Source organism: Podarcis cretensis, assembly GCF_951804945.1.
Source record: "Podarcis cretensis genome assembly, chromosome: Z".
NCBI classification, from domain to species: Eukaryota; Metazoa; Chordata; class Lepidosauria; order Squamata; family Lacertidae; genus Podarcis; species Podarcis cretensis.
Genome location: NC_137184.1, coordinates 51,267,675 through 51,338,808, shown reverse-complemented (window position 1 = coordinate 51,338,808; position 71,134 = coordinate 51,267,675). Strand labels below are relative to the sequence as shown.

Sequence of the window (71,134 nt, the reverse complement as noted above, 5' to 3'; positions counted from 1 at the left end):
AGAGGGAGGGCCCAGGGATGAAGAAGTCTTCTCGGACCCATCTAACCATGTTGCCTTTCTTATTTTTATTCCTCCTCTTCTCCAGTTCCTTACCTAAGCAGGGTCGGGTTTTGGAATATGCATGCAAAAGAACCCAGCATTAGTGCTCCCTGCTCAAAACCTCCAGTTTTCCCGCTGGGACCAACAAAAACAATTATTGGTTTCACCTCAAAAATAATTCAGAATTGGAAAAAAGGTTCAGAAGGGGGCAACCAAAAGGACTGGGGTGCTTGTGGAGCAAATGCTGGTTGCAGCATTTGGGGGGCGGTTCCGTTTAGAAAAACGGCGAGGAAGCGGAGACACAATGTATGGCTTGGAGAAAGTGGAGAGAGAAAGCTTTCTCTCTTGCCCTCATAACATGAGAACAACTGGACCTCCAATGAAACTGAAGTTTCAGGATGGTCCTTCTTCTTGCAATGCACAGCTAAACTCTGGAACTCCCTGCCACAGGAGGCACTGATGGCCACGGACCAAGATGGCTTTCAAAGAAGATGAGGCAAATTCATGGAAGAGAAGGCTACCCATGGCTATTAGCCAGGATGGCTATGCTCTGCCTCCATGGTCAGAGGCAGCAAAGTACAGGAGTAGAAAGAGCTTGAATTCTGCTTGCTGGATTCCCACAAGCATCTGATCAACCCCTGTGGGAACAGGATGCTGGACTGGGCTGGGCCACTGGTCAGGTCCAGAAGGCTTTTCTGATGAACATCAGCAGTGAATTCCTCCCCCAAGACTGCCCTCTCATCTCTGGCCAACGGGGTGTTGGCGTTAGGCCAGTGCTAGCACAATTCTGGCCCTCCTGAACTCCCTGATCAACCCCAGCAGCAGCCAGCATGGGCAACACTCAGGGATGATGGGAGTTGGAGCAGCCTCTGGAGGGCTACAGATCTCCCACCTTGCGGCTTACAAGAAACAAGCCATTTCCCAGCATCCCCCTCACCCATTTTGGCTATCATGATGTAATGGAGATGGTACAAGGCCTCCGCTGACTGCAGGCCAATCTCCTTCACGTTGTCTGCGAGGTGAAGGGACAAGAGCGCCACCAGCTGTCCAAGAAGGGGGAAATCCTGGGATACCTAAGAAGTGGAGAGAGAGAGATGCACAGTCAGCCCTCGTCCCACAGAGCCCAGCAAGAGAAAACCGTCTGGCATGCTTTCAGAAGAAGAAGAAGAAGAAGAGTTTGGATTTGATTTATTTATTTTTTAATGGATTTTTATTAAGATTTTAAAGGTTAGGAAAAAAAGATAAACAAATATCAATTTAAACAAAAAAAATAAAAAACAGACAATTAAAAAAAAATCAAACCTTTACATAACTTTCTTTCCTTTACTTATTTCCTTGACTTCCTCACACCTCCCTTTTTCGTATTCTAGTTCAATTAGATATTTCAGCAAATCCTTTCCATCTTTATTTTTATCCTAAAAATTTATCTTAATATACTATTGTCAGGGGTTCAGGAGCAGAGGCACAGGGAAGAGAGGAGATGGAGAGAGAAGGGGAAGAATCCGAGGGGAGCGTAGGAGAAGAGGACAGTGGACCGAGGGATTCCATGAGCCTCTCCAGCGAATCGGAAGATTCACAGAAGGGGGCGCCAGTGGCCAGGGGTAGGGGGTTCCCAAGGGGAACGTCCCAGGAGCAAGGGGGCAGCAGGGACTCCCAGAGCAGTAGTTGGAAATCAGGACCAGCTTCCCCACCAGAGCAGAGTGGGGGGGAAGAGTCCCAAGGATCAGGGCCAGTGCATTCCCCACCAGGGAGAGAAGATAAGGCAGGGCTGACCACACCTCCATCGGAGAGTCAGACAACGGAGGGGAGGTCAGATCCGGCCATTATCCCAGAAGAGGGAAGCAGTGACAGAAGTAGTGTAACGGTCAGGAGGAAGGTCACTGGGTTGGCGCAAGAGGCAAGTTCAAATGTACAGGAGCGCGGGACAGCAGACAATGAGGATTGGGAACCGGGTCCTAAAGCCCGCCGGAGGGAGGGGGAGGAGCTAAGCGACTCAGCGTCGGAAGAGTCCAGAAAGGGCAATGCCCCAGCGGGCAGGAGGACCCAGAGGAGGAGAGAGCAGCGTAAAAGGTGGAGCCGGGCTAGGATCTTAAACTGGTGTCATAGGGGAGGAGACTCAGACGGTACTTCGCCGGTCTAGGCTTTAAGACGTAGAGCTGCGCGCTGCGGCTTTGAAATGGAAACTAAACCTCAATAAAGACTTTTGTACATAACGACAGCCTGGCGTTGGTCCTCTGTGAGCTGGGACCTAGAGGCAGCTCTGACAGTAAGTACCGTCCCCTAAAAACCTCGCAACGTGAGTGGACGCAGCGAGGGGCGAAGATTGGTACTTCGCGAGCTCACGAAAGCAGCACAAGATGACTACCGAAGAGCAAATGGCAGCTCTGCAAAACGCAGTGACACAACTCAACGCAGAAATACTAGCGTCCAGGAGGAGAGAAACGGAAGCAGCTGCTGTCTGCAAGGATCTGCAAGCCAGGTTGGAAATGTTGACTAAACAGGGGCTACCGGGAGCCAGACCAGAGGGGATTGGGCTGGGAAAGAGAGGAGGCAGCCTTGTGTCTCATTTCGATGGGAGTCTGCAGCACTATCCTAACTTCAGAGCAGACATGGTTTTTGCGCTAAAGTTACTGGAGAAGGACTTTAGAGATGTGCAGGAGAAAGTAGGCTTCATACTAACGCATCTCCATGGAGAAGCTAAAGCATGGTTGCGCAATCTGTGGAGAGATAATGATCCAGCCCTCCAAAATGCGAATGCCTTCATTAAGGCAATGGATGCTTGTTTTTTATCTGCGACAGATGTAGATGTCGCTAGAAGAGAGATACATGGATTGAAACAAGGCAGAGCCACTGTGAGGCAATATCACTCCCGCTTTTTTGCATTGGTCAACGCGCTGGGATGGGAAAAAGATTCAGCGGCCGTCAGGGACCTGTTCTGGGAGGGGCTAAACGGGGCTGTGAAAGACGAAATCGCAAGGGGGGAGAGACCCCAGAGCACTCAAGAAGTGGTCCAGAGAGCGCTAACGATTGGTGTGTGTCTGGAAAAACGTCCCTGGAGCAAAGACGAAGGGCGTTGGGGACGCACACCAGCAAGAGCACCTCCTTTCTTTCCCAGGGACTCAGCGCGCACTCAATCCACGCCTCCACTGGGAGGGGGAGAGGAGCCGATGGAGATAGGTGGTGCCAAGGCTCAGTCAGCAACCAGAGCCCTAGCACCGGGAGCAGCCAAAGTGAAGCCTCCTAGAGGGAACAGGAAGTGTTACATCTGCGACAGTGCTCAGCACATGGCAAAAGAGTGCCCCCAGAGGCTCCACAAGCACACTGCAGCCTCAGCAACAGTAACAGAAGCAGTTCAGCAGAGAGAACCACAGCAGGGAAACGACGAAGTCTGGCTGGAAGCAGAGCCACTGGGGCCCAGCCAGACGAGTCAGTGAAGCAGTCCCCAGGAATCTTACAGCCCACAGACCCCCTCCCGCCCAAACCAGTGGTGCAGCTCACCGCAGCACTCCAGCTTCCCAATGGGCTCACCATGGAAGTCCCTATTACCATTGACTCTGGTAGCAATGCAGACTTTATAGGAGTGGATTTCATCAAGCAACATAGCATAGCACTCCTGCCTGCCATGATGCCCCTGAAAGTAGTGACAGTCGATGGAAGAGAATTGCTGGGGGGACAGGTGGTACAGCAAACGCCGCCAATGGTGATGCGAATTGGAAATCACCACGAAGTCATCAGCTTCAATGTCACCCACCTGTCAGACACGCCCATAGTATTGGGCATGAGCTGGTTGGACAGGCACAGCCCGGCATTGGCATGGTACCAGCGTAAATTGACCTTCTGCTCCTCCTACTGCGCAGAACATTGCATCATGACTAACCAGGAGGACGAGGGGCAAGAGGAGGACCCACAGCTACAACTGGGCATGCTGCAAGTGGTAACCGACAAGTACAAGGCGTTTTTGGAGGTCTTCTGCGAGAAGGAAGCGGACAAGCTGCCTCCACACAGACCCTACAACTGCAAGATTGACCTCCTGCCGGGGGCGACGCTGCCGACGGGAAAACTGTATTCCATGTCTGAAGATGAACTGCAAGAGCTCAGGGAGTTCATAGATCACAACTTGAAGCAGGGATTCATCCGGGAATCCAAAGCAGTGGGGGGCAGTCCTGTGTTCTTCGTGAAGAAAAAAGACACGCCCCAAAAGAGGTTGGTAGTTGATTTCAGAATCTTAAACTCGAAAACCAAGCCCACGGCTTTCCCGATGCCCAAGATCGACGACTTGCTCGCGACGGTGAGGAAGGGACGCATCTTCACCAAGTTGGATCTACGCGGGGTGTACAATCTTATATGCATGCGGGAGGGCGACGAGTGGAAGACGGCCATGTTTACGCCCTTGGGCACCTATGAATATAGGGTTATGCCGTTCGGTTTACAAAATGGCTCCCACTGCTTCCAAGCCTTCATGCATCACGTGTTAGCGGGGCTCCTCTACAAGAAGTGCGTCTGCTTCCTAGACGACATTCTGATCTTCTCGGAATCGCAGGAGGCTCACGAGAGAGATGTCAAGGAAGTCCTGCAAAGACTACGGGAGCACAGGCTTTACGCCAAACTGGAGAAGTGCCAGTTTGACATGACGGAGGTGGATTTCCTGGGCTACAAGCTGTCCGACAAGGGAATCGCCATGGACAGCGCCAAGGTACGATCGGTATTGGACTGGAAAAGCCCGCGCAATCGGAAGAAGGTCCAGAAGTTTGTCGGCTTTGCCAACTTTTATCGCAAGTTTATCAAGGGTTTCGCTATGCAGACGGCGGCCATCACGGACACCCTCAGCTCCAAGAAGAAGAAGTTCATCTGGACGGAGCAGGCGGAGCAGTCCTTTCAGAAACTCAAGCGTCTCTTCGCTTCCGAAGAACAACTGCTACATGTGAACCCCAGCAGACCCATGAGGGTTGAGACGGATGCCTCCGACAGAGCCGTGGGGGCAGTCCTGTTGCAGCAAGACCCGCAAGGGGATTGGAGGCCGTGCGCTTTCTACTCCAGGAAACTCAGCAAGTCGGAGCAGAACTACACCATCTGGGACAGAGAGTTGCTGGCCATTCATGCAGCCTTCAAGGCATGGCGGCACTTCCTCATCGGAGCCAAACACACGGTGCAAGTTCGCACGGACCATAAGAACCTGGAATACTGGCGCACGGCGCGGTTCCTGAACCAGAGACACATCCGCTGGGCGGAGTTCTTTGCGGATTTCGACTTCAGGATAGAATATATCCCCGGAGACAACAACATCATGGCTGATGCGCTATCCAGGAAGCCGCAGTATCTGGAGGAAGCAGCACCGGTAGCGGCCAAACACATTTTCACACCTAAGGCGTGGGCATGCGCTTCGGCCACCGTGGACCTGGAAGCAATACGGCGCGAGCTTCGAACGGATTCCTTCGCACGATCCAAGATGGAGGAGGTGCGCAGTGGCACAGCGAAGGACGACGAGTTCCAGATACGCGACTGTCAGAGCTGCCTCTAGGTCCCAGCTCACAGAGGACCAACGGTAGGCTGTAGTTATGTACAAAAGTCTTTATTGAGGTTCAGTTTCCATTTTAAAGCCGCAGCGCGCAGCTCTACGTCTCAACCCTAGACCGGCGTTTTCCCGTCTGAGTCTCCGCCCCTTCCACACCAGTTTAAGACTCTCGCTTTGCTCCACCTCTTCCTAAGTTCCTTTCTCCTCTGGGCCCTCCTGCCCGCTAGGGTTTCATCCTTTCTGGACTCCTCTGACGCTGACCCTGATGATTCTTCCCCCTCCTTCCGGCGGGCTTTAGGACCTGGTTCCCTATCCGGGCTACCTTCTGTGCCGCTCGCCTGTACATTTGAACTTGGCGCACGCACCCAGCCTGCAACTTTCCTCTTGACCGTTCCCTCGCTCTCCGATGGAGGCGTGGCCACCCCTGACTCATCTTCTCTCGCTGGTGGTGAATATGTGGGCTCTGATACCTGGGACTCCTCCCCCCCACTACGCTCTGGTGGGGAAGCTGGTCCTGATTTCCAACTGCTGCTCTGGGAGTCCCCGCTGGCCCCTTGTTTCTGGGGTGTCCCCCTTGGGTCCCCTCTTGCCCTGCCCATCAGCGCCCCCTTCTGTGCATCTTCCGATTCGCTGGAGAGGCTCACGGAATCTATCGGGCTGCTGTCATCTTCTCCTACGCTGCCCTCGGATTGTTCCCCCTCGCTCTCCATCTCCTCTCCTCCCTGCGTTCCCGCTGAGTCCCTGACAGCGACGGACTGCTCCTCCGCAAAGGGGCCATCTACGTGCCGGGAGATGAACTCCGCGCGAGAGTACTGCAACAGCTACACGACGCACCCAGCGCCGGACATTTCGGCAAGGAAAAGACGGTGGAATTAGTAGCCAGAGACTTTTGGTGGCCCAAGATGCGGGGAGAAGTCGCGGATTACGTCACGAGGTGCGACACATGCCAAAGGGCCAAGCCAGTACACAGACCGCCAGCGGGACTGTTGGAACCGCTACAGACCCCGTCCGAACCGTGGGAGAGGGTGGCCTTGGACTTTGTCACTGATCTGCCCAGCTCGAGGGGCAAAACAGCAGTACTCGTGGTAGTCGACATGTTCACCAAGATGGCGCACTTCATTCCTTGCGCAAAGGTGGCCACAGCGGAACAGACGGCCAAGCTGTTCATAGACCACGTGTTCAAGGTGCACGGCCTGCCACGGTCTATCCTGTCCGACCAGGGGCGCCAGTTCATCTCGAGTTTCTGGCAGAAGCTGATGGGGATCCTGAACGTCAAGGTCAACCTAGCATCGGCAAGACACCCGCAGACCAACGGACAAGCGGAGAGGGTCAACGCCATCATGCAGCAGTACCTGAGATGCTACGTGAACCAGCAGCCCTAGACCTGGGTGGACTACCTACCGCTGGCTGAGTTTGTCTACAACAACACGAAACACGTGTCCACGGGGGTGACACCGTTTTTCGCCAACAATGGGCGACATCCCAGGACCTTCCCGGTCTTAGAGAAAGAGGGGGAAGGGGAGCCGCAGGGAGCAGAGGCATTGGCAGAGGAGTTACAGGAGGTCCATGAACAGCTCCGTAGACAGTTAGAGCTAGCTAAACACGCATACAAGGTGCAAGCAGACAGACACAGAAGAGTTGGGGAGGACATATGGGTAGGGGTCTGGTTAGCAGCCCAGGCAGTGCCGGCCAGATCCTTAGCTAAGAAGAAGCTCGGACACAAGCAGCTAGGCCCGTACGAAGTCGAGGCACAGATCAACCCAGTGGCCTTCCGTTTGACACTACCGGAGGGATCCAGAATGCACCCGGTCTTTCATAGATCGGTGCTCACGCCCTACAAGGCACCTCACAGGTTTCAGGCACCAGGGACAGCTCCTAGTCCGCTTAGAGACGCACCCACGACAGGGGGGTCGCCGAGGGCGGGGCCGCTCAACGAGGTCACGGAGATTTTGGACTCAAGATGGGGGGAAGAGGGGGTTGAATATCTCCTCGCAAGGGAAGGTACCCCGGCCAGCGCCAACAGCTGGGTACCGTACTATGCGGTGGAGGAGCACTACCTCAAAGACGAGTTCCACGCACTCTTCCCACACAGGCCCATGCCGGAGGATTATTTTGACGAATATCTTTTCACACCCACACTTTCAGCCAGCACGTTCCGTGGTTTCTCTTCAGAGGAGGACACGGCGCCGGAGACTAGCTCCCCAGAGGGGTCCCTCTCAGGGTTTGGCACAAGCGGCTCTTATTGGTGGGAAGATCAACCTGTGGTGGGGTGGCGCACAGAACTGCCAAGCGGGCCAGCGCACGCAGCGTCACCCCAGGCGACAGGAGGAGAGGGGGTCATGGACGTGTTGGGGGAGGATCCGGGGTTTGAACACACCGGCAGAGAGATGGAAGCGGAGGAGATCGACGTCGACGAGCCCGTTGAGGACTGGCCGGATCTACCCGGCTGGAGGCACACCACGGGGGAAGAACTGTATCCTGCACTCACCCCCACAACATTGGAGCACCCAGAACCCACGCCAGAAGAGGGGGAGGGGGGAAGGTGGGGCTTCGAGGGGGGATGGATGTCAGGGGTTCAGGAGCAGAGGCACAGGGAAGAGAGGAGATGGAGAGCGAAGGGGAAGAATCCGAGGGGAGCGTAGGAGAAGAGGACAGTGGACCGAGGGATTCCATGAGCCTCTCCAGCGAATCGGAAGATTCACAGAAGGGGGCGCCAGTGGCCAGGGGTAGGGGGTTCCCAAGGGGAATGCCCCAGGAGCAAGGGGGCAGCAGGGACTCCCAGAGCAGTAGCTGGAAATCAGGACCAGCTTCCCCACCAGAGCAGAGTGGGGGGGAAGAGTCCCAAGGATCGGGGCCAGTGCATTCCCCACCAGGGAGAGAAGATAAGGCAGGGCTGACCACGCCTCCATCAGAAAGTCGGACAACGGAGGAGAGGTCAGATCCGGCCAGTGTCCCGGAAGAGGGAAGCAGTGACCAAAGTAGTGTAACAGTTAGGAGAAAGGTCACTGGGTTGGCGCGAGAGGCAAGTTCAAATGTACAGGAGCGTGGGACAGCAGAGAATGAGGATTGGGAACCGGGTCCTAAAGCCTGCCGGAGGGAGGGGGAAGAGCTAAGTGACTCAGCGTTGGAAGAGTCCAGAAAGGGCAATGCCCCAGTGGGCAGGAGGACCCAGAGGAGGAGAGAGCAGTGTAAAAGGTGGGGCCGGGCTAGGATCTTAAGCTGGTGTCATCGGGGAGGAGACTCAGACGGTACTTCGCCGGTCTAGGCTTTAAGACGTAGAGCTGCGCGCTGCGGCTTTGAAATGGAAACTAAACCTCAATAAAGACTTTTGTACATAACGACAGCCTGGCGTTGGTCCTCTGTGAGCTGGGACCTAGAGGCAGCTCTGAGAACTATAATTTACATTCTTCTCTTTCACCAATTAACAATCCATTTTTACTTAGACCTTTATATCATTTCTGCTAAAACCACATAACTTCATTCCAACATCCTTCTAACATTCCTTAATTTTACAATGTTTCTGTAGATAAACTTTAAATTTCTTCCAATCTTCTTCCACCAACTCTTCTCCTTGGTCTCGGATTCTGCCAGTCATTTCTGCCAGTTCCATATAGTCCATCACCTTCATCTGCCATTCTTCCCGGGTGGGTAGACCTTGTGTCTTCCAATATTTTGCAATGAGTATTCTTGCTGCTGTTGTGGCATACATAAATAAAGTTCTATCCTTCTTTGACACCAATTGGCCGACCATGCCCAGGAGAAAGGCCTCTGGTTTCTTCTGAAAGGTATACTTCAATACCTTTTTCATTTCATTATAGATCATCTCCCAGAAAGTCTTAATCCTTGGGCATGTCCACCAAAGGTGAAAAAATGTACCCTCAGTCTCTTTACATTTCCAACATTTATTATCGGGCAAATGATAAATTTTTGCAAGCTTGACTGGTGTCATGTACCACCTGTAAATCATTTTCATTAAGTTTTCTCTTAGGGCATTACATGCCGTGAATTTCATGCCTGTGGTCCATAACTGTTCCCAGTCAGCCATCATAATGTTATGTCCAACATCTTGTGCCCATTTAATCATAGCAGATTTCACCATTTCATCCTGAGTATTCCATTTCAACAGCAGGTTATACATTCTTGACAAATTCTTAGTTTTTGGATCTAACAGTTCTGTTTCCAATTTTGATTTTTCCACCAGAAAGCCAATTTTCTTATCCAAATTGTAAGCCTCCATGTCAGAGCTGCCTCTAGGTCCCAGCTCACAGAGGACCAACGCTAGGCTGTAGTAATGTACAAAAGTCTTTATTGAAGTTCAGTTTCCATTTCAAAGCCACAGCGTGCAGCCCTACGTCTTAAACCCTAGATCGGCGAAGTCCCGTCTGAGTCTCCTCCCCTATGACACCAATTTAAGATCCTAGCCCTGCTCCACCTTTTACGCTGCTCTCTCCTCCTCTGGGTCCTCCTGCCCGCTGGGGCATTGCGCTTTCTGGACTCTTCCGACGCTGAGTCGCTTAGCTCCTCCCCCTCCCTCCGGCGGGCTTTAGGACCCGGTTCCCAATCCTCATTCTCTGCTGTCCCGCGCTCCTGTACATTTGAACTTGCCTCTCGCGCCAACCCAGTGACCTTTCTCCTAACCGTTACACTACTTTGGTCACTGCTTCCCTCTTCTGGGACACTGGCCGGATCTGACCTCTCCTCCGTTGTCCGACTTTCTGATGGAGGCGTGGTCAGCCCTGCCTTATCTTCTCTCCCTGGTGGGCAATGCACTGGCCCCGATCCTTGGGACTCTTCCCCCCCCACTCTGCTCTGGTGGGGAAGCTGGTCCTGATTTCCAGCTACTGCTCTGGGAGTCCCTGCTGCCCCCTTGCTCCTGGGGCGTTCCCCTTGGGAACCCCCTACCCCTGGCCACTGGCGCCCCCTTCTGTGAATCTTCCGATTTGCTGGAGAGGCTCATGGAATCCCTTGGTCCACTGTCCTCTTCTCCTACGCTCCCCTCGGATTCCTCCCCTTCGCTCTCCATCTCCTCTCTTCCCTGTGCCTCTGCTCCTGAGCCCCTGACACTCCATTATTTGGTAATAATGAAGCCAATCTCGTACTTTGTTTTTTGGTTTTCAAAACTCTGCAGTTTTAATCTGTCCCCTTCTTGTTCCAAAATTTCCCAATATTTCGGCCAATTGGCCTCCATATTGAGCTTTTTCTGAGCCTTTGCTTCCATTGGTGACAACCACCTTGGAGTTTTGTTTTCAAGCAAATCCTTATATCTTATCCAGACATTAAACAGTGCTTTCCTGACAATATGGTTTTTAAACGCTTTATGTGCTTTGACCTTGTCATACCACAGATATGCATGCCACCCAAATACATTATAAAACCTTCTAGGTCCAAAATGTCTATGTTTTCAAGAAGCAGCCATTCTCTCAGCCAACAAAATGCGGCTGATTCATAATAAAGCTTAAGGTCTGGCAGGGCAAATCCACCTCTTTCTTTAGCATCAGTTAGTATCTTAAATTTCTTGCCCTGCCAGACAAATCTAGAGATATCTTTCTGCCACTTCTTGAAACAATCCATTTTGTCCAAAATTTGCAGTGTTTGAAACAAAAACACCATCCTTGGCAATACATTCATTTTTATCGCAGCAATTCGGCCTAGCAATGATAACTTCAAATTTGTCCATATTTCTAAATCCTTTTTCACTTCCGTCCAACATTTTTCATAATTATCTTTAAATAAATTCACATTCTTAGCAGTCATGTTAACCCCTAAGTATTTCACTTTCTTAACCAATGTTAATCCTGTCTCCTTCTGAAACTTCTCTCTCTCAATCACTGTTAGATTTTTCTCTAAAACCTTAGTTTTCAACTTATTCAACTTAAATCCTGCAACCTGACCAAATTCTTGAATCAATTCCAATACTCTTTTGGTACTAGATTCTGGCTCCTGTAGTGTCAATACCAAATCATCAGCAAATGCTTTCAATTTGTACTGTTTAGCTCCGACTTGTATACCTTTAACCAATTGGTCCTTTCTAATCATACTAAGCAGAACCTCCAGGACCGATATAAAAAACAATGGAGAGATTGGGCAACCTTGTTGTGTTCCTTTCTCAATCTTAAACTCCCCTGTGACGACATTGTTTACAATTAATTTAGCTTTTTGTTCTGAATAGATTGCACCTATACCGTTTTCAAAACCTTGACCTACCCCCATTCCCTGTAAATTTTTCTTCATGAAACTCCAAGAAATATTGTCAAAGGCTTTCTCCGCGTCCACAAATATCAAAACTGCTTTGGTGTTAATATTCACTTGTAATTTTTCTAAAATGTTAATTATATTCCTCGTATTGTCAGGCAAGTGTCTCCCCGGGAGAAAGCCCGCTTGATCTTTATGGATTTCTTCTACTAGTACCTTTTTTAGTCTTTTAGCCATAATATCAGCAAAAATTTTGTAATCCACATTGAGCAAAGATATGGGGCGGTAGTTCTTAAGCTGTGTCTTCTCAGACTCTGTTTTCAGTATAAGTGTAATATAAGCTTCCTTCCATGACTCTGGTGCCTTTTTCCCTTCCAGTATTTCATTGCAAACTTCCTTTAAAGGCTGTACTAGCCATTCTTTCAAGGATCTATAATATCTTGAAGTGAAACCATCCAGCCCTGGGGATTTGCCCAATTGCATGTTCTGAATGGCTCCTTCTACCTCCTGGTCTGTTATTTTATAATTCAACATTAGCTTATTTTCTTGAGAGATTTTTTGTAATCCATTTATTTTCAAAAATCGATCAATGTCCATTTCTTTCTGAGTCTCCTGTGTATATAGATGTCTAAAATACCTCTGATAGCACTTCCTGATCTCCACTGGATTCTGTATATTCTTTCCCTCCACTTCCAAATTAGTAATAGTATTAAGTTTTTGTCTTTTTTCATTTGCCAAGCCAGCAGTTTCCCACATTTATTTGCCGATTCAAATGTCTTCTGTCTCATCTGTTTGATCTTCCATTCTATTTCCTGATTCATCAATTTCATTTTGCATAAAGTACTACTCCTCTTTTCTTAACTTTGGCTGATGAAATAAATTCATGTCCCAATCTTTTATTGCTCAATATCTTCCTGTGTAGCCTTATCACATGTGTTTCTTGTAGACAAATCAAATCGAATTGTTCTTTTTTTAATAAATGAAAGACTCTTGCCTTTTTTCCGGGGAGTTGAGTCCATTCACATTCCAGCTTAATACTTGCAGTGCCATGATGTAGTTACTCTGCTTCTCCTCCAACAGCACTTAGTACTTTATCTATTTCTGTCAGTGGTGTTGATTTCCCTCTTTTTGGTGAACTTCTGTCCAAAACTCCTGGCTCTTTTCCAAGTTCTTTCTGCAGATCTTCTCCATGGTTTCCCAAAAACATATCTTTTTCCTCCACTGATCTTATCTTTATCTTTCTTCCTTTAAAGCTAAAGAATAGGCCTTGGGGAAATTCCCACCTGAAGATGATTTTGTTCCTTCTCAACAGGGCAACCAAATCTCCAAAGTTGGACCTAAGATCCAAAAGATGTTGTCAGGGACCTGACATTGGAGCGTGAGGTGGAGGCTGGGCTCCAAAGCGATGCAGGAGAGGGGACCAGCAGGGGGGAAGGAATTCAACGTAACACCAGTAGAGAAGGGAGGGAGATGGAGGATTCAGAGAGAGGTCTCCAGGACCCTTCATCTGAGACCAGTGGAGAGAGCACGGGCACGCCTTTGCCCACTCCTTCCTTGCGCAGAAGAGTCCCACGCAGGGAGAGTAGGCAGAGACTTGGCGTCAAACAGCTCTTATGCTGGAAGAGGTTCAAGAAACGCCCACTGACGGATTCTGCAAGCGACTGAACGACCACGGAGTGAGGGCTTTCAGCCAAAAGCATGGTTAGCCAGGCAATCTAGCCAAAAGTGACGGCAACTTATGCACAAGTAACCCCTTATAACCATTACAGATGTTTTGGTATATCTTTAAAGATTTCCACTCTTGACTGCAGAATTGTCAAAGAATTCTGAAAGTGCAGACCCAAAATTTTATCTCTCTCTTCTTTAGATTGGAGAGTAATCAGACAGTCCCTTATTTTATTCTTGTTTCCTCATCTTCCAAGTCTGAAGGCCCTCACAATTTTGAATTCTTCTTGTTTCAAATCCAACTTCCAGAACTCTGCAAATTCCTGTGTCAGAAATTCTATCAAACTGCCCTTCTCTAATTCAGGTACAGCTCTAATCGTTAAATTCGTCTGTTTTTCCTTAAGTTCAATCATAGAAAGTGTCAATTTATGGTCCTCAATTTGCCTCTGTAGATCTGGGACTTTCTCTGTTTCCAGTTGTGTTATCTTAAATTCCACAGCAGCAGCTTTTTCCTTAGCTTCATCTGCAGTCTGTCGGATCAAAGTAGATTCCTGCAACAATTTCTGAATAGATTCTGTATTAGTGTTCACCTTTTGTCCCAAGCTATTTAAGCTTTCTGTATTTAAGTCAATTTTAGTGGTTGCTGCGTCTACCTTCACTTTTGCCTCGTCCACTGTCATCTTTGTCTCTTCAACCGTCTTATTTGTCTCTTCAACCCTCTTATTAAGTTGCTCCAAAGATTCATTAATCTTGGCCAGTGCAATCGCTAAAACATATTCTGATGACATTCCACTAGGCTTAGATTGTGTTGGTACAGTCGCAGATGGGGTAGGGAGACCAACGGCTGATGGTCTTCACTGCCAAATCTTCCCAGACCTTGTTGTTTTGTCTGGGAATGACGAGTCTACTTTTTCTTTCCCATGTGCCATAACACTTAAACAATAGAAGAGCCAAGGTCAATCCCAGCTACACAGTTTCTCTTTGCAAGTGGAAAATTCCCCTAGTATCAATTTCAGAAACTTCCTCTAGGTGGAAACAGTTGCAATAGTCCAAAATGACACCTTTTAAACTCAAATAAAAAAAATAAACATTTCCATTTTTTTGTTACTGTCAGAGCTGCCTCCAGGTCCCAGCTCACAGAGGACCAACGCTAGGCTGTAGTTATGTACAAAAGTCTTTATTGAGATTCAGTTTCCATTTTAAAGCCGCAGCGTGCAGCTCTACGTCCCGACCTTAGACCGGCGAAGTCCCGTCTGAGTCTCCTCCCCTTCCACACCAGTTTAAGACTCTCGCCTTGCTCCACCTCTTCCTAAGTTCCTTTCTCCTCTGGGCCCTCCTGCCCGCTAGGGTCTCATCTTTCCTGGACTCCTCTGACGCTGACCCCGATGATTCTTGCCCCTCCTTCCGGCGGGCTTTAGGACCTGGTTCCCTATCCGGGCTACCTTCTGTGCCGCTCGCCTGTACCTTTGAACTTGGCGCACGCGCCCAGCCTGCAACTTTCCTCTTGACCGTTAACTCGCTCTCCGATGGAGGCGTGGTCAACCCTGACTCATCTTCTCTCGCTGGTGGTGCATATGTGGGCTCTGACACCTGGAACTCCTCCCCCCCACTGCGCTCTGGTGGGGAAGCTGGTCCTGATTTCCAACTGCTGCTCTGGGAGTCCCCGCTGGCCCCTTGCTTCTGGGGTCGCCCCTTGGCTCGCCCCTTGCCCTGCCCATCGGCGCCCCCTTCTGTGAATCTTCCGATTCGCTGGAGAGGCTCATGGAATCTCTCGGGCTGCTGTCATATTCTCCTACGCTGCCCTCGGATTGCTCCCCCTCGCTCTCCATCTCTTCTCCTCCCTGCGCTCCCGCTGAGTCCCTGACAGTTACTTTCCAGTTACTTTCCCTCCTTTTTAAGAGCAGAAGAGGACAACTAACCACAATGTATCTCTCTTGCTGAGCTAGCTGTCAGCAAGTCGTCTATTCACAGTTAATACGCAGTTCAAAGCACAACAGTCTTTGTCTATTGGCAGCCCGTTCCCAAGTTTTGAGCAGTGGATTTTAACTTCTTTCCCTCTCTCTTGCAGGTATATATAGTCCAAAACTCCCCCCTCCTTCCCCTGCTTCCTGGGGGGGGGTTGATACTTTTTGTGTTAGGAAATTAATCCTTTCCAGTCGGATTTCCAAAACTTTAGCTTGTAGTCTCTTTGCTTTGATCTATTTACAAAAGCGGAAGGCGGACTTCCTGTTTAAACCTCCCCGCATCGGTGCCAAATTAAGTCTTTTTCGTCCTTTTATACTTCCATTTTTTCCTATTCACGGGTAGTTGCTTTTGAGGTTGAATTGTCACAGGAAGAAGTCAGCGCTCTCCGGTAACGGCTGTGCGGCTTCGCTCCAAGGAAAAAGCAGTTGATTCATAGCACCGCGCCGCTCACCCCGCTTCGCTCTGGAACTGTAATCGGTATTCCCCGCGAATTGGGGGGCCCCAAAAGGTGCCCGCCGAATCCCACACTCACAGGCTTCTCCCGCCTGTGATTTTTGAAGGGTCTCCACTTCGCCGTAGTGGTACAGACCCGATTTCCTCGAGGCAGATCCCTCCTAGTCAGAAGGATTCCACCATTACCGATGGCGCTAACCCGAAAGTCCCCAAGAGTTTGGATTTGATATCCCGCCTTTCTCTCCCTTTAAGGAGTCTCAAAGCGGCTAACATTCTCCTTTCCCTTCCTCCCCCACAACAAACACTCTGTGAGGTGAGTGGGGCTGAGAGACTTCAAAGAAGTGTGACTGGCCCAAGGTCACCCAACAGCTGCATGTGGAGGAGCAGAGACGTGAACCCGGTTCCCCAGATTAGGAGACTACCACTCTTAACCACTACACCACACTGGCTCTCAGTCGGCAAAGGTGGCAGAGGGGCACAGGGCAAGAGAGCTGTGCTTAGGTGGCCCTCCCTAGGCTTGCCCCAGGGCTTTTTCCCCAGCCAGAACTCACTGGAACTCAGTTCTGGCTGTTGAATGGTTGAATGTTGAATGGTTGAATGTTGAATGGCTGTGTCAGCATTTGGGTGTAGTATATAAGGAGCAGCACCTAGCTCTCCCATTACCCTGGGGGATTGGTTGGTGGTTGGGTCTGGTTTGTTGTTGATGTATTTAGTGTTTTTGTTTTTGTTATTAAAACCTTGTTTAAGTTATTTTTGAGTCCCTTTTTAATGCATGGTCTCCCCAGCAAGCTCTCTGCAGTGCTACTATACTGCAAATAGCTAACATCTTTGGTTATGGGCCCAGCTGCTGAGTGGATGACTGCATATTTTTGGACTCTGAGAAAGCTTTGAAAACTCCTTCTCCTGCTAGTGTAGTTTCTGTGGGTCTGGAAGAGTTCCAGAATGGTTGACCGGGTTCCAGAAGCTGAGAAGGCTCTGGTGTTCCCACAGCTAACAGATGAGAACTATAGTTTATGGTCTTTTCGGGTGGAGGCGCTTTTGACCTCTAGAGAAGTATGGACCTATGCAACTGATGACCCTCCTGACCCTGTAACTAATGCTTCGTCAAAAGGAGATGCAAAAGCCAGGGCAATAATTAATTTGGCAGTCAGCGACCAGCAAGTAGTCTATATAAGAAATAAGAAAACTGCCAAAGAAATGTGGGACAGTCTTGCAGCAGTGCATATTGGAAAAGAGTCAGTGTCTGCATTGACGTTTTTCAAGCAGCTGTACCAGACCAAGTTGCAGCCTGGTAGTGATTTGGCAGCACACTTGAGACGTCTGGAGGCAATACACTGCGAATTAATTCGAAGGGACATGGAGATACCTTATATTCAGTATGTTTTTATCATTCTTTCTTCCCTTAATGAGGACTTTGATGGTGTAGCTAGCCAAATATCTGCCGTTCCACCAGCACAATTAACCGTGGAAGGGGTAACGGCATGATTAGCGGACTTCCGGGTTAGCGCCATCGGCAATGGCAGCATTCCTCTGACTGAGAGGAACCCGCTCCGTGGAATTCGGGTCGTACCGCCACGGCGAAGGCGGAGACCCTTTAGAAATCCCAGGCGGATGAAGCCTGGGAACGTGGGATTCGGTTGACACCAGGAGCGCCCCCCTACCCACAGGGAAACCCCTTTTCGGGGGTTCCGAAGTGACGTGGGGTGAGCGGCGCGGTGTTTTGAATCGACTGCTATTTTTACGGAGTGAAGCCGCGTAGCCGTTGCCAGAGAGCGCTGACTTTTTCTTGTGGACAAATGGATTTTAAACAACAACCCGTGAGTAGAACGGAAATTGGAATTCTAAAGTATTTAAAGTTTTTTTTTAAAAAAAAATTGGTACCGATCAGGGAAGGTCCAAACAGGAAGTCCGCCTCCCCTTTCTGTAAATAAACTGAAGCAAAGAACCAGTTAACTAAGGTCGTGGAGAGTTTTGTGTAAAGGACCTAAATTCCATTGATTGAAACTATCATCAATATCTTTTTTGGAAGCAGGGGAACCTGCAGGAGAAGGTTAAAATCTGTGAAATTGAAGTGCCACATCCCCAGACCCGGGAGTGGTCTGTGTGAGCCCGTTGACAGTGATTTGACAGCTGTCAAGTTAGCTGTTAGGATACAAAAGAAGGACTTTGTTTCTACTGCCTGTTTTTGTTACAACTTTATGTTTAAAAGGAAGAAAGGAACTGTTATAATTCAATGTATGGGACCTTTGGGTCTGTGCTGGAAGGAGTGAAAAAGAATTTGAATCCCTCTAGAGGGAGCTTTGGGTTATTGTCGTAAGGATGCAGCTAAAGATAAAAGCCTTGAGAAACTAGTTTTTGACCTTGGACTATTTAAGTATGGCTGGTAGGAAGGAAATCGAGTGTGAACTGAACAGGACATTTTATCTCTTGGGAAAGCTGCAAGACCAGATAAATGTTATGGCTACTAACGTGGTAATCTTGGAAACAAAAGTAGGTTTTGGCAAAGAAGTGGACAAGAACCAAGCACAGGAACCTCTTTCAACTGAACAAATTGAAAAATTTGAAAAGGAGAATCTTGTTGTGAGCAAAGTGAGGAAAGGGGGAGCCGTAACCCTACAGAGGCAAATAGTGGATTACTACTTGAGGCCCTACATGATGACAGCTAGGAGAAGTAAATATTTGGAGATGGAAGCCTGGTTTGGCCTGGAAGATGAAAGATGGAGAGATCACCCTATGTGGAGATCAAATGACCTTTGGAATATAAATCCGAGCCAGGTGGAGATTGGAAGATTGGAGCTTTGGGGGCCTTTGGATTTGAAAAGAGTGTGAAACAAGATTTGGAATACTTTATAGGCCCTACTTTTAACTATGGAAGTTTGGCAGGAAGTAATATGATGACTGTTGGATTGGGGCTTCCCCAAGATCTGATTTTCAACATTAAAGACTATCAAAAAGACTGGCAGAGGGGACAGGAGAGAGACTTAAGAGCCTCGGATTTAAGATCTCCGGGCTGATGGTTTTCCGAGATTAATGGAACTATTGAAGGGCCGAAACTGGGGAGGGGATTTGGTGAAAGAAAATTGGGAATCTAAAGTATATATAATATAAATTTGTTTTTTTTTAATGAGAGATGGGAAAATCGCGGAATTGAATTTTTTCTTTGACCTTAGGGGAAATGTCTTAAGAATAAGTAAAGATATATAAATTTTAATGGGAAATAAGATTAAACAAAGTTAAAGTGGATGATAACTTGGTGAAGGAAAGAATGGAAAATTACAGTATATTAAGATAAGATATGAGGATAAAATTAAGATCAAGGATGTGTTGAAATATTTATATGAATTAAAATATAAAGAGGGGAAGTATAGTATGTTAAGATAAACTATTAGGATAAAAACAAGGTTGGAAGGATTTGCTAGAATATCTAACAGAATTAGAATACAAAAATGGGAGGCATGAGGAAGTCAAGGAAATAAGTGATTGCAACTAAGCGAGTTAAAGGTTTGATTTGCTTTTTTACTTTTTTTTCTTTTTACCTTTGTTTTTTATCTTTCTTTTTTCTGTATTTTGATATATGTATTGTTTTTTTTCTTATTTTCTTTTTTGACTGTATTTTTTCTTATTTTTTTGTAACCTTTAAAATCTTAATAAAAATTTATTAAAAAAAAATAACGGCATGATTAATGGGCGAGTTGGATAGAAGGGAGGCTTGTGCCATAAGCACTCCTATTTCCAGAAACAATGAGGAACGCCATATGCAAACTTGTGTTGATACGACTGCATTTAAAGCTGCAAAGCGTTGTTGGTTCTGCAATAAGCAGGGACATTTTGCAAAGGACTGCAGATCCAAAAGAAAGCAAAGTACTCCCAAGTCTGTTTCTGTTCGTCAGTCACAGTCATCAGCCCAGCAGCCAACATTGTACCGTAAAGACAGAAACGAGCCGCGAGCTTTTCATGCTCGGACTACAGATCGTAAAAGAATTAAAGGTGCCAAGTGGAAGTCTTTTATTGTGGACTCAGGAGCATCTCAGCACATTTGCAACAATCGAAGCTTGTTTATTTCTTTCGAAGAGGATATTGGTAATGTACATTTAGCCAATTCACAAGTCTTGCAGTCGCTTGGCAGGGGTACTATTAAACTTGACTCTTTAAACATTACGATAGCGAACTGCATTTACTGCCCGTCAGTGGACAATTTATTGTCAGTAAGAAGTTTTGCTCATCAAGGCATAACTGTGCGTTTCTTAAAGTCAATGTGTGAGTTTTTCAATGGGAACAAACGTCTATTGTATGCCCGGGACTCTGATTATATAGACTGTATTTTCACACCTACTCCCAATCGCCTATAAATTGCAGAGCAGCACAGTCAAGCCAGGGGTTGAGGAGTGTAAGGCCACATTCCGGGTGTGTCCATGAAGCACACAGAATTCTGGGACACCTGAATTTTGCTGATGTAATTAAGACAAAGAATATTGTTAATGGTCTAAACTTAAAACCATGTAAATTCTTTATGCAATGTCTATCCTGTTGCAAGAATAAGATTAAGGTTGCACGCAAGGGTAGGTGCTCAGATAGGAAAGTAACTGAGCCATTTGAGCATGTACATTGTGATTTAGTGGGCCACTCCCACCATCATTAGGAGGTTCTAGGTACTGGCTTACCCTGATAGACCAGTATAGTAGATATTGTTGGACTTATGCAATAGCTGAGAAGTCCCAAGTACAGAGCTTTTTGCAACTGGGTAAAAATGCATTTTAACAAACCAATTAAGTATCTGTTTTCTGACCGGGGCGGGGAATTTTTTTCTGAGGCACAGGGGCCTACTCACGAGTTATCTTGCCCCCGAAGTCCCTGGCAAAATGGGTTTGTTGAAGTTGTGCAGCATGACCTGCAGGCAGGGGTTAAAACTTATCTGTACGATACTAATCTGCCCAAACTTATCTGTACGATACTAATCTGCCCAAAGTCTTTTGGGCTGAAGCGCTCAATGCCTTTTGTTACGTTAGAAATCGCAGTTATCATTCTGGTTTAGATGTCACCCCCTATGAGAAGCTGTTTAAAAAACGCCCTAATCTGAAATACCTACGCATTTGGGATTCAGATGTAATTATGCATTATCCCGCTAAGCAGAAATTGGGTGAGTGTAGTGTTCTGAGAAAATTAATGGGCTACCAGAAGGGGGCGTACAGAATTTACATACCAGCAACTGGCAAATTTCATATTACCAGAAGCATGATACAAACTGTAAATTGGAATGGCGGTATAAATGATACTGAGGAAGAAGAGGAAGAAGCAGCAGCAGCAGCAGGAAATGGTCTTCTGAATTAATGGAACAAGACAAAAAGCCTGTTAAATCTGATAATTTGTTTGATGATTTAAAGTCACAGGCACCCGAGGGGAGGTTAGATTCTCTTGAGTTTTCTGACCGTGATCTTAGCCTACAGGCACCTCTTCAGTCTGACAATGATGATTTACAACCTGAAACTAGTAGTTTACTTAGTCCCATTAAGTCTGAGGAGTCTGACTCTCCTTCCGGACTGAGATGTTCAGACAGAAAGAGACAGAAGCCACAATGTTTTGCAGATGAACTTTTAAATACTGTGTATGCCAATAAGGCGGTTTATGAGCCAAAAAGCTACAATGATGTTCAGAATTTACCTAAGCACCAAGTAAATTGGTATAAAGCTATCAACTCTGAGATAGCTTCTTTAAAAGAGTATAACACCTGGTCTCTTGTACCACAAACCCCAGATATGAGACTTATTGATTCAAAATGGGTTTAAGAAAATGCAAATGGGAAGGAAACGCCTATGGTATGTGGTTTCACCTTAACAGGTGAAGATAAGCCATTTCCTAACAAAACTTTGTATCGTTCTGCTATAGGCAAGCTAAATTTCATTCAAAGAATCTCAAGACCAGATATAACTTATGCTTTTCACTTTCTGGCAAAATTTGTGGAAAAGCCCACTACGCAATGTTTCTCTGCTCTTAAGAGAATGGTAATGTACCTTAAACATACCAAACATTATAGGTTGCAGTTTACATCATGTATTGACAAAGGTTTTGAAATTTTCTGCGATGCATCTCATGCAGTGGAACAAAATAATTGCAGGGGTGTGTCTGGTATGGTGTTTTGTTATAAAGGTTGTCCATTTGAATGGAAGTCCCAGACACAAACCATTATTTGTCTCTCCACAACAGAGAGTGAATTATGTGCATGCGTTCAGGCCACTCGTGATGTGGAATGGTATCTGCAAGTATTTGCAGACCTACAGATGAAAGTAACACTACTAGTAAGAGTTTACCTTGATTCCCAGAGCGGACTCGCTATCCTGTTTTCAGAGACCAATACGCAGCGCACTAGAGTCTTAAGGTTACGTTTACAGTTAGTAAAGAAACTTATTGCTGATGAAATGATTGTATTTCAATATGTTCCAGGTGACAATCAAATTGCAGACATTTTTACTAAAGCACTTCCAAAGGTTACACATGAAAGACATATACAAAATATGCTTTATGTTTTTGTTCCACAATGATGAACCGCAGGGGAAATGTTGAATGGTTTCTTTAAATGTAAAGGTTCATCATTGTTCCACCAGTTGTGTATGTCTTTAAGGGGCCAGAGCAAAATAACGAGACCCAGCTTTACAGCTGTGAAACATAGCAGGTGCTGAGTTGTATTGATTAAACTGTGTCAGCATTTGGGTATAGTATATAAGGAGCAGCACCTAGCTTTCCCATTACCCTGGGGGATGGGTTGGTGGTTGGGTCTGGTTTGTTGTTGGTGTATTTAGTGTATAAGGAGTTTTTGTTTTTGTTATTAAAATCTTGTTTAAGTTATTTTTGAGTCCCTTTTTATGCATTGTCTCCCCAGCAAGCTCTCTGCAGTGCTACTATACTGCAAAAAGCTAACACTGGCACCTCTCAGGTGGGCACTATTGCCATTATAAGAGAACAAGGGTGGTGAGTTTATGGTGAGTCCTGGCACCTCTTTTTCTAGAAAAATAGCACTGGCTGGCACCTTCCCCTGGAATGGCCATGCCATACAGCTTTCATCTAGTTCACACCTGAACTTTCCAACGCAATACGATTTGAAATTGCAGCGTTAAGCCTTGGTCACTCACATCAAAGTCCAAATGCTCGGAGACATATTTCAGGAGTATGTTGGTGGTCTTGACTGCTCTTTGCCTCTCACTGATTTTTGTGGAGTCAATCCAGCCATTTGTGTGCTGCGGGAGAGAAATCATCGTCATCACATGGAAGGACAACCCTTAATCCAGGTTTGCAAATTCACAAAGCTTCATAGAGGGGACAAATTGCAAAAGGGGGTTGTTTTGTAAAGGAGAAAGTTTGCTGCAATTTGTTTATTATTATTATTATTATTAATAATAATAATAATAATAATAATACCCCACCTTTTTCCCAGACAGGGACTCGAGGCAGCTTAGTAGAATTAGATATTAATTGGCTCTTGGTTGCTTTTGTTTTATTATGCATTTTCTGTTCTGATTTTGTATTTTTATGTTGTGAACCGCCCTGCGACCTGTCATTGGTGTGTTTGTGTGTGTGATAATTACAACAATACAACATACACCTCACCACAGCCATAGCAATGGAATGCAGGAAGCATCCTTAGACCAAGCCCAGCCATTGATCCACAGGTAATGAGGGCTGGCAGTTGGCCCTTTGGCCTTTCAGACAGAGAGCCTTTTCCCAGCCCCACTGGAGATGCTGAGGACTGAACCTGGGACCTTGGGCATGCAAGACAGATGCTCTGCCCCGAGCCACGGCCCTTCCCCATATGCCATGAGCAGAGGACATATCTTGTGTGCCTTGCACAAGCATTGCTAGCAGAACAGAGGCCCACTTGACCATCAGCACCCACAACCAGCGAGTTGACCACAGATGCCCCCCGTGCAATCATTTCAGGAGGGTCTGTCCTCCGGCATGGGAGCTGCTGCTTCCCCCTGCTCTGACACCTTGGGGACTCCCTTACCACTAATATCTTCTGCAGCGTCTCCAGAGAGGGGGCCTCCGACAGCAAGCTGGTGAGCATGTTGAGCCAGATGTAGATCGTCTCTTGATAACAGTCCTGGAAGGAGAGAAGCAAAAGCAGTTAGAAGCTGAAGACCCCCATGGAAATCCCATATGCTCTGGAGCCTTCTATTTTTTTTTTTTTAATAATATTTATTAAAGATTTTCAAATATAACAAAAGAAAGAAAAACATCCAAATTTAAGGCCTTATTTTCAATATCATCTTTCCAGGACTTCCCCCTCCCCGCCCCCTCTTGTATTCCAATTCTTTCAAATAGATTCAACAAATTCTTACCCCAAATTTTAAAATTATTATCATTAACCCAATTTAAAAAATATTTCCCCATCCCCTAAAATCGACCTGTTCCCTTCCACGAGTTCCCCTCTTTAATATAAGGTACAGATTAACATAAAAGAATTTAAAAAAGAATAAAATATAATTTAACACCCTTTGGATTCCAAATTTCCCTCCCCCCTTTCCCGGTTGCGTTCCCAATGTCCATCAAATCCACTGTCTCCTGGAGCTCCCACATCTGAACCATAATCTAAGCCATAATCCTTCATCAGTCCGCTTTGCCGTCTTTTTAGTAATCTTTACCGTCTTTTAATCATCTTTAATTTCAAATGTCCAATCTTAGAAAGGATCTATCTTCCAACTTTGTCCAGTTCTTGTTTTTCTTGTTGTTCTTGTTGTTCTCTCTTCTCCTCTTTTTTTTTCTTTTTCCCCCCTGCTCTCCTGCACAAATGTTCTAATTCCAAAAAGCTTGTAATTCCTCTACAGAGGCTTTGTTATTCAGGAACAAAACATTACGTCAAGTCCCTTCCATTCTTCAATAGATAAATCTATTGTCTCCTTTAGTGTGTAGACCTCTGTAGACAAAATAGTGTTCCATTTCTGCAGTTTCCCAGGAGATAAAATGTCCGATTCAAATTCCATGCCAACGATACTTGTAATAACCCACAGCTCCTCTAGAGGGATTATAGTAACTCAGTTTCATTCCCGATCTCACCCACCAGTCAAAGTAACTTATTATTCCTTTTTTTAAACAGTTTATATCCAATTTATAACAAATGTAACCAGCAAAGTCCTCGTAACAAAGTTCTCTTTTTGTTCTTCAGTTTTGGCAGCTCCTTTGACAGCTGTCAAAACCTCTATTTCTCCTCTCCAGGCGCTCTCACGGATCGCTCCTGGGGTTTCCGGGGGGGGGTTGTATTTTAATTCACATTCCACTTTTCTCCTCCAGCCCAGCTTATAGTTTTCCATCGCGAAATTAATAACTTTATCAAAAAGAAAAGGTTGCGCTCGATCTTAGTTATCAGGTCCTTTGCTTTAGCTCCTCTACAACAGGGGGGAGGTTGACTTCCTTTTTATACCTCCCCCGCTCGCTCCGAATTTAAGAAAAAATTTATTCCCCTTTTTAATCCAAGTTCCAATTACTCACGGGTTGTTCTTTTAAGTCCAGATTTTCAATGGAAGAAGTCAGCGCTCTCCGCCAAATGGCATGCGGCTTCGCTCGGCAGGGGAAGCGGAGGACTCACAGCACCCCCCCTGTCACCCGCTCCGCAGCCTTTAAAAAGGCTCCTTCACGTGGTCGGGGGGGGCAAACGGTGCCAGCCGAGTCACCATGCCCATGGGTTTCAGCGCCCATGGTTTTTGAGGGTCCCCGCGTCGCCGGCGCGGTAGAACCCAGCCCCTGCCGAGCAGACTCCCTCCGGAGCTCGGAGGGAGTCCGCCATTCGGCGATGGCGCCAACCCGGAAGTCCGCTCTGGAGCCTTCTAGTCCAAATTCGTAACAAAGCTTATGCAGGGGTTCAAGCAAGGCACACAAAGAGTCATAAACATCAAACGTTTCTTGATGTATGTAAGGTTACAGGTCATGCGATATAAAGATACAGGACTCCACACTGGGCTCAACTTCCTTGGGGTGTTCCAAGGCAGAGGGCCTTCTTGGTGGTGGGGCCCACCCCGTGGAACACCCTCCTATCAGATGTCAGAGAGATACATCATTATACTTCCATCTGAAGACATCGGAAGGCAGCCCTGCATAGGGAAGTTTTAAATATTTGATGTCTGGCTGTGTTTTAATTTGTTGGAAGCCGCCCAGAGTGGCTAGAGTAACCCAGTCAGATGGGCAGCATATAAACAAACAAACAAACAAATAAAATTAAATGTAGCGTAGGAGGGAGGCATGAGAGTCACAAAATGCAGGCATGCAGGAATCATTCGTGGATGCATTCTAGCCAAAGGTGAAATGCAATAAATATGGAAACAGGATTAAAATCAAAAATATACACCCCAAGTCTCTGGCTGTTACATCATTGTGATGGGTCAAGTGTCTCGGGCAGCATTCTTTGCAGCTTACACGGCTCAGACTCTTTGCCCTCAAATCCTTTAACCTGGCAACCCCATTTTCCTCCAGAAGCAGAAGGTCCAGTCACCTGGCTCTGTGTTGCCGGCACGGAGCTCCCGGCTTTGACCTTCGTAACCTGCAATGATGGCAATTGGAAGACCTTCCTGATGGTTTTTTGTAGCAGCTGAGACCGGAGCAGGGGATCCATGCATGGTCTCAAGGCACTGAAAAGAGAAAGAAGGGGAGAGGAAAGGATCAGCACCCACCAGTCCATAAACCTGGTGAAGAAATATGTACTGTGTCTGGCCGTACTTACGTCATGCGAATGATCGTTTCCATTGCGGAGTGTAAGATGGTGAGTGATGCCATTGGCTCCTCTTTGATGACCTCCTGTGGTGGGGAAGCACACAGCATGTCAGGGAACTGGAGGCGCCATCCCTGCCACCACACCAAGCCCTGAGTTGTGCTCTCTATCCAGCCCACTTGACAACTTCTTTGCAATTGGCAAGTGGGTCCTCCTAGGGGAGGAGAGTGGGCTTCCTGGATCTGGGAATAAGATCCCTTTTTCTCCTGGGCAGAGCTCTACCGCATAAGAACAGCATAAGATCAGCCTTCTGGACCAGGCCAAGGGCCCATCTAGTCCAGCATCCTCACAGCATTCTCACAGTGGCCAACCAGACGTCTGTGAGAAACCAGGGAGCAGACCATGAGCCCAAGAGCCCTCTCCCTGCCTGTGGCTTCCAGCAACTATATTCAGAAACATTGCTTCCTTCCTCTGTGGAGGTAGAACATAGCAATCATGGCTGGGAGCCATCGACAGCCCTCTCCTCCTAGGAGAACCTAGCCTCTTTTACTTAGGCACTGGTGACATTCTGCTGAGGTTGCCACAATGTAGGGCTGCCTTTCAAGTGGGTTTGGAAACTTGAGTTGGAGCAGAACGTGACCACCCAGAAATGGTTTGGGGCCAGATGATCAGAACATGCAACCCAGAGCTAGACCTACACAGCTATTTTTAAGAAAAAACGCTCTGAAAAGAAACCCCAGGAGATTCCCCCCTTTTTTTCTTTTTCTTTTTACTCACTGTGATGCAGAAGGTGAGCTCGTCTTTGTGGGGGAAGGTGACATATCCCACATTCGATTGCACAAGCGCCTTGGTTGTTAGAGTTGCTGCCTTCATAAAGCTCTTCTTCAAATCCTCATTCTGAAAGGAGAAGGGATTTTATAAAATTGAGTTTGAATCAAAATCACAAGGAAACATAAAGCCACACTGACCTAATCCTAATTCTAATCCTTACCCTAACACTAACCCAATCCAAAAACAAAAAATTCCTTCCAGTAGCACCTTAAAGACCAACTAAGTTAGTTCTAGGTATGAGCTTTCATGTGCATGCACACTTCTTCAGATACCAATCCAAAAATTAACCCTAACCCAGAAGTGGTCTTGTTAGATAGTTAAATTCATGTTAAATTGCTGTTTTAGGGTTTCTTTAAAAAAAGTCTGGAACAGATCCATTTTGCATTACTTTCTATGGGAAAGCATGCCTTGGTTTGGAACGCTTTGGTTTCAGAATGGATTAAGTTTGAGAACCAAGGTACCACTGTAATGCCCCATCTGGTCCTAAGTGTGGAGCCAGTATACACCCCAGTCTACAACCCTTCGGTGGATGAAGCCAAAAACCCTGCCCTAGGGCACAGTCTGAAGGCATGTGGTGCAAGGACCTTGATGGAGCTCAGGAGGTCTGCTCAGTGCCTGGATGGTGACCACGGGGGAAATGGTTGCACACCTCCTGGAGACGTATGACAGGAGAAAGGCAGAATATACCATATTTTTTCGAGTATAAGACACCCCCTATTTGGGGGGACTCCAAATTAAGAAAATGGGGGAAGGATTGCCCAGAGTTGCTGAGCTTTTCGGGGGTAGGATTACCCACAGTTGTTCAGCTATTTGGGGGAGGGGATTCCAAAAATTGCTCACCCGCTGAACCTATGCTGCCACTCACACATGTCGCAAAACCCACCTATTGTCTGTCCCTCGCCGGCAGAAACCGCCAATCGCATTCCCAATTTCCGCAGCGACAGCCAATCAACACCACCCCTTGCCGCAGCCACCAATAACGCACACAATAGCTGTTGACTATCTCCGGCTTGCAGCGGCAACCAAACCCACGTCCCTCCTATGCACTCTCTGTGTATAAGATGACCCTCATTTTTAAACATCATTTTTTAATAATAATAAAAAAAAACCTCGTCTTATACACGGAAAAGTATGGTATAGCTGAGAGAACAAACAACAGGAGTCCGTGTGATAATCAGAGCCATACCTTCCTGCTGTTCTGGAATTGGAAGAGGAGCTCCTCTGTGATGAGGTCTATAAAAAGGGGGAGGTCATCCTGCCGTGCCCCGGATGCCATTTGACCACAGCAAAGGATGACGGTGATACTGGCATTCGTCTCGCTAGTATTCTGGAGGGAAAGGATGGGGAAAGTGAGTTTGGGAACCTTAAGTGCAATTGGAGACAAATCACCATTTAGTTGGGACCTTTTAGCAGCTGGGAAAATATTAGTAGTCAGTAAGTTGTTGTGCGAAAGGTGGAGGGCACAAGGAGAAGGGGACAACAGAGGACGAGATGGCTGGACAGCGTTCTTGAAGCTACCAGCATGAGTTTGACCAAGCTGCGGGAGGCAGTGGAAGACAGGAGTGCCTGGCGTGCTCTGGTCCAGGGGGTCACGAAGAGTCGGACACGACTAAGCGACTAAGCAACAACAACAAGTTGTTGTGCAGACTTACAAATTTTGTATTTTTTTTCCTCCAGGAAACTCAAACTGCTGGCAAGCCAGGGCTCCCCCACCCTATATATGTGCATCGGGTTCTTCCTGCCTAAATGTAGAGCCTGACATTTGACCCTATTGAATTTCATTTTGTTAGTTTGGGCCCAGTTCTCCAATCTGTTAAGGTTATCTTGAATCCCGATTCTGTCTTCTGTGGCATTGGCTACCCTTCCCAGTTTGGTGTCATCTGCAAATTTGATGAGCATCCCCTCAATTCCTTCATCCAAGTCTTTTATTTAAAAAAAACGTGGAACAACAACGGGCCAGGACAGAACCCTGTGACACCCCACTGGTCACTTTCCCCCCAGGATGATGAGGAACCATGAAGGTGTTCTCTTTGGGTTCGGTCAGTCAACCAGGGAGAAAGTGCAGGACAGTGTAGGGTAGACTGACCACTGGTGCTCTTTTCCATGGGAGCTGCTTTTTAAAAATTAAAATGAACCAGGTGGATCTGCTCATCTTCTCCATAGTGAGGGTTGGGAAATTTCCTTGGTCATTTACCAACTCACAGCAAAAATCCAGAGGTACCACACTCCTGGGTTTCATTTCTCTTGGATGGCAGAGCACAAGAGAGTTCAGGGCTGCGTTCAGATGCAACAATAAACCAGAGGGCATCAACATAGGTTGGCCTCTAGCTCCCATCAGCCTCAGCCAGCATGGCCAGAGGTCAGGAGGGATGGCAGTCTGTAGCATCTGAAGGGCACCATTTTGGTTACCTCTGTGGTAAACTATGGTTTATTATTGTGTGAATGAGCCTTGGATTCATCGGCTCCTGCTCCCTTCTCCTCTAGCACAGTTGCAAAACGGAGACCGGAAGCTTGAGGGAAGTTAACTGAAAGTGGAAGGAAAAGGATCTGATCTCCTTCCAGCTGGGTTGGAGAATTGGAGAGTCAGGGGCACATGACCCCAAGGCCCCCTCAGGTTATGGAACTGTTAGATCTGCACGCAGTTACTATGCCTTGTGAGATAAGATGGCGCCCAGTACACTTCTGCTGCGCCGATGGACGTCTGTGCCGATAGAAAACTTGAGCTCCCTTAGCTCTCTTAGCAAAGTCCTTAGCAGAGTTTTGCAGCTGCAGAAACTGTTGCCTTGTGTGTGGATAATAAATCAGACTGAATGCAGGCTTCTTGCTAAACTCCAACAGTCTTTTAATGAGTAGAAAAACATCATAAATCAGCCCGGCGAAAGAGCAGACATCCTTTCGCCTCTCAGCCAAAAACGAAAGAAACTCTCACACAAAGAAAGATTCCCGTATGTGAACATAACCACGCCTCAGAATGTGAGACGTCACACAGAACTGTTTAACCCTGTAAGTTTTGATTCTCCTCACATGCCTTTGTAATAATTCGCTTAATTGACAAATATATAGAGGTGAACACAGAGAGCGACACTCAACTATGCTTTGCTTCAAGTAGACCTGTCGAAATGAATGGGCCTAACTTAGTCATCTTCATTAAATTCAGTTGGTCTACTCTAGAACATAGTTGAATGGGGCCAGCAGGCACTCCCGTAAGGCAGAAGAACTCTTGCACGAGAGCAAATTAGGCAGGGGATGCAGCTGAAACCTCTCCCCTCTTTCTCTCTGCCTCTCCCAGCCTGCCGCCTGCCTTCTCTCTTGGGTTCTGCTCCCTCCCCTCAGTTGGAGAGGTGTCCCCTCTTCCAAACTCTAAGAGGTTCTTCATTCAAAGCTTTCTGACAGCAGAACACTCTCCCTTGGGAGGTTGTGGACTCTCCTTCGTTTGAGGTTGGATGGCCATCTCTCAGGGATGCTTAAGATTCCTGCATCGGAGGGGGTTGGACTAGATGACCCTTGGGGGTCCCCATTAGCTTCCACTATTGAAGAAATGCCAACCAACCATCTGACAACCAACCTAAAAACAGGGGTCAGTGTACTTTGGGGGGTGACCAATGGTTTCTAACGAATCTGTTTGACTGACTGACTGAGCCAAGGGATCAGATCAGATCTAGGATCTGGAGCCACAGAGACAGGACTGCTGGAGCCCACTTCAGAAGGATGACTGAGACATACCCACAGAGGAAGCTGTCTGGCTTCCATACTGAGAGCAGATCCAATTGCCTTTTTGGAATGGTAAGGATCCCATCCCTTGAAAAAGAGCATGTTTGGAAATGGGGCAGGATTCGTTCTTTTCCAACATGCTTTGGTGTGGATGTAAAGAGCCGCTAAGGATCCAATCCGCCAGGATCTTCGTCTAACCATTGGCCATGCTGTCAGGGGCTGATGGGAGTTCCAATTCAAAACACACGGATGGGGAAGGGGCACCAGGCTGGGGATGGCTGACCTACACTCTTGCTACGCTCCTTCCTCACTTCACACCCTTACCTCAGACGTCTCAGTATTCCTTGCAATGGCTGCGTGGCCGAAGTCCCGCACTGCCATCAGCACCTGTGAAATATGGGTGCTTGAAGCCACACCGATAGCCTCAGAAATTCCCTAGGGAGAATGAGGCACGTCAAACATGTTGTTTTCTTGATTGCAATTAGTGATAATAATAATAATAAATTTTATTTATATCCCACCCTCCCCAGCCAAAGCTGGGCTCAGGGCGGCTAACAACAATTAAATAGTACAACATTCTAAAAACATTTCATTATAAAAATTAAATAAAATCAATTAAAATGAAATTGATGGCAACCATTAAGCTAAGCTGATCATGAGGGATGGAGGATAAATGTGATTCTGTAAGCAGATTCCTGCGAAATGTGGGGAACCAAATTTAAGAATGGAGAAATGAGACACTTAGAGAACCAATTTGAAGAGATCCTTTCATCCCGGATAATAATAGGGGTGGTTTGAAGAACGATATTTCTGTGGATTCTGATGTGAACTGACCAGACCACACCTCCCAGACTCGTGCAGCTTGCAACGCAAGGATGCCTTGCATTCTGACATTTTCAAATCTTGTGATACAGTTCTTGGCTTCATTAAACACTCAACTACATTAAAATGCATCATTTATTCCCTGGAAGTATTTGTAATCCACCGCTCACCCAAAGGCGCCAGAGCAGGAATATGCACTATCTAAACCAGGGTGCTCCAATTTCTCATACCAAGTGGGCCACAAGAGTAGTTCAGCACAGAACCTGTGGGCCGCACACTGACTTGTCGTGTGGGAGAGGGGAGCAAGGCCACAATTTGACACACACGCCCCGGCCCGCATGCTGCCTTCCCAAAGGTAGGCAGGTGAGGCGCTGGGTTTTGGGAAGGAGGCACGAGGCTCTGGCGGGACCTAGAGCCTTCCCACCTTCTTGCCAAAGGTGGGAAAGAGCTAACTGAGGACTCTAGGACCCTGACAGATCACACCTGCCTCCTTCCCCAAGCCCAGCACCTCCTTACCCAGCTTTGGGAAGGCAGTGCAAGGCCTACAGGTGTGTAGGGGTGCCTCCAAGCTTGCTGAGGGCTGCCAAGAAAGGCATTGAGGGCCACTTGCTGGCTGCTCTGATCTAACCCAAAACTAAACAAATCTGCCCAGATATGTTGAATGCTGAAAAGCAGTTGCTCCTGTAAGAGGCTTTGAGGGGGTGAGTGGGTGGGCACAAAATCCTTGGAGGGAGGAAGGTCATGAGCAGAGACCAATCCGGAAATCAGGACAGAGGGCTGGTGGGGTAATGTCAGGGACTGGCTGGATGAGTAAGAGTGGGGGACCCTGGATTGTGGTGGTGGGACACTGGGGAGCAGCCTGGGGAGGCGCTTGAATCAGGAGGGTTCAGAAGGAGGAGGCTCTTCCAGGACAGTCTCCGTGTGAGCGCAGTCCCAGTCCCACTGGCTCTCCTCCCCCCTGACATCCCACACATTCACTCACCTCTCTGTCTGCTTCCTCTTCGAGAGGCAACCTCAGGAGTAAGTGCAGGTACTGGTGGACTGTCTCTGCGCTCCTGGAATCCCGCAGCTTGAGTCCATAGTATCTATAGAGGGCGTTCTAAGGGTTGGGGAAGGTTTGGGTGAGTCACAGGGAGGAGACCCCACCAGCTACATCAACTGCTTTTGGAAAACCAAAGAATTTCAATTTTACCGTCTGAAAATGTCGGGTAATACTAAATAATAATAATAGATTGCAAGTACTAGGCAATTGTTTTAATGATTTGTATGCAATTTTACACATCTTCTGAATTCCCAAGTCACGTTACAACTCTTTAAAGGTAAAGGTAAAGGGACCCCTGACAATTAAGTCCAATCGCAAACGACTCTGGGCTTAAAGCTCATCTCGCTTTAAGGCCGAGGGAGCCGGCATTTGTCCGCTTCCACAGACAGTTTTTCCAGGTCATGTGGCCAGCATGTCTAAGCCGCTTCTGGCGAAACCAGAGCAGCACACGAAAATGCCGTTTACCTTCCAGCCGGAGCAGTACTGGCTTCAGCTGGGGAGGGTGGGATATAAATATATTATTATTATTATTATTATTATTATTATTATTATTATTATTTACTTGCACTATGTGCTTTTGAACTGCTAGGTGGGCAGGAGCTGGGGCCGAACAACGGGAGCTCACCCCATCGCAGGGATTCGAACCGCCGACCTTCCGATCGGCAAGCCCAAGCGGCACAGTGGTTTAACCCACAGCACCACCCACGTCCCTATTACAACTCTTTAGTACTCCTCATTTGGGGAATTTGAAAGTTGACAAGTTCAGCATGTCCTAATTGCTCTGCCTCCACTGTTGGAGGCAGGAATGCTTCTGAATACCAGTTGCTGGAAACCACAGGAAGGGGAGAGGGCTCTGTGTTCGAATTCTGCTTTCCAGTTTCCCATGGGCATCTGGTTGGCCACTGTGAGATAAGGATGCTGGTCTAACCCAGCAGCCTCGTCTTTCATTCTCATGACACACTTTTGTCCTAGATACGCTGACCCTAGGCTCTTCCTGCTTTTTTAGAGGACTAATACCTGCACCTGCAGCCTCTTACAGGTGTCCCCAGCCTCCCTCCACAGTAATGTGATTGGCTGTCACCGGTTTAAAAGGGAAGCCTGTCCAATAGTGGTGGAGTGGTGTAGATGAGTGTGGAGTCTTCTTTTGCCTCAAGGTGCAGGTACTCTGTCTGATTAGATGAACTGCTTTTGTAGATATTTGTATATATATTTAGCTCACAATAATAAATACTGCACTAAAGAACCTAGGACTCTGAGCTTTCTGCTAAAAGCGCCGTGAGGAATTCGTGACAGGGTTATGGGCCCAGCACACTTCTGCTGCGCATGAGTACAGGTGGCTGTTATCTAGCCATGGGTGCTGGAGGGGAGCTGCAGCAATGGAGCAGTCCAGAGCTGGCGTGCTGCTGGAGAAGCTGACGGCCATGAACTACAGCATCTGGTCAGTCCGCATGCAACACTTCCTCAAGCGTGAGGGCCTGTGGAAAGTGGTGGAAGATCCACCGCAGCCCCCTGAGGAGGATGAAAAGGATGAGAAAGCTTTGGCTATGATCATCCTTGGAATGGACGACAGCCAGCTAGTCTACGTAGCTGATAAGGTGACAGCAAGTGAGGCGTGGGATGCGCTCAAGCTGTCCATGTGCGAGAGACATCTGGCTTGCTGGACTTCCGGTTGGCGCCAGCGATTAATGGCGGACTTCTCCCGGAGCTCCGGGAGAAGCCTGCTCTGCGGGTTCGGGTCCTGCCGCTACGGCGAAGCGGGGACCCTTAAAAATTACAGGTGGAGAAGCCTGTAAACAAGGAGGCTCGGCGGGTACCTTGGCAACCCCCCCGAACTGCCAAAGAGCCTTTTTAAAGGCTCTGGAACGGTGTCGGGGAGAACGTGGTGCTGAGAGCCGCTACCCAGTCCGTGGAGCGAAGCCGCATCGCCATTATCGGAGAGCGCTGATGTCAGGGACTCAGCGGGAGCGCAGGGAGGAGAGGAGATGGAGAGTGAGGGGGAGCAATCCGAGGGCAGCGTAGGAGAAGATGACAGCAGCCCGATAGATTCCATGAGCCTCTCCAGCGAATCAGAAGATGCACAGAAGGGGGCGCCGATGGGCAGGGCAAGGGGGGACCCAAGGGGGACAACCCCAGAAGCAAGGGGCCAGCGGGGACTCCCAGAGCAGCAGTTGGAAATCAGGACCAGCTTCCCCACCAGAGCGTAGTGGGAGGGAGGAGTCCCAGGTATCAGAGCCCACGTATGCACCACCAGCGAGAGAAGATGAGTCAGGGTTGGCCACGCCTCCATCGGAGAGCGAGGGAACGGTCAAGAGGAAAGTTGCAGGCTGGGCGCGCGCGCCAAGTTCAAATGTCCAGGCGAGCGGCACAGAAGGTAGCCCGGATAGGGAACCAGGTCCTAAAGCCCACCGGAAGGAGGGGGAAGAATCATCAGGGTCAGCGTCAGAGGAGTCCAGAAAGGATGAAACCCTAGCAGGCAGGAGGGCCCAGAGGAGAAAGGAACTTAGGAAGAGGTGGAGCAAAGCGAGAGTGTTAAACTGGTGTGGAAGGGGCGGAGACTCAGACGGGACTTCGCCAGTCTAAGGTCGAGACGTAGAGCTGCGCGCTGCGGCTTTAAAATGGAAACTGAACCTCAATAAAGACTTTTGTACATAACTACAGCCTAGCGTTGGTCCTCTGTGAGCTGGGACCTGGAGGCAGCTCTGACAGCTGATTTCTTCCGGCAAATTGGAACTGAAAGCATCTACTCGTGAGTAGGAATAAAGGCTTAAATTGGACTCTAAATTTTTAAAAGATTTACCGCCACGGGAAAGGCATAAAAAGGAAGTCTGTCTTCCCACGTTGTAGATAGAAGAAAGCAAAGAGACTATTAAGCTGAAACCTTTGAAGCTTGTATTTGGAATAACAAATCCATTGTTCAAAAATAAGATTTAAACCCCCCCCCCCACTTAGCTGGCAGGGGCGGGGGCGGGGAGAACTGTTACTGAATTAAATATCCTGCATGAAAGGAGAGGATTGAATTCTACCCACTGTCTTTTGTATCCTGGAGACGGACTGCTTTGTAAGTAAGGAAAAAGAACTCTAAACTGTCAAAAGAGTGAGCCTGAAAATAACTTTGTAAGATACAGTTTTGAGGACTTCTATTTAGACTGCTACATATTTGCAACTATTTAGAAAAAGAGTTGGAACTGGGGATTTTTTCTTCCTTTATGAAAGATGGGGGGGAATCTTGAGACAATATATCTGTTGTAAAAACTGTGAAACCAGGCTGGGAATTCCCCCCTCTAGAGGAGACTTTGTTACCTTGTGGGAAACAACTAAGCAACTAGAAGCTGAGCCACTGGAAATTTACTAGCAAAAACAAATCCGGGAGTGTGAGACTGACCTTGGCCTGGCATGATAGTGGCATGGCAGATGGTAAAGGAAAGATAGAGCTGGCTCAGGAGAAAAACCTCAGATCCGGCAAAACCTACAGTACTGCACAACAAAGAAGGGCCTCAGTGACAGGAGCAGCTGCGGCCTCGCAAATAAAATCCAAAACTATGTCTGCAGAAGATGCTTTGACTAAAGCTCTTGGAAAAATAAATGAATCTTTGGAACTTCTAACGAGACAAGGAACTGACACAAGCAAACAAGTAGCTGAGATCTCAAAAAAACTTGACTTGAACACTTCTAGTTTAAAAGAACTGGGAACACAAGTTAATGCTAATGCCCAGAATATTGGGAGACTTTCAGAAGAATCAGCCACTACTCGAAAGATTGCCGAGGAGGCAAAGGAGATTGCAACTGAAACGCAGGGAAAAATACCACTGGTTGAAAAGAAACTGATGGACCATGACTTATCTTTTGCTATGATAGATCTGCAAAGGAGGGATCGCAACATAATAATAATAATAATAATAATAATAATAATAATAATATTTTTTTATTTATACCCCGCCCTCCCCAGCCAAGGCCGGGCTCAGAGCGGCTTACAAACAATAATAAAAACAAGAAGAATGATTACAACTTAAAAACAAAAATAAAATACAGCATTAAAATAATGGAACATTAAAATATTAAAATGTAGCCTCATCGCAGGAGGAGAAGGAAAAGAAAAAAGAGAGAGAGAGAGAGAGGGAGGGAGGGAATCAAACTGGCTCCAAGCCAAAGGCCAGGCGGAACAACTCTGTCTTACAGGCCCTGCGGAAAGAAATCAGATCCTGCAGGGCCCTGGTCTCATGAGGCAGAGCGTTCCACCAGGCCGGAGCCAGAGTTGAAAAGGCCCTGGCTCTGGTTGAAGCCAATCTAACTTCCTTAGGGCCCGGGACCACTAGGGTGTTGCTATTTATGGACCTTGAGGCTCTCCGTGGGGCATACCGGGAGAGGCGGTCCCATAGGTATGAGGGTCCTAGGCCGTGAAGGGCTTTAAAGGTCAAAAGCAGCACCTTAAATCTGACCCTGTACTCCACCGGGAGCCAGTGCAGCTTGAAAAGCACTGGGTGAATATGCTCCCATGGCAGAGACCCCGTGAGGAGCCTCGCTGCAGCATTCTGTACCCGCTGGAGTTTCTGGGACAGCTTCAAGGGCAGCCCCGCATAGAGCGAATTACAGTAGTCAAGCCTGGAGATGACCGTCGCATGGATCACTGTGGCCAAGTCGGCTTAAGATTGAGACTTGTGCCGGAAAGTGAACAGGACAATCTGGTGGACTTTCTTACAAAAGAATTTTCTGAATTTTGGCAAGAGGGCCTGCAGGGGGAGGAGGTCAAGATCGTGAGTGCATTCAGACTTGGAATAAGACAAAAAAAGAATAAGGCAAGAGACTGCTTGATTACTTTGGGATCAAAGGAGGAAAGAGATAAAATTTTAAATCTGCACTATCAAAATACACTGCAAATTGAGGATTCCTTCGTGGAGATTTTTAAAGATATTCCGAAGCCCATCTTAGATGCAAGAGGGGATTACAAAGACATGGTTTTATTACTGAAAAAAAGCAGAATCTTCTTTAGGTGGGAATTCCCCCAAGGCCTATCTTTCAAATACAGAGGAAAGAAAATCAAAATAAAGACATTGAGCGATAAAGACAAATTCTTGAGAGACCACGAAGAAGACCTGGTGAAGGAAGGGGAAATTGGAGAGGAGCCAACACTATCAGGAAAAGGAATACTGGACTTAGCAAATCTATCGTTTGGACTACAGCCACCAACGGATGAAGAGCAACAATTGGGAGCAGTAGGAGGAATAAGTAAATAACCCCATCATGGCCTTGCGACTATTGAGTTGGAATTGCAATGGCTTGAACATTCCTCGGAAGAGGAAGAACGTCTTTGATATTTTACAGAAACAACAATTGGACTTGATTTGTTTGCAAGAGACACATGTGACAAGAAAACACAGAAAATTACTTATTAATAAAAAATTAGGACAGGAATTTATTTCATCAGACAGAGTGAAAAAAAGAGGAGTGGTCATATATGCAAAGGATAGATTGATGCCGAAACAAATATTTAAAGATGAACAAGGAAGATATCTGGCAATTGAAATTCAAGTTCAAGGACAGAAATTTTTGATTTTAGGAATTTATGCACCGAATGAAGGTAAATCTGAATTTTTTAAGAAGTTGCATGAGATTCTGTTGGATCATTTGGACACTAATGTAATCTTGATGGGAGATATGAATGGAGTAGTTTCTACAAACATGGATAAAGCACAAAGACAAGTGATCTCTAAAGATGGAAGACTGCCAAAAACCTTTTTTGAAATGACTGACAATATGGACTTGGTGGATATTTGGAGAATAAAATATCCTCTTGAAAGAGAAGGAATCTTTTTTTCTGAAGCCAAAATGACCTGGACTAGAATTGACCAAATATGGGTTACTAGAGGACTGGCATCAAAGATAAAAAAAAGTGGAAATCTGCCCAAAAACTTGCTCCGACCATAACGCCGTGAAGATGGAGATGAACCAAACAACAGCCGGCACTTTCAGATGGAGGATGAATGACACATTATTCAGAGACAAAGAATTCTGCAAAAAGGCCCAAAAAACATTAAAAGACTACTTTGAGATTAACATGAGGACCAATGTGGAAAAAAGAGTAATCTGGGACGCAAGCAAAGCGGTTATGAGAGGTTTCTTGATACAACAAAATGCAATAAAAAAGAAAAGCCAAAAGGATAAAAAGGATAAAATTTTGGAAAAAATTAAAGAAGGAGAAAAGAAATTAAGATCAAAACCAAAGTCTCAGGAGATCTTGAGAGAAATTAAATTATATCAAATTCAGTATATGGAACTGATGAACCAAGAAATAGAATGGAAAATTAAACAAATGAGACAGAAAACGTTTGAATCAGCGGACAAATGTGGGAAATTTTTGGCTTGGCAATTGAAGAAGAGACAGAAACTAAATACAGTGACAAATTTAGAAGTGGATGGAAAGAACATCAACAATCCAATTGAAATTAGAAGCTGCTTCCAGAGATATTTTAAACAATTATATGCACAAGGGCCACAAAAAGACACTGACATAGAACAATTTTTGGAGAAAAATGGGATGAAGGAAATTTCAAGTGAAGGCAAAGTAATTTTGAATCAGAAAATAACTGAACAAGAAATAGAAGGTGCCATTCAAAACATGCAACTGGGCAAATCTCCGGGGCCTGATGGACTGACTTCCAAATATTATAAGATTTTAAAAGAATGGCTAATACAACCTTTGAAGGAAGTCTGCAATGAAATTCTTGAGGGGAAAGAAGCACCTGAAACGTGGAAAGAGGCTTATATCACGCTTATACCGAAGACAGAGACTGAAAAGACTCAACTTAAAAACTACCGCCCAATTTCCTTACTAAATGTGGATTATAAAATTTTTGCTGATATTTTAGCTAAGAGACTGAAAAAAGTTTTGATGGGGGAGATTCATAGGGACCAATCGGGCTTTCTCCCGAGAAGGCATCTATCAGACAATGTAAGGAATATAATAGACATTTTGGAAATGCTAGAAGTTAACATAAACACAAAAGCTATTCTGATATTTGTGGATGCGGAGAAAGCCTTTGACAATATTTCCTGGACCTTTTTGAAGAAGAATCTCCATGGGATGGGGGTAGGCCAAGGTTTTGAAAACGGTATAGGCGCAATATATTCTGAACAAAAAGCAAAGTTAATTGTAAATAATGTAGTTACAGAAGAATTTAAGATAGAAAAAGGGACACGTCAGGGGTGCCCAATTTCCCCACTACTTTTTATCTCGGTCCTGGAGGTTTTGCTGAACATGATAAGAAAAGACCAGCTGGTTAAAGGGGTTCAGGTCGGAGCGAGACAATATAAATTGAGAGCATTTGCAGATGACTTGGTACTTACATTACAAGAGCCAGAATCTAGCACCAAAAGGGTTTTGGAATTAATTCAAGAGTTTGATCAAGTGGCAGGATTTAAATTAAACAAATCAAAGACTAAGGTATTAGAGAAAAACTTAACAGCAGGGGAGAAGGAGAGGTTTCAGAATGAAACAGATTTAACTGTGGTTAAGAGTGTAAAATATTTGGGGATTAACATGACAGCTAAAAACATGAATCTATTTAAAGATAATTATGAGAAATGTTGGAATCAAGTGAAAAAAGATCTAGAAATTTGGTCAAACTTGAAGCTTTCCTTGTCTGGTCGAATCACAGCTATCAAGATGAATGTATTGCCTAGAACAGTGTTTCCCAACCTTTTTTGGGCAAAGGCACACTTGTTTCATGAAAAAAATCTCGAGGCACACCACCATTAGAAAATGTTTAAAAAATTAACTCTGTGCCTATATTGACTATATATAAAGTAACTCTCTTTAATAGGAATCAAATAAACACAAAGAAAGTATTTTATAATTACTTTATTATGAAATAGTAAGTAAACAGAAATATGAAAAATTATAAAATACTTTATTCAGTGCGCAACCTGGGCCTTTTTGGCTGAACACAAAGCTGATATTCTGGCTGGAATCGAAGAAAGACACGCACGTAGCTCTTCGTCAACAGCTCTCAGTCTCTCTCTGTATTTAGTTTTTATAGCAATCATGCTTGAAAAGCTCAACTCACAGAGATATGTAGTGGAAAATGGGAGCAATGTCAAAATAGCTTTATTTGCCAGAAGGGGGAACTCCTTGGCAGTTTCCAACCAAAAACTGTCCAAAGGTAGATCAGCAAATCTTAGCTTGAAACCACGATTTTGTCTCAGTTCAGTTAGTTCCTCCTGCTCCTGTAAAGTCATGTCCTTTCCACCAACTGATGCTGAGCTATAATGGTCCCTAACCCAGTCAAGGCATTCAGTGGAGACTGAAGAGAAATAAAATGACAACTTCCCCTCGAGAGTTTTTAAATGTTTACCTATTCAAAGAGGACACCAGGCAACGTCTCAGGGTATTAAGAACCCTGAGCTAGATTAATGTCCCCAAACGTCATGGTTTGTGCCAACCTACTGACACTCCACAAAGCTTCTTAACCATGTTCGTATGAAAAAAAGATGGGGTGCTGCGGCTCTCCCAACCCACTAACTACCAGCACGCTTCAACACAATGCCGCGCGCGGCAAGAGCCCAGGCTTTCTGATCCAAGCCGCTTTCCGTAGCGCTTCTGGGCAAAGCCGAGCACATGCTACGGAGCGCCCACACGTGTAGGAAAAGTCCTGGCTCAGCCGCGAGTTGGCGCAGGCAGATGCCGTCCTGGAGGCAAAAGCCGTCACGTGGCGTAGAGACCGGCGCGTAGGTCCGGGCTCGCGCCTTGCGTGGGTGGGGCGATAAAGCGGCCAATGGCGAAGGAGGATAACCTGTACCCGATGTGGCTGAGGGGATTTTCTTCCTCCCTCCTTTAAATTTGGAACGTACTGCGCGCGCTCCCTTCACACCTAGGGGGATTCCCCCCTCCCCTTCCCGCTCTCTCTCTCTCCCTCCCTCCTTTTCTCCACCCACACGCCTCCCTTTACGGTGCGCGCTCCCTTCACGCCTAGGGGGATTCCCCCCTCCCCTTCCCGCTCTCTCTCTCTCCCTCCCTCCTTTTCTCCACCCACACGCCTCCCTTTAAGGCGCGCGCTCCCTTCACGCCTAGGGGGATTCCCCCCTCCCCTTCCCGCTCTCTCTCTCTCCCTCCCTCCTTTTCTCCACCCACACGCCTCCCTTTACGGCTGCTCTGCGCGTGCGCGTTGCTGCGACGCTCTTCCAGTCTTTCCCTGCACCGTGGGAGGTAAGTGCTGGCTCCTGATGCGGGTGCGTGCGGCGCCCCCTCCCCCCCCGACCGCCTTCCTCCCACGGCACACCAGGCAACGTCTCGCGGCACACTAGTGTGCCGCGGAACACCGGTTGGGAAACACTGGCCTAGAATGTTATTTTTGTTCCAAACATTGCAAATTGTTGATAAGATGGAGTGTTTTAAGAGATGGCAGCGAGATATCTCTAAATTTATCTGGCAGGGCAAAAAACACAGAATAAAATTTAAGATTTTAACTGATGCAAAGGAAAGGGGGGGATTTGCCCTGCCAGACTTGAAACTTTACTATGAATCAGCAGCTTTCTGCTGGTTGAAGGATTGGCTGCTTCTTGAGAACACAGATATCTTAGATTTGGAAGGTTTTAATAACTTTTTTGGGTGGCATGCATATTTGTGGTATGACAAGGTTAAGGTTCATAAAGGCTTTAAAAACCATATTGTCAGGAAAGCATTGTATAATGTTTGGATTAAATATAAAGATTTGTTGGAGAATAAAACTCCAAGGTGGTCGTCACCAATGGAGGCAAAGGCATTGAAAAAACTTAATATGGAGTCTAAATGGTCAAAATATTGTGAAATTCTAGAACAGGAGGGCAATAAGTGGAAATTGCAGAGTTTTGAGAATCTAAAAGGCAAAGTGCGAGATTGGCTTCACTATTATCAAATAATGGAGGTGTATAAGCTGGATAGGAAAATTGGTTTCCAGTTGGAAAAGTCAAAATTGGAAACAGAACTGTTAGAATCTAATACTAAGAATTTGTCAAAAATGTATAACTTGCTGTTGAAATGGAACACGCAGGATGAAACGGTTAAATCAGCTATGATTAAGTGGGCGCAAGATATTGGACACAATATTATGTTTGCTGACTGGGAAAAGTTGTGGACCACCGGTATGAAATTCACGGCGTGTAACGCCTTGAGAGAAAATATTATGAAAATGATTTATACGTGGTACATGACCCCAGTCAAGCTTGCAAAAATTTACCACTTATCAGATAATAAATGTTGGAAGTGTAAAGAAAATGAAGGTTCATTCTTTCACCTCTGGTGGACATGCCCAAGGATTAAGGCTTTCTGGGAAATGATATTGTCAGGGGCTCAGGAGCAGAGGCACAGGGAAGAGAGGAGATGGAGAGAGAAGGGGAAGAATCCGAGGGGAGCGTAGGAGAAGAGGACAGTGGACCAAGGGATTCCATGAGCCTCTCCAGCGAATCGGAAGATTCACAGAAGGGGGCGCCAGTGGCCAGGGGTAGGGGGTTCCCAAGGGGAATGCCCCAGGAGCAAGGGGGCAGCAGGGACTCCCAGAGCAGTAGCTGGAAATCAGGACCAGCTTCCCCACCATAGCCGAGTGGGGGGGAAGAGTCCCAAGGATCGGGGCCAGTGCATTCCCCACCAGGGAGAGAAGATAAGGCAGGGCTGACCACGCCTCCATCAGAAAGTCGGACAACGGAGGAGAGGTCAGATCCGGCCAGTGTCCCGGAAGAGGGAAGCAGTGACCGAAGTAGTGTAACGGTTAGGAGAAAGGTCACTGGGCTGGCGCGAGAGGCAAGTTCAAATGTACAGGAGCGCGGGACAGCAGAGAATGAGGATTGGGAACCAGGTCCTAAAGCCCGCCGGAGGGAGGGGGAGGAGCTAAGCGACTCAGCGTTGGAAGAGTCCAGAAAGGGCAATGCCCCAGCGGGCAGGAGGACCCAGAGGAGGAGAGAGCAGCGTAAAAGGTGGAGCAGGGCTAGGATCTTAAACTGGTGTCATAGGGGAGGAGACTCAGACGGGACTTCGCCGATCTAGTGTTTAAGATGTAGGGCTGCACGCTGTGGCTTTGAAATGGAAACTGAACTTCAATAAAGACTTTTGTACATTACTACAGCCTAGCGTTGGTCCTCTGTGAGCTGGGACCTAGAGGCAGCTCTGACAGATATATAATGAAATGAAAAAGGTATTTAAATATACCTTCTTGAAGAAACCAGAGGCCTTTCTCCTGGGTATGGTTAGCCATGTGGTGTTAAAGAAGGATAGAACTTTGTTTCTGTATGCCACAACAGCAGCAAGAATCCTTATTGCAAAGTATTGGAAGACACCAGATTTACCCACTTTGGAAGAATGGCAGATGAAAATGACAGACTATATGGGACTGGCAGAGATGACAGGCAGAATCCGAGACCAGGAGAAGGAGACAGTGGAAGAAGATTGGAAGAAATTTAAAGACTACTGTCAGAGCTGTCAGCAGCTCTGACAACTACCTTAATAAATACTATAAGATTAATGAATGCTAGTTTGACAGGGGTTTAAAAATAATGTGGTTTTCAGAGATCTTGATCAAGAAAAGGAATGGAATTAAAAAACTTTTGGGAAATAAGGGAATGGATTTGCTAATTGGATTATGAAATTAGAATACAAAACGGGGAGGTATGAGGAAGTCGGGGAAAATAGGTTGAGAAAACAAGGTTTGAAATTATACTTATTGTTTTTTGTTTGTTTTGTTTTTATTGTTGTTGTTTGTATTTGTATGTTTTTATTGGAAATTTTAATAAATATCATTTAAAAAAAAAAGAGAGACATCTGGCTTGCTGATAACACTGACCAGGAGAACGTACCGGTGTCGGAAGACACCGGGGGACTCCCCGGTGAACCACCTAAAATTCCTTTGGACTTGCTGTGGACTTGATCACGCAAGTACCTTCTGCTATCCAGAGAGCAGAATAAACTCTTTCTTCTTTGAATCAACCTTGGTGTCATTTGGCTTCCTTCCTCCTGTCCCGGAGCAATGCAGACCCAATCAGTGAACTCCAATAAGGCTACAGATCCAATACTCTCTGTGGAAGTGCTGGGTCAGAATGACGCAGCAGTAATGTGATTGGCTGTCACCGGTTTAAAAGGGAATATTTAGGAATTTATTTTCAATATAATTTAGGGTGGAAAGCGCATGTTGAATATCTTCAAAACAAGACAAAAGCCCTATCACACTCCCTCCTTCATTTTTTCTACTCTGAGGGGGCCTTATTCATCCCTGCGGCCCTAAAAGTGTATAGCATCAAAGTGATGGCCACAATGGCCTATGCTGCACCTTTATGGGCTGCCTTTGCAAACCTCTCACCATTAGAGTCACTTCAAAGCCAATTCTTACGCCGACTTTTAAAATTACCAACATGCGTAAGTAACGCAGCTATTCATTTAGAAATGAAGATCCCGTCAGTGGAGTTAGTTATATGGAGGAGAGTTTTGATCTATTGGATATCCCTATGGCATAAACTCCCGAACCACTATCTCATTCAATGCATGTGGCGAGATGACTTCACAAATTTGTGGTCAGGAAAAATCCTTGCCAAATTGCAGTACTATGAGATCTCACCCACTGAATTGCTCAAACTGGATCTAAATGTGGCAAAAAGGTGTATAAATCAAAGGCTGAATGATGCAGAGCTATACCAAAATTTTGTAGCTGGTGGTGGAGCCTGTTTGCCGTTAAATTTCGGCATAACCCCTATCTACCGCATTCCGTCCTACTTAACATCGCTTATGGCCACGTCTCACCGATATGCCTTCATTAGAACTAGGTTTAATGTCTTTCCAACAAACGTGCTGAGACATAGATTCACTAAGGGCCAAGTCCCTTCAACGTGTGCTTGTGAAATGAAAACATCTGAATCTCTATATCATGTTATGTTTATCTGCCCTTTGTACAGTTCAGCCCGTGCTAGCATACTAAACTCCATAATCCAGCCAATGGCTGACAAACCAGTAGACCTACAGCTTGCCTGGTTTCTTCAAAATGTGGATCCTTATATTACCCTACAGGTTGCTAAATTCCTAACAGCCGTCCTCTCGTACAAGAGACGGAATGGAATGTTAGCTGATTATTGATAGTTATAAGAATTTTCTATAACGACATCAGATACTGATTTTAGTGTAGTGCAATTTTTTTAAAAATTTTAATCTTAATCTTAAACTTTTCTTATGAATGGCTGATATTTGTCCTTGTGAGTTGTAAACTGTGCTATATTACATGTCACTTGTACGAGTCCGCTGTTTTATTTGATTTGTTTTGTTGTGTTGTGTTTCATGATGGGCGTAAAGCTGAATAAACATTTTGATTTGATTTGAAGCCTGTCCAATAGTGGTGGAGTGGCGTAGATGAGTGTGGAGTCTTCTTTTGCCTCAAGGTGCAGGTACTCTGTCTGATTAGATGAACTGCTTCTGTAGATATTTGTATATATATTGAGCTCACAATAATAAATACTGCACTAAAGAACCTGGGACTCTGAGCATTCCACTAAAAGTGCCGCGAGGAATTCATGACAAGGACTTACCTTGTTGTGTCCAGGCTTGGATGTCTTCTGCTGGGAATAAAATGAAGAAAAGTGTCATGTTTCTTGTCTAGAGAACAGTTGCCATCTATCTGCCACTTGTCTTCTCTAAAAAAAACCCACATGCCTAGAAATAGACTTCTTGCAAAAATCATTTGGAGTAAAATCTATTGCAATCAATTCTTCTTCTTTTTTAAAGTAACACTCCAAAGAAGATTCAATAAATCCTCTGGACTGGGAGACACACCATTCATTTAAAGCACTTTGTTTCTTGCCATGAACAAACAGAATCTAGGCATTGTGGCTATTATTTATTAAATTTCTGTACTGCCCTTCATCCGAAGATCACTGGGCGGTTTACAATATAAAAACTCAAAAATACATACCATAATAACAAACAGACAATACCACTCCCAGTATGATTATTTATTAAATTTTCTGTTGCAGAAAGTATTTGCTTGCCTGCTCTGCCAAATGCCCAGGCCTGGCAAATTAACTGCTCTTGAGAGCGAAGAGGAAATATTGGCCATATCAGGCACAATACAGTCACAAAAACTTTTACTGCACAATATCGGATTCTCAAACGTTCCCAGATATCGGGAACGATCAGTTGCAAAAGTTAAAGAAAAAAACATGCAACATTTCCTGGGGTCCAAGTCACCCCACCAAATCAAGTTCATGGATTTGTTCTTCTTCCGGTCTACAGATCCTGCACTGGTCGCCTTCTCTGCTTCCCCAAATTTGCCTGGTCCTCTTTTCAAGCCCCACCAGGAGAAAGTCGTCTCTTGCATCTGCAAATAGGACCTTCCTCCAAGCTGGGCTCCCAATAGTTCAGGCCGAGGCAAACACGACCCTCCAGCTGTTTGGGGACTCCAATGCCCATCACCCCTGACCCGCTGGTCCTGTTAGCTAGGGATGATGGGAGCTGTAGTCCCAAAACAGCTGGAGGGCTGGGTTTGCCTTTGCCTGTGATAGTTCATGGCAGTTCCCCTTCTACATGCTCCCACCAGCCCCAGGCAGCATATGGTCCAGAACATTTAGAGGGCACCAGGTTGGGGAATCCTGGTTCACGCTGCGCAACATCAGACCAGGGTGGCTAAAAATCAATGACCCCCTTTTTTAAAAATGGATTTCTTTGATTTAAATCACATTTTTAAAAAAATTAATTTGGATTTCTAAAATAAAATGCTTTTGGAGGAAAAATCTTCCGAAATATATTTTTCTTTTTAAGTTGCATTATAGTCCAACGGCTATTCACTGGGAAGTAAGGATTTATTTTAAGTTTTTCATATATGCTAAAATTCATTCTAAGAATTTAAAAAAAAAAAAGTTAACCACATCAGTTAACAAACATGGATATATATGCTATAATGTTATTGTTTTAGTTAAATAAATTGTTTAAATTCTAATTAAGAAAATGGTTGTTTTTCTTCCAATAAGGTACAGCAGAAAAGTTGTCCAAATATACAGTGGTAGCTCAGGTTAAGAACGTAATTCTTTCTGGAGGTCCGTTCTTAACCTGAAACTGTTCTTAACATGAAGCACCACTGTTAGAGGTACCGGTTGGTTGCTTGAGAGCAATCAGGAAATATGGCTCAAGAGTCTGTTTTCCAGCTTTCTTCTTAGTGATCAAAACCTTTAGAATGCAGAGCACCTCTATTCCATGTCTTGCTCATTCACGGGCAGAATCTGAGAGTGGGCGGCCCTTCAACCTTCCCCAGCAGAGTAATTTCTTGGGGCCCAGTCTGCGCCTCCCCTCTCTGCGCGGAAGCCTACTGCGCAAGGAAGGCTTGGGTAATGGGGGACCCCCCTCCTCCCCGCTTTGCTCAGGCAAGGTGTCCTGGCACCGCCTTGCCTCCTCCGACCCCTGCATCTCCTCTCCTTCCTCCGCTGAGGAAGTGCTGCTTCCCACGATCTTTGGGGCTCTCTGTAATCCATCCGGCTTTTCCCCTCTCGCCCCTGAGCCGATGGCAGTTCTTAACCCGAGGTACTATTTCTGGGTTAGTGGAATCTGTAACCTGAACCGTATGTAACCTGAAGCGTCTGTACACAGTTAACTTATTATACCCCACAATAATTTCATAATTATCTGTCTATGCATTCCTAACAGTATAACCAAATCAGTAGTAAAAACTACTCTGGAAATTTATTATTCCCAAAATGAAACCTTCATCTGGTTGTAAATATTAAGATTATACAAGCAAGAATGTAAAAATATGCTTTAAATCGATTTGATTTCAATCAAATCCACCCTGCATCACACACACCTGGGGAGGTGGCTGGAGGTGTTGGAGGATGGTCTCCAAAATCTCCCTTTCATCCATCATCTCCAAAGCTTCTCTGACGGTTCTTCCTCCCAGCATTTTCTCACCCACCAACAAGTACTCTAAGTTTTCATCAGAGAGTTCTTCAGAAAGAAAGAGAGAGAGAGAGGTGAGTAAATGAGGCGGATGAGAGGGAAAGGTACCGTGTTTATCTATGTATAACACGCCCCCATGTATAAGACGCCCCCTATTTCTGGGCACTCACAATTTAGAAAACGGGGGCAGATTGCCAAGACTTGTTAAGCTTTTTTGGGGAGGGGTTGCCCAGAGTGGTTGAGCTTTTCTGGGGGGGGGGAGCCATTAATCAAATTGCACAATTGCAGGCAGGCATCAACCACCAAGTCACCTATCGTCTGCCAGTTGACAACAGCCCTTTCCACAGCAAAGAAATCATAGCTGGGAATCTCTTCCTGGCGGCTACAATCAAGCGCCCGTCCCCCCTCAGCACTCCCCCTGTAGAAGAGGAGCCCCAATTTGACACTTGATTTGGGGGGTAAAAAACCTCGTCTTATACATGAGAAAAGACGGCAAGTTCTTTCTCAGGGGGCTTCTCGCCTGTTGCAATGAGCGGGTGTATGCCATATCTGAACAGGGATCATAGAACTGTAGCGTCTGAAGGGACCTGCGGGGTCACCTAGTCCAACCCCCAACAATGCAGAACAGGGGCAGCCACCCGGAAGTCCCTGTTCCATGTTACACGCCTCTGAACAAGGAGGGGTGGGATGGGGGGGGGGACTTCCACCCAGACATCAAGGTAACCAAGAGAGACCCTGACCTTGTATCATAATAATAATAATTTATTATTTATACTCCGCCCATCTGGCTGAGTTTCCCCAGCCACTCTGGGCGGCTCCCAATCAAGTATTAAAAACAATACAGCGTTAAATGTTAAAAACTTCCCTAAACAGGGCTGCCTTCAGATGTCTTTTAAAGATAGGATAGCTACTTATTTCCTTCACATCTGAAGGGAGGGTATTCCACAGGGTGGGCGCCACCACCAAGAAGGCCCTCTGTCTGGTTCCCTGTAACCTTACTTCTCGCAATGAGGGAACCGCCAGAAGGCCCTCGGTGCTGGATCTCAGTGTCCTGGCTGAATGATGGGGGTGGAGAGGCTCCTTCAGGTATACTGGACCGAGGACGTTTAGGGCTTTAACACTTTGAATTGTGCTCGGAAACGTACTGGGAGCCAATGCAGATCTCTCAGAACCAGTGTTATTTGGTCCCAGCGGCCGCTCCCAGTCACCAGTCTAGCTGCCGCATTCTGGATTAATTGCAGTTTCTGGGTCACCGTCAAACGTAGCCCCACGTAGAGTGCGTTGCAGTAGTCCAAGCGGGAGATAACTAGAGCATGCACCACTCTGGTGAGACAGTCTGCAGGCAGGGAGGGTCTCATCCTGCTTACCAGGTGGAGTTGGTAGACAGCTGCTATGGATACAGAAGTAACCTGTGCCTCCATGGACAGCTGTGAGTCCAAAGTGACTCCCAGGCTGCGCAGGGGCACAGTTACCCCATTCAGGACCAGGGAATCCCCCACACCCGCCAGCCCCCTGTCCCCCCAAAACAGGACTTCAGTCTTGTCAGGATTCAACCTCAATCTGTTAGCCACCATCCATCCTCCAACCGCCTCCAGGCACTCACAGGACCTTCACCGCCTTCACTGGTTCTGATTTAAAGGCGAGGTAAAGCTGGGTGTCATCTGCATACTGATGAACACCCAGCCCAAACCCCCTGATGATCTCTCCCAGTGGCTTCATATAGATATTAAAAAGCATGGGGGAGAGGACGGAACCCTGAGGCACCCCACACGTGAGAGCCCAGGGGTCTGAACACTCATTCCCCAACACCACTTTCTGGGCACGGCCCAGGAGAAAGGAGCGGAAGCACCGTATAACAGTGCTCCCAGCTCCCAGCCCCTCTAGATGGTCCAGAAGGATGTTATGGTCGATGGTGTCAAAGGCCGCTGAGAGATCCAGCAGAACTAGGAAACAGCTCTCACCTTTGTCCCTAGCCCGCCGGAGATCATCAACCAGTGCGACCAAGGCAGTTTCAGTCCCATGGTGAGGCCTGAATCCCGATTGGAAGGGATCCAAATGGTCCGTATCCTCCAGGCATGCTTGGAGATGTTCGGCAACCACCCGCTTAACCACCTTGCCCAAGAATGGTAAATTTGAGACTGGGCGATAGTTGGCCAAATTGGCTGGGTCTAAAAAAGTTTTTTTAAGAAGCGGTTTAATGACCGCCTCTTTCAGTGGGTCTGGGAAGGCTGCCTCACAGAGAGAAGCATTTACTACCTCGCAGAGCCCATCGCCCAGCCTTTCCTGGCTCGTTTTTATCAGCCAGGATGGGCAAGGATCAAGGAGACAGGTGGTTGGTTTCACTTGTCCAAGCAGCCTGTCCACATCTTCGGAGGTAACAGATTGGAATTGATCCCATGTAACAGGACTAGACAGAACTAGACAGTGCTACTCTCCCGCCCTTCCCTGCTCCCACGGTGGAGTCTACCTCCTTCTGAATCTGAGCGACTTTATCTGCAAAAAACTTTGCAAAAGCACTGCAGGAGATCTTGGGGTCCCTACCAGGCCCTGGTGGTGCAAGTGGTTCTGATAGATTGTGAACCACCTGAAAAAGTCTCCCGCTGCTGTTTTCTGCATTGCCACTTGGTAGGCTCGACGTTGAGCTCTAGCCCGTGTCCAGTCTGATTCAGAGTGAGTTTTCCGCCACCAGCGCTCTAGCCATCTCAACAATGGTTTCATCACCCTCAGCTCTGGAGAAAACCATGGGGCTGTCCAGGCTCCATGCAATCAGAGAGGGCGCTTCGGAGCCAGACAGTCAATAGCCCTGGTTAACTCCGCATTCCAACGGGCCACCAGGGAATCAGCCGAGAGGCCACCAACTTGGGATAAAACATCCCCTACCGCTCTCTGGAAACCAGTTGGATCCATTAAGTAGCAGGGGCGGACCATCCAAATCGGTCCCACCTCCCTGCAGAGGGGAAGGGTCGCGGAGAAGTCCAGTTGCACCAGGAAGTGATCTGACCATGGCACTTCTTTTGTTTCGCTTTTAGTTAGTGTCAGATCACCAACATCCGTAGAGGTAAACACCAAGTCTAAGGCCAAGGGGAACCCAAGAGGGATCTGGTTCTGCCTACTCACCTGGGAACGCTGGCCCAGAGTCCTCAAGGCTCTTCTTTTTTGAGGGCCGCTGCTGGCTTGGGTCTTGCTTCACCAGCCCTGGCAAGACTAGGGGTCTGGCCTCTGCCGGTCTGGCCTCTGCCGCTGATGGGGTAGGCTTTGCCAATGCCGGCAGTAGGGCAGGGGCCTCGTCCTCATATGAGGGGTAGATCTTTTGATTTCTCCTCCTGCCCTCTGTGGCTGATGTTGAAGGCTTTGCCAATGCCGGCAGTAGGGCAGGGGCCTCCTCCTCGTATGAGGGGTAGATCTTGTTCTTCTTTTTTCTTTTTAGAAAAAAAGCCATCCTGCAAGATGCAAAAAGATTAGGAATTATTGGGAAATGATATATAATGAATTGAAAAAACTGTTTAAAACGACTTTTGTTAAGAAACCAGAAGCATTCCTTCTAGGAATTTTAGACCAAGATGTAAAAAAAGAAAATTGGAAATTATTTATGTATGCAACAACAGCAGCAAGAATTTAATTAGCACAAACTTGGAAGACAAAAGAAATACCAACGAAAGAACAATGGCAAGGGAAACTTATGGAATATGCAGAACCGGCAAAACTAACAGAAAAATTATATGAAAAGGACAACAAAGACTTTAAAAGAGAATGGGAACCATTTACAACATATATGAAGAGGCAACATAAAGAAATGGACTCATTGGCAGTGAACAATCACAACTGTCTACAACAAAAAATAAGACTATATGTATTGAGGAAATTTTGGGGAAACATCAAATACGCAAGGTGAACAATAGGGAAATAAAACAAAATGTGAGTACGAGGGAAGTCCAGGGGATGAGGGTCGAAATATGAAAAATTGTTAAAGATATATTGTTAGAAGTAGAATCCATGGAAAAAATCAATAAAAAATTATTTTTAAAAAATAAATAGAATCTCTGGATAACATTTCATTTTTAGTATCATTTTTAGGTAATCTATTAAAACTGGAATATGATATTCCAGTTTTGATTGCTGGAAATTTAGCAATTGGGAAATATTATCCTGGATATTGACAGAATCTGGGAATGATTCAAAGTATTTGGTATCGTATTTTTATTTGTAAACATTGAAATGAGGAAGTCTTTTTACTCAGAGTGAGAAGGATGACCAAATATTTGACAGACCTGGAAATAGCAAGCTCATGTAGATCCAAGGGGGGAGGAAGTGGATACCGCAGAAGAATATTGTAAAATTTGTGGAGGAAAATGATCTGACATGATCTACTATTCCAGCCTGGTTATCTCTTCCTAATTCTGGGTGCTGTGTTTTATTATCTCTTGTGAAAAGGTCTTTTAATGTACAGTCAGTAAAAGCCTGGATGTAAGGCCTGCCTTTTGTGTGAATAGTTTTGTTTTCGTTTTCTCATTATGGGTGGATCCCAGGACAGACTAGGTCTGGCTGAAGGTCTGCCCTGAAACCTTGCTGGAAGGATCTCCCCTTGGTGGGCCACTTTGCAGGAGTCGACTCCTGCTGGCGGCTTGTCTTGTGTGCGGGTGGAGGCGCGCTGCCTGCAGAAGTGGACCTTGGGACTAGCTACCTGGAAAACCTCTGTGCCTGAGGAAGCCACAACTCCTGTAGCCTCTTCAGGCTTTGCCCTCGGATGGGAAGAGCATTGCACCCGGGAGAGGGAAAGGGGAGTCAAACAGGCACTCAAGGGATAATTTCAGAGAAAGAGCTTTATTTCTATCATCTGGGCTTGGTAGAAGGAGCTAGTGTGATAACTTCACAAACAAGCACAAGTTCACAGCCATTTGCACAGAGCATATATTCCCCTCCAGTTCCCTCCCCCTTCTCCCCCTCCTCAGGAGTCCTGCCTCATGAGTTTCCCTGAGCATGAACAGAAAGCTCCTGTCCTGGGACTCTTGGGACTCTTGGCGCCCTTCCCAGGAAAGGGGGATGAGAAGCCAAGAGGGTTGAGAAGCCTTGCGTTCAGCGTGTCCAAGATGTGTTGCAACTGGATGAGATAAGACTCAATTCCCAGACCTGCTTATTCCTGGCATTGACAGAGCCTATTCATTAGCTTTTTGAAGGCTTCTTGTACTGATAAAAAATAACCTTTTGCTTATGCAGCAGCATCTTATGAGAAAGCAGAGAAGAGCAGAGAAAAGCTGTTGTAGACGAGAGAAAGGGGAAATTTGGTTTTGAGGCCTGGGGTGACTTTGGGCCTAGGGGGGTCACCTGTCCTCACCTCCTTCACTCCCTGGCTTCTCCCCCCCCCAGAGAAAGGGGAAGGCATGGACAACAGAGAGTCGCTTCAGGACACCGATCCGCTCTCAAGAAGCCGGCGCATGGGAAGAGCCGCACCCCATCAGCTTCGAGCAGTACCTGTTCCGCCTCCAAATAATCATTTGGGCTTCTGTGTATATTCCCAGGTTGTACTTTCAGTTAGTTGGAAGGGGGGGGCGGTTCTCCAGCAGATGCAGGAGTGAAACGCTATCCCTATTGTTGTGTTGAAAACAACAACTCATCAGTGGGAGCCTCAGCTTCTGATCCTAAGGATGAGGCTAATGCTTCTGGTCCTATCCCTGAAGTTCTTTTATAGGTACTGAAGATTGACTGGATATTCTGTTTATTGGTTTGGTAATGCTGTGTGTCATTTAAAATGTGGTTGAACAACTCACACCGCTCATGTGATGTCTCTGGGAAGTCAGCCCAAATCACGGCCTGTACCGCATCCCAGACAAAAAGGGTACGTGAGCCTTAAAAACCCTTTTGGATCTCTATCCCAACAGAACAGCTGCATTATTTCTCTGGGAAGGTTTTAGTTTAGGTTTTAGGATCCCAGTTGCTTCCCCCCCCCAATTCAGGTGACCCACCAAATCAGAAATCAGTTAGAGAGATGCCCAAAGTGGCGCGCAAGAAAATACTTAAAGAAATTAAGGCAGGGAGGGCAGCCGGCCCCTTTTCTGTCCCTCCCATAGAGGGTTTGCATATATCCCCATTAGGCATCGTCCCCAAAAAGGCACCCAGTGAGTTTCACATGATTCACAACCTATCCTACCCAAAGGGAGGGTCCGTCAATGATGCGATACCTCAGGAACTTTGCTCTGTGAGGTATGCCTCATTTGACCAAGCGGTTAAACTTATTCGCAAATTTGGAAAAGGCGCGTTGCTGGCGAAATGTGATATAGAGTCTGCTTTCTGACTCCTGCCAGTCCACCCGGAAGATTTCTGGTGGCTGGGTTTTAAATCTGACGGGGCATACTTTGTAGACACAGGACGCGGGTGGCGCTGTGGGTAAAACCTCAACGCCTAGGACTTGCCGATCGTATGGTCGGCGGTTCGAATCCCCGCGGTGGCGTGAGCTCCTGTCGTTCGGTCCCAGCTCCTGCCCACCTAGCAGTTCGAAAGCACTCTTAAGTGCAAGTAGATAAATAAGTTCCATTTTATAGCGGGAAGGTAAACGGCGTTTCTGTGTGCTGTGTTGGTGCTGGCTCGCCAAAGCAGCTTCATCACGCAGGCCACATGACCCGGAAGTGTCTCCAGAGAGCGCTGGCCCCCGGCCTCTTAAGCAAGATGGGCGCGCAACCCCAGAGTTGGACATGACTGGCCCGTACGGGCAGGGGTACCTTTACCTTTACTTACTTTGTAGACAAAGCAATGCCTATGGGTTGCTCAGTGGTCTGTGCAGCCTTTGAGGCATTTAGTACCTTTTTGGACTGGGCGCTTCGTTTTAGAATAGGCTCTGAGGGTGTGTCGCGCTACTTGGACGACTTTATTCTCGTAGCTCATAGTAGGCATAAGTGCTCGGCCCTTCAAGAAGCCTTCACATCTTTAGCAGGACAGCTGGGAGTACCTTTGGCTGCAGATAAAATGGAGGGCACAGCTACAACTATGGTTTACCTAGGCATTGAGTTGGACACAGTCGCCCAAACTTCAAAACTTCCTAGTGAAAAAATGGTTGCGCTTAGGGACCTCATTCAGCAACTTCTCCCTCTAAGAAAAGTTACGCTCAGGGACTTCCGGGTTAGCGCCATCGTCTAATGGCGGATTCCCTCTGAGCTCCGGAGGGAACCGGCTCCGCAGGATTGGGTCTTGTCCGCAGCAGCCACGCGGGGACCCTTAAAAATCACAGGCGTGGATGCCTGTGAGCGTGGTGACTCGGTGGGCACCATTTGCGCCCCCCAATCTGCGAAGGAGCCTTTTTAAAGGCTCCGGAACAGGGACGGGGTGCGGCGCGGTGCTGTGAGTAGACTGCTCCTTCTGCGGAGTGACTTTTTCCTTGGAACAATTGGACTCTAAAGTAACAACCCGTGAGTAGTACGGAAATTGGAATTTAAAGAAAATTTTGTTGAATCAGGAACGAGCGGGGAAGGGTTAAAAAGGAAGTCCGCCCCCCCCCCCTTTGTAAATAACCTAAAGCAAAGGACCTGCTAACTAAGGTCGAGAGAATCTTTTCTTTCTTTTTTCTAAAAGACTTTAACTTTCACGTTCTGACATTATAAGAAATTTTACTGGAGGATAAAAGATTAACTTTGGGAGCTGAAGTTCCACCCCCCCCGGACCCGGGAGCGTCCCGCGAGAGAGCCTGTTGATGAAGTATTGAAGAGTTTGACAGCTGTCAAGTTAGCTGTCAGAAGGAAAAAGAGAACTTTGTTTCTGTTGTTTCTGCTGGTTATATTTGTTACAATTTGTTGAAAATAAGGAAGGGCTGATACAAACTAACTTGATTTTTGGATTTGAGCTGAAAGGAACATTAAGGAACCAAAATCCCCCTAGAGGGGGTTTAGGGACATTACAAGAATGGCTGGAGGAGGGAAAATCCAGGCTGAATTGGATAGAACATTTGTTCTCTTTGGAAAGTTACAAGGCCAAATCGATGTTTTGGCTATAAACGTCACAACTTTGGACTTAACAGTAAATAACATTGTTGAATCTGATAAGGATTTGAAGCAGGAAGCCCATTCAATTGAACAAATAGAGAAACTTGAGAGCCATGAGAATATGGAGGAGACATATGTTGCCCCTGAAGAAAAGGTAGGAGCAGCTGTAATTTTGCAGATGTTAAAGGAGAGCTGCAATTTGAGGCCTGACATGATGGCAACAAAGGAAAATAAAAACCTGATGTGGAAAGTCTGGCCTGAATTGGAGAGCGGAAAACTGAGAGATCTCCTTGTGTGGAGATCTGAAGACCGAAGGATTATAAATTTGATTAAGATGGAAGTTGAAGCTTTGGGGACATTTGGATTTGAAAGGAGTATGAAACAAGATTTGGAGTACCCCATAGACTTTACTTTTAAGTATGGAGGTCTGGCTGGAAGAAACATGGATCCTGTTGGGCCGGAGCCTCTCCGAGATTTGGGGTTTAACATTAAGGACTATCAAAAAGACCAGCAGAGAGGAATTGAAAGAGATTTAAGAGCCTCGGATGTGAGATCTCCAGGCTAAACAGTATATTGAAACTGATGGACACTTGTTGGGGACTGAAACCGGGAAAGGGGCGGGTGGAGTTTGGGAATCCAAAGGGTATATAATTATAACTTGCTCTGTTTTTATTTTATTTTTTTGCTATCTGTATGGAAATTGGGAAAGTCGTGGAAGGGAAATTTTGGTCGACTTTAGGAAAAATGTTTAAGAATGAGTAATGATGTATAAGTATTGAGGTTTAAATTTGGATAAGTTAAAACTGGTTTCTAAAATGGTCTAAATTAAATGAAAATAAGGTTTGCAAAAATAAATTGAGGAAATGGAAGGAGGAAAAGTAAAATAGCAACATGCTAAAATTAAATTATTAAGTTAAAGTTGAGAAATAATAAGGACTTGCTGAGTTAATAATTTAAATTGGAATACAAGAAGGGGAGGTGTAAGGAGGTCTGAGAAACAAGTTAAATGAAAATATGTAACTGAAATTTTATGTGTTTTTAATTGTTTTTTTAAGAATTGGATTTTTGTATTTTTGTTATTTTTGTCTACTTTTGTTTTTGTGGGGTTTTTTGAAAATGCCAATAAATATTCATTAAAAAAAAAAAAGAAAAGTTACGCTCAGGCAGATTCAGCCGTTGTTAGGCCATTTGAACTTTGCTTGCCGGGTGGTTTCCCCAGGCCACCCATTTTGCGGCTGCCTCGCGAGGTTGTCAGCAGGCTTGCGGTCACCCCATCACAGGGTTCGCCTATCTAAAGAGGTAAAATCCGATCTGGAAGTCTGGCTGAAGTTCTTGGAAAGGTATAATGGTGAAGAAGCAACCGTTGGAACGCAAAGGCAACGCGGCCAGTACCAAATGCAAAGGGGTTGCGACAAAGACGTGTCCTTTTAAGCCTCCCTCCTTTTGCTCCACCAAGCTCCCCCCAAACGTTAAAGGTGCCCCACCACCCTGTGAATGCGGCTAGAAATAAGAACCCCCAGCCAAACCTGATCTGTCGGGCGAGCTGTGCGCTTCCAAGTAAAAGGACTAAACGGCGATGGGCTGGCGCTGAACGTGCAAACCGCGTTCCGCAAAGCTCCTCTGCAGAGAAGCCACCCAGAGAGAAGGGAACACCCGGTCGATGGGGTTTTCCAGCGCAGTTTCAGCCCTGCTGTTTCGGAGCTAAATGGCTCTGGCTGCCAAAGCGGCTGCCTGGAACACGGGTGGGCTTGAGGCAGGCAATCCGATGGGAGGCACAACACCGATGCGCGGGTAAATCCAAGTGAAAATCAATCACAGAAGGAATTGAGATACACAGCCTAAAGAAAAGGTAAGCAAGAGACAAAACAACATTAATACAAACCAAAGCGGGATGGCTGGCCAGGTGAAAAGAGGGTGAGCCCCGGCCGCGCCGGCCCTAATAGGGCAGGCTACGCCCCCCAGCCACCCAACTGGCTGGCTGGGTTGACGACACAGCTGGGATTCCCTCAGTCTCACGGGGGCTGGAACCAGCCCCCGCGCACATGGAGTGGGCATGAAGCCCACAACCCCAACTCCTCGCCAGGTTCAGAAGTGGCTTTGTTGTGTTGAAAACAACAACTCTCATTTGTGGGAGCCTCAGCTGAAGGTTGACTAGATATTCTGTTTATTGGTTTGGTAAGGCTGTATGTCATTTAGAATGCAGTTGAACAACTCACACCGCTCATGGGATGGTGTGATAGGCGCACATACATAGATCAGCACAGGAAGACCGACCTGAAGCCATTTTGTTTTGTTTTTTTTAAAATATATTTATTTGTTTTTACAGAAAAAGAAGAAACACCAGAAAAATACAGAACAGCAAAAACAATCACAGATACGCATCAAGAAAAAAGAAAAAATAAAAAATAAAAACTCCAATTTTTAAATTCATGTTTACAAAACTTTCTTTCTTGACTTCCTCACGCCTCCCTTTTTTGTGTGCCTCTTTGTCCAATCAAATACAGCAAATCCTTACCCTCTTTAAAAACTCATTTCTAATTATTAAAATCACTTCTATTATGTCTCCGATCTTTCCTCCTTATGTTTAAACACCTTTAGCATATTGTTTACTTTTGACATAATATAACTTTAGTCTTTCACCCTATTTCTATTGCATTTTTGCATACTTTTTAACACTGTATCACTAATGCCATATTATTTTTATGTCCAACATCATTTTAGCATTCATAAACTTTGCAGTGTTTCTGCAGGTAGTTCTTTAACTTCTTCCAGTCCTCTTCCACCGCTTCTTCTCCCAGGTCTCGGATTCTGCCAGTCATTTCTGCCAGTTCTGCCAGTCTATTACTTGCATCTGCCATTCTTCCAAGGTGGGCAAATCTTGTGTCTTCCAATACTTTGCGATAAGTATTCTTGCTGCTGTTGTCGCATACATAAAAAACGTTCTATCTGTCTTTAACACCAATTGGCCGACTATACCCAAGAGAAAGGCCTCTGGTTTCTTAAGGAAGGTATATTTAAATACCTTTTTCAGTTCATTATATATCATCTCCCAGAAAGCCTTAATCTTCGGGCACGTCTACCAAAGGTGAAAGAAAATACCCTCAGTTTCTTTACATTTCCAACATTTGTTATCAGGCAGGTGATAAATTTTAGCAAGCTTGACTGGGGTCATGTACCACCTATAGATCATTTTCATAATATTCTCTCTTAGGGCATTACATGCCGTAAATTTCATACCGGTGGTCCACAATTTTCCCCAGTCAGCAAACAAAATGTTATGACCTATGTCCTGTGCCCATTTAATCATGGCTGTTTAACTGTTTCATCCTGAGTGTTCCATTTCAACAGCAAGTTATACATTCTTGAAAGGATCTTAGTTTTAGGATCTAACAGTTCTGTCTCCAGTTTCGATTTTTCCACCTGGAAGCCCAATTTTTTATCCAAATTATAGGCCTCTCTTATTTGATAATAATGAAGCCAATCTCGCACTTTGTCTTTTAATTTCTCAAAACTCTGCAAATTCATTTTATCTCCTTCCTGTTCTAATATCTCCCAATACTTCGGCCATTTGGCCTCCATATTGAGTCTTTTCAGAGCCTTTGCTTCCATGGGTGACAACCACCTTGGGGTCTTATTTTCCAATAAATCTTTGTACCTAATCCAGACATTAAAAAATGCTTTCCTGACAATATGGTGTTTGAAGTTTTTGTGCACTTTAACCTTGTCGTACCACAAAAATGCATGCCATCCAAAAGCATTATTAAAGCCTTCCAAATCCAAAATGTCAGTGTTCTCAAGAAGCAGCCAATCTTTCAACCAGCAGAATGCTGCTGATTCATAATAAAGTTTAAAGTCCGGCAGGGCAAACCCCCCTCTTTCCTTCGCATCAGTTAATATTTTAAATTTTATTCTGGGCTTTTTGCCCTGCTGGACAAATCTAGAGATTTCTCTCTGCCACTTCTTGAAGCAATCCATCTTGTCCACAATCTGTAAAGTTTGAAACAAAAATAACATTTTTGGCAATACATTCATCTTTATAACTACAATTCGACCCAACAAGGAAAGCTTCAAATTAGACCATATTTCTAAATCTTTTTTAACTGGACCTGAAGCCATTTTGATTCCTAAACTGAGCAAATGTTTTCTCTGCAAGGTCAAATTGGAAAAGCCTCCCCATTGTCTTTTCCTTCACAAATCCTGTCTTAAGGGTATGTCTGTGTTTGAATAGGGTGAGCCTGTGACCTGGCTCAGGAACTATTTATCATTACAAAAGACTGGCCAGGCTCCCCAGGCAATCCAATCAAGTAACCTGCCAGACAGGAGATAAACAAGGACAAAACCAACATTAAATTTCTGTTTAGGCCGCCTTTTCTGTGATGTAGGTGTGATGTATCTGAGGGGTGGCCTTAGGTTACACCCCTTCTGTGATGTATGTATGATGTTCCAGGGGTGGTCTTGGTCTACAGGGTGGCAATTTCAAGAGTCCATGTAAGGCCTTGCGCACCATTGTTCTGGGTTCCTCGTCTCTCCTGCGGGTGAGGGGAGCACCCTGTTGCAACAGATCAATAAAGATCAAGCTTACTAGCTGCCTTGCTTCTCAATATTCTCTGGTTGGCCTCTGTTATCTTCTCCTACCAATAAGGAACCCATGTAAGGACTCTATATGGGCTCTTGGATACCCCATAAGGAAAAAGGGCAATTTTTATTTACAACAGAGGCTCTCTGGGAAGTCAGCCCAAATCACAGCCTGCACCGCATCCCAGAGAAAAAGGGAACGTGAGCATAAAACGTACAGGGGAGGGAACCAAGCAAGCTGTTAAGGGCCAATTCTCATTTACTGCACCCTCATGGTAAGACCTTGGGAAAATGCCATCTTTTCCCAGACATGAGCTATATAGAGAATGGTTATTCCTCTTGTGAAATCAGGGAGACTTTAATTAGTAAGGAATTCCATGAGTAGTAATGATACCACCACAAATAGCTCTGTCTCCAATTTCTACATTTTACCCTGGCCAACCCCTGAAAGAGCAGAATGGTTCTGGCTTTGGAACAAAATTCTGCCTAAAAGGTCCTTCCTGGGGTGTTTTTATGATGTTAGCCGCTCTGAGCCCGGCCTCAGCCAGGGAGGGCAGGATACAAATAAAAAATTCTCATTCTTATTCTTATTAAAAGGGAACAAAAATGTCAAGTTAAAACTAAATATACCACACTGACTTTGGGGAGAAAAAGAAAACACACTCACTCTCTATGGAGGTCGCTGTGTACCAGCGTTGCTAAGGGCAAGCCCCTGGAGACATGAGGTCACAGCACTATGACAACATGATGGAATGATGATGTCAGTGGAAAGGAGACCTCTTGCTCATCTCTTTTTCTATTGACATTATATTTGCTGATTTATGATCCGGCAAACCTTCATCGAAGATGAACTAAGAACTTCTTAATGGATTGAATATTTTTAAAATTAATTCTCCATTAGTAACTGTCAGAGCTGCCTCCAGGTCCCAGCTCACAGAGGACCAACGCTAGGCTGTAGTTATGTACAAAAGTCTTTATTGAGGTTCAGTTTCCATTTTAAAGCCGCAGCGCGCAGCTCTACGTCTCGACCTTAGACCGGCGAAGTCCCGTCTGAGTCTCCGCCCTTCCCCCTCCTTCCGGCGGGCTTTAGGACCTGGTTCCCTATCCGGGCTACCTTCTGTGCCGCTCGCCTGTACATTTGAACTTGGCGCGCGCGCCCAGCCTGCAGCTTTCCTCTTGACCGTTCCCTCGCTCTCCGATGGAGGCGTGGCCAACCCTGACTCATCTTCTCTCGCTGGTGGTGCATATGTGGGCTCTGATACCTGGGACTCCACCCCCCCACTACGCTCTGGTGGGGAAGCTGGTCCTGATTTCCAACTGCTGCTCTGGGAGTCCCCGCTGGCCCCTTGCTTCTGGGGTGTCCCCCTTGGGTCGCCCCTTGCCCTGCCCATCGGCGCCCCCTTCTGTGAATCTTCCGATTCGCTGGAGAGGCTCATGGAATCTATTGGGCTGCTGTCATCTTCTCCTACGCTGCCCTCGGATTGCTCCCCCTCGCTCTCCATCTCCTCTCCTCCCTGCGCTCCCGCTGAGTCCCTGACAGTAACATTCCAATGATAACAAATCAAATCAATTCTTGCCACATCATAATACAAACAATAAAGCCAATTATACATTCCAAACTAAAAATTTTGGGGAGGCCTTTCCATGTTCTCGCTGTCGGGAGAAAGTTTCTTTCACTTGTTCCTGCGTTCTTCTCTCTTGTTTCCCCCCAGATTCAGCTAGGTAGACCAACTACCTACCTCTAAGGGGCTACGGTACAATTTTTTAATTTTTTGGAAAGGATTCTTTTAAATACTTTTTAGGACTTTTTTTTTAAAGACTTGATTCTTTTAAAGGGATTTTTGGAAGAGTTTTTAAAATATATTCCCCCCCCCCCATTTCATAATTCTGATCTTCTAGTCATTTTAAAATATCCTTCCTTCCAGAACACTCTCCTGTTTCTTAGTCCAAATTCTAATAATTTTTGAAGAGCTGAGTCCAGGGTGTCGTACATTGTCCTGGGCAAAGGTGGTTGGCATTGCAGGGTAAATATTAGGCTCAAGTGGCATCGCAAATTTTGCACACAGTGATCTCTAGGATAAGCCAGGCATGTGTTGCACTGGGACCTATAGCACTGTGTTTAGAGGTCAACTACAGTTCCCATAAATGGGACGCAGGTGGCGCTGTGGGTTAAAGCCTCAGCGCCTAGGACTTGCCGATCGAAAGGTCGGCGGTTCGAATCCCTGCGGCGGGGTGCGCTCCCGCTGCTCGGTCCCAGCGCCTGCCAACCTAGCAGTTCGAAAGCACCTCCGGGTGCAAGTAGATAAATAGGGACCGCTTACCAGCGGGAAGGTAAACGGCGTTTCCGTATGCGGCTCTGGCTCGCCAGAGCAGCGATGTCACGCTGGCCACGTGACCCGGAAGTGTCTCCAGACAGCGCTGGCCCCTGGCCTCTTAAGTGAGATGGGCGCACAACCCCAGAGTCTGTCAAGACTGGCCCGTACGGGCAGGGGTACCTTTACCTTTACCTTTTTACAGTTCCCATGATTCTCGGGGGGAAGGAGTCATGTGCTGTAATGTTATGGCATGTCCACAGCCACTAACAATAACAAAAGTGAATAGTTTCTGATTAATTTCTGATTAATTGTCTTGTCTCAATTATATTTTTAGAGTTTATCATTGCAATGGTGAGCTAGATACTGCAGTTTTTGGTTGTGGTGACCTGCTATTCGATATAATTAGTTAAAGATGTTTCTATATGTAACAACAGCAGCTAGGATTCTATATGCGCAGAAATGGAAGGAAAAAGAAGTTCCAAAGAAGGGATAAGTAAGATAATGGACTATGCAGAACTGGCAAAATTAGCAGTTTTGTGGGCAAATAGGCCTTTTTCGGATTATGGTATGCTGAACTCGTAAGGAGGACTTGAGCTATGAGCAACGTAAGTAATTGGATTATAATACTGGGGTTATGATTTGACAAACAGAAGACGGGGTGCAGCAGGAGAGAAACAACAACTCCATGTGTCAGGGACTCAGCGGGAGCGCAGGGAGGAGAGGAGATGGAGAGCGAGGGGGAGCAATCCGAGGGCAGCGTAGGAGAGGATGACAGCAGCCCAATAGATTCCGTGAGCCTCTCCAGCGAATCGGAAGATTCACAGAAGGGGGCGCCGATGGGCAGGGCAAGGGGGGACCCAAGGGGGACACCCCAGAAACAAGGGGCCAGCGGGGACTCCCAGAGCAGCAGTTGGAAATCAGGACCAGCTTCCCCACCAGAGCGTAGTGGGGGGGGAGGAGTCCCAGGTATCAGAGCCCACATATTCACCACCAGCGAGAGAAGAGGAGTCAGGGGTGGCCACGCCTCCATCGGAGAGCGAGGGAACGGTCAAGAGGAAAGTTGCAGGCTGGGCGCGCGCGCCCAGTTCAAATGTACAGGCGAGCGGCACAGAAGGTAGCCCGGATAGGGAACCAGGTCCTAAAGCCCGCCGGAAGGAGGGGGAAGAATCATCAGGGTCAGCGTCAGAGGAGTCCAGGAAGGATGAAACCCTAGCGGGCAGGAGGGCCCAGAGGAGAAAGGAACTTAGGAAGAGGTGGAGCAAGGCGAGAGTCTTAAACTGGTGTGGAAGGGGCGGAGACTCAGACGGGACTTCGCCGGTCTAAGGTCGACACGCAGAGCTGCGCGCTGCGGCTTTAAAATGGAAACTGAACCTCAATAAAGACTTTTGTACATAACTACAGCCTAGCGTTGGTCCTCTGTGAGCTGGGACCTGGAGGCAGCTCTGACACCATGGAAAACAGGGTGGGAAGTTGACGAAAATTAAGAGAAAAGTCAAAATTGTGTTTTGACTGTATATGATTTTTAAAATATTGAAACAATAAAATATAATTGTAAAAAAAGAAGAAGTTGTAACCATTTTTAAGCTTCTGGGTAGGCAGCCTCAGAATGGCTTGCAAATGTACTTTGAAGAAGCCAGCTTTGGCAGAGGCCACTGTAACTTCAATGCCAGCCCATAATAGGCCTTATGGTAGATGGAAGCTGGGCTCTCTCCTGGCACCTCGGAATTCAAAGAGGTCAGCTCAAGCCCTGCTGTTTCCTAGCTCAGGGCGCCATATCACCAAAGTCTACCCCTGGGGGTTTTTTCATAGAATCATAGTGTTGTGACGTGGGGTTTGTGATTTCAGTTCTCTTGACATAATATGCTGGAGACAGTTCTCTAGTAACACTTCTTTATTAAAGCAACAAGACTAAGACCTGAGGAGGGGAGAGCTACATTTATAGGGACAGGGAACTAGCTAGAAGGGATACATTTTGGAGGGAACAATATCAGACAATCACAGTCCTGCCTTTTGGAGGCAACCAATAAGACAGAGGATCCAAATACAGCAGCTTAAATGAACCAATAGTAGCTGTACCCTCTGGAACCAAAAGGCAGTTACTTTACCCTAATGCAATTACAGACAATAATAATACAGATATAAAATCATTTGACTCAATACACAACACCCCTCCCCCCCTAGTGAGCACAGCAGACGTAATCTCTCAGGTACTGTGGGGTCCTACAACTTCTACTTGATCTACTGACAACAGGTGTTGCCGGTTCTGGATTGGGTGTCACCTGTGGTAGGGGGGCTGCTATAGGGGTTTCGTCAGGAACAGATGGAGTCCCAGACATCTCAGGGTCCCCTACCTGTACCTCGTCATCCTGAGGACTAGCAGACCCTGGTTCATTTGCTGAAGCCCCTGGTGAATGCACCTCTGGGCCATTTTCACTCTGGTCTTGCAGCTCTGCGTCGTTAGCAAGGGATGAATTATCAGACTCTTCCCTGCTGAGCGCCCGGCGCCTCAGCTGATCTATATGTCTCTTCCAAACTTCCCCATTTTCCAAGGTCACATAATAGGACACAGGTCTACTAGCTCGGGTGACCACACCAGCCACCCACCGCGAACCTCGTGAATAGTTCCTCACCCAGACCAGATCTTCAGGGGCGAAATACCTTGTTGTGTCAGTCTCAGCCTGGGGGTTTGCTCTTGAATTACGGTTTGGCATTTTATCCGGGTGGACATAATCCAGCACCGTTACCAATCTTCTACCCAAGAGCAGCTCAGCTGGCGACTTGCCCGTCGCAGTACACGGCGTCGCATGCTGCAAAAATAACATTCGCGCAATGCGAGCTGACCAGTTACCCTCCATTAAGCGCGCAATGGATTCTTTGGCTGTTCTTACCATGCGCTCCGCCTGCCCATTGGAGGATGGGTGAAAGGGCGCGGATGTGACCCATCTTATGAAGTTATCAGCCAAGAATGCCCTGAATTCTTGGGATACAAAAGCTGCCCCATTATCTGATACAATGGTCTCAGTTAACCCGTGGGTTGCAAACAGCTGTCTCAACACCTTGATTACGGCAGCTGATGCCATGCTGGGGACCATCGCCACTTCTAACCATTTGGAATATGCATCGATGATAACCAAAAAGACCTTCCCCTGGAATGGCCCAGCAAAATCTAAGTGCAGCCAGCTCCAGGGAGATCTGGACTGCTCCCACCAGTGAACTGGTGCTCTGGCCACTTCTGGCTGCACCTCTTGGCATGCCTTGCATGTTCGTACCCATTGTTCTATGTTCTGGTCCATTCCAGGCCACCACACATAACATCGGGCTAGCGACTTCATCCTGACCATTCCCGGGTGTCCCATGTGAAGCGTCTCAAGAACCCTGTTTCTCAGTGGTGCTGGGATGATCACCCTATCTCCCCACAGGAGACAACCCTTATGCATGGATAACTCGTGCTGCCTTGTCGCATAAGGCCTGAATTCGTCTTCATGCGGACCACCTGGCCACCCCCTCCCCACCCAAGTGAGCACACGGGAGAGAACAGCATCTTTCCTCGTTTTCTCAGCAATATCAGTAGCCGTTACAGGAGCCCCCGGAAGTGTTTCCAGCATCATTATGTGCTCCGCTGGAGCAGGATCCTCATTGCTCCCGCCGGGAAGGGGCAATTGACTCAGCGCATCAGCGTGGCACAACCGTTTCCCCAGCACATGGGTCAAGGTGTACTGGAACCCGTTCAGGAATATAGACCAACGCAACATTCTGGGGGAGAGAATTTGTGGCGTTTGTTTGTTCGGGTTAAACAACCCCAACAGTGGTTTTTGGTCCATTTCAATGGAGAAATGATGACCGTACACATAATCATGGAACTTTTTGATTCCTGCCACAATTGCAAGCGCCTCTTTGTCAATTTGAGCATAGCTGCGCTCCGTGGGCGACAACGTACGGGAATAGAAAGAGATGGACTTTTCTGACCCATCCGGTTCCCTATGACTCAGCACCGCCCCCAGGCCGTATTGAGAGGCATCGCATGCCAGGACCAGCGGCTTCGATTCATCATAATGAGCCAGGACGCTCTTGCTACTCAGCATTCCTCGCAAGCCCTGATATACTCAGTCCCAGGGCGGGGAACCAGTCAGTGCCCAGGAGACTGGGGTGACTGCCCTTCGCAATCACCAGTTTGAGTACCGCCTGTTTGTCCCGGAACTGTACTCTCACGGCACACATTCCCATGACATGGATGCGGCCCACTGAGTATGACTGCAAAGTTGCCGGGAAGGGCTCCAGAGGGGGCAACTTACCCCTGGGGAAGAATGTCCTCGCGGTCTGGTCCGACACGATAGTGAATCCAGATCCGGAGTCCACCTCCACGTCGCACAGCTGACCCTCAATCTTCACCTTGACGTGTGCCTTGCCTTGCGCTGGAAACTGCACGACCCTCCCGTTGATCTCCGTTATGTAGTGGCAGTCCTTTAGAACATGGTTTTCTGTGGGCAATCTGCGATGCTCCAGTCTAGGTGCTCCAGTCGCTCCCAACGCCGCGGATCTACAGACCCTGGCGATGTGACCTGTCTTTCCGCACGTCCGGCACATAGCATCCCGGAAACGACAACTCTTCCGCTCATGGTTTCCGCCACAACCAGGGCACCTGCCTCTGTGATCTTTGCGCACTGTGCAGGCCTGACGCACTGACTCGACCCCACGGACTGGGCTCTGGCTCGGAGTAGCCTCTAGCTCGTCCATGGCATGCGCAACTTCTATCTGTGGCTTAGGGGACCTGCGACTGGCATCAAGCTCCTCTCTTTCATAATTCTCCGTGGCGGTGGCCTCCTTCAAGGCTGAAGCAAGGGTAACTTCTTTAGCGTCTTCTGGCTTTCTTGCTGCTCAGACCACCCATAAACCGATCCAGGAGAATCTCTTCCAGATCTTGAAAGTCGCAGTGCTGAGCGAGCTTCAGCAGTTCAGCTAGAAATGCAGATACAGACTCCCCAGCACGCTGCTGCCTCTTATGAAACTCCATCCGCCAGGCCATCTTGGTCTCAGTAGATCTCAGGCCCACAGTAGATCTCAGGCCCACAGTAGCTCAGGAATGTGGCCCTTCTTTTGCTGGCATCGGTGATCCCTTGAGCCACTGCGAAGAACTCGAAGCGTTCGACGTAGTCTTCCCACGTGTGGGGCCCTGATGGCTGGAAGGGCTCCAATACCCTTGGACTCTCCATTGTCCTGTGGGCAGGGTCGTCTTCTCAGCTGGCCAGTGAGTCTTGTTCTTAGCTACAATCCGGACACTGAGGCAGGGCTGCGTTTAACCGCTCCTCAGCATTCCGGATCCCATCCTCGACGCCAGTTGTTGTGACGTGGGGTTTGTGATTTCAGCTCTCTTGACATAATATGCTGGAGACAGTTCTCTAGTAACACTTCTTTATTAAAGCAACAAGGCTAAGACCTGAGGAGGGGAGAGCTACATTTATAGGGACAGGGAACTACCGTATTTTTCCCTCTATAACACGCAGATTTTTTCTCCTAAAAAGTAAGGGGAAATGTTTGTGCGTGTTATAGAGCGAATGTGTGGTCCCTGGAGCCGTTTGTCCCAAGTGCATGGCAAAGATCAGGCAAAAATCATATTGCGCCGTCATGGAGGAGAGGAGGCTGCTGCTTTCCTGCATTCTGCCTCAGGGTCTTACTGCCCACCCCGTTCTGTTTCGGTTGCTGTTTGCTCAGACAGAACAAAGAGCAGTGAAATCCCCTCCCCTCCAGGCAACCCCTCCCCTCCAGGCAAGTAGAGAGGAAAGCAGAGCGTCCCTGCTCCGGTGCTGCTGCTGCTGCTGCTGCTGCATCTGGGGACTCGGCAGGCAGCGGAAAACATGCAGATGAGAGAGAGAGAGAGAGAGAGAGAGGGCTGGCTTGAGTGGGTGGGTGGACTTTTGCCTTCCTCCCCCCCCCCTTTAAACCCCTCTCCTGCATTCTTAGCCAGCTGCTTCTCCGCACACCCCTCTCATGCTCCTTGTCCCTTCTATATTTTTCCTTCCCTCCCCACTTAAAACGTGGTTACAAAGCACGGATCCACATGGATCCTCAGGATCTTTGCATTGGGTCACCCCAAATTCACCATCAGATCACATAGCAATGATCTGATGCAAAAACAGGGCTGCAATGGTGCAAAAACGTGGTTACAAAGCATGGATCCACATGGATCCACAGGATCTTTGCATTGGGTCAGCCCAAATTCACCATTAGAGCACATAGCATGTCCATGGCTACAGCCTGCCCCCCAAAAATCACACACCCACTGTTGCCTGGGGCTGCAATGGTGCAAAAACGTGGTTACAAAGCATGGATCCACAGGGATTCTCAGGATTTTTGCATTGGGTCACCCCAAATTCACCATCAGATCACATGTCTGTGGCCACAGCATGAAGCACAAAAATGATACATCTACTGTTTCATTCAGAATGTTTTTTCACTTGTTTTCCTCCTCTAAAAACGATGTGCGTGTTATGGTCAGGTGCGTGTTATAGAGCGAAAAATACGGTAGCTAGAAAGGATACATTTTGGAGGGAACAATATCAGGCAATCACAGTCCTGCCTTTTGGAGGCAACCAATAAGACAGAGGATCCAAATACAGCAGCTTAAATGAACCAATAGTAGCTGTACCCTCTGGAACCAAAAGGCAGTTACTTTACCCTAATGCAATTACAGACAATAATAATACAGATATAAAATCATTTGACTCAATACACAACACATAGAATCATAGAATCATAGAATCATAGAGTTGGAAGAGACCACAAGGGCCATCGAGTCCAACCCCCTGCCAAGCAGGAAACACCATCAGAGCACTCCTGACATATGGTTGTCAAGCCTCTGCTTAAAGACCTCCAAAGAAGGAAACTCCACCACACTCCTTGGCAGCAGATTCCACTGTCAAACAGCTCTTACTGTCAGGAAGTTCTTCCTAATGTTTAGGTGGAATCTTCTTTCTTGTAGTTTGGAGCCATTGCTCCGTGTCCGCTTCTCTGGAGCAGCAGAAAACAACCTTTCTCCCTCCTCTATGTGACATCCTTTTATATATTTGAACATGGCTATCATATCACCCCTTAACCTCCTCTTCTCCAGGCTAAATATGCCCAGTTCCCTTAGCCGTTCCTCATAAGGCATCGTTTCCAGGCCTTTGACCATTTTGGTTGCCCTCCTCTGGACACGTTCCAGTTTGTCAGTGTCCTTCTTGAACTGTGGTGCCCAGAACTGGACACAGTACTCCAGGTGAGGTCTGACCAGAGCAGAATACAGTGGCACTATTACTTCCCTTGATCTAGATGCTATACTCCTATTGATGCAGCCCAGAATTGCATTGGCTTTTTTAGCTGCCGCGTCACACTGTTGGCTCATGTCAAGTTTGTGGTCAACCAAGACTCCTAGATCCTTTTCACATGTACTGCTCTCAAGCCAGGTGTCACCCATCTTGTATTTGTGCCTCTCA

At 46.7% G+C, this 71,134-nt stretch overlaps 3 protein-coding genes across 3 annotated transcripts in view; all 3 read right to left on the bottom strand.

Moving 5' to 3' along the window:
* The window catches only part of LOC307207783 (maestro heat-like repeat-containing protein family member 7), a gene marked incomplete at its 3' end in the record, with an annotated part of 10,852 nt that extends 9,679 nt beyond the window's left edge, over positions 1-1,173 (bottom strand). The window contains exons 1-2 of the mRNA XM_079961845.1: positions 977-1,173; positions 1-27 (exon numbers count right to left, since the gene is read on the bottom strand). The exon at positions 1-27 is cut by the window's left edge and continues 29 nt beyond it. Coding sequence (XP_079817971.1) covers positions 1-27; positions 977-992 — 43 coding nt within the window. The 5' untranslated portion in view covers positions 993-1,173. The remainder of the gene's footprint in view (positions 28-976) is intronic.
* Positions 1,174-22,808: 21,635 nt separating this feature from the next.
* LOC307207798 (maestro heat-like repeat-containing protein family member 7) lies at positions 22,809-26,551 on the bottom strand (the record flags this gene model as incomplete). Its single annotated transcript, XM_079961859.1, has 4 exons — positions 22,809-23,055; positions 23,823-23,918; positions 26,301-26,436; positions 26,529-26,551. 4 exons carry the CDS (start codon positions 26,549-26,551, stop codon positions 22,888-22,890), a joined length of 423 nt encoding a protein of 140 aa, XP_079817985.1. The 3' UTR covers positions 22,809-22,887.
* LOC307208303 (maestro heat-like repeat family member 5) lies at positions 26,417-52,107 on the bottom strand. Its single transcript, XM_079962977.1, has 9 exons — positions 51,926-52,107; positions 48,717-48,856; positions 46,453-46,482; positions 32,863-32,979; positions 31,383-31,493; positions 28,534-28,674; positions 27,294-27,413; positions 26,529-26,894; positions 26,417-26,436 (listed from the first exon to the last, which is right to left on the bottom strand). Exons 2-8 carry the CDS (start codon positions 48,810-48,812, stop codon positions 26,874-26,876), a joined length of 636 nt encoding a protein of 211 aa, XP_079819103.1. The 5' UTR covers positions 48,813-48,856; positions 51,926-52,107; the 3' UTR covers positions 26,417-26,436; positions 26,529-26,873.
* Positions 52,108-71,134: the final 19,027 nt, after the last annotated feature.

What these genes read in the sequence shown, in the direction of transcription:
- LOC307208303 (XM_079962977.1), bottom strand. Translation starts at nt 48,812, where the DNA reads ATGCTGGGAGGAAGAACCGTCAGAGAAGCTTTGGAGATGATGGATGAA. An exon ending in ACCTCCAGCCACCTCCCCAG is followed by an intron (nt 46,483 to 48,716) that starts GTGTGTGTGATG and finishes TTTTATTCCCAG; the next exon opens with CAGAAGACATCCAAGCCTGG. An exon ending in AATTCCAGAACAGCAGGAAG is followed by an intron (nt 27,414 to 28,533) that starts GTATGGCTCTGA and finishes TTCTCCTTTCAG; the next exon opens with AATGAGGATTTGAAGAAGAG.